Source organism: Lactuca virosa, chromosome 9 (genome assembly GCF_052849685.1).
Source record: "Lactuca virosa cultivar CGN04683 chromosome 9, Lactuca_virosa_CGN04683_v6, whole genome shotgun sequence".
Lineage (NCBI taxonomy): Eukaryota > Viridiplantae > Streptophyta > Magnoliopsida > Asterales > Asteraceae > Lactuca > Lactuca virosa.
In genome coordinates, this window is record NC_136434.1 from 45,880,047 (window position 1) to 45,952,135 (window position 72,089).

At 40.3% G+C, this 72,089-nt stretch overlaps 3 protein-coding genes across 4 annotated transcripts; 2 read left to right on the forward strand and 1 right to left on the reverse strand.

Moving 5' to 3' along the window:
* Positions 1–28,873: 28,873 nt before the first annotated feature.
* OEP16-3 (Mitochondrial import inner membrane translocase subunit Tim17/Tim22/Tim23 family protein) lies at positions 28,874–30,775 on the forward strand. 2 transcript variants are annotated; one of them, XM_079074265.1, is made up of 3 exons: positions 28,874–29,013; positions 29,700–30,039; positions 30,426–30,775. In XM_079074265.1, exons 2-3 carry the CDS (start codon positions 29,709–29,711, stop codon positions 30,569–30,571), a joined length of 477 nt encoding a protein of 158 aa, XP_078930391.1. In that variant the 5' UTR covers positions 28,874–29,013; positions 29,700–29,708; the 3' UTR covers positions 30,572–30,775. The 2 variants fall into 2 exon arrangements, with proteins under 2 accessions (XP_078930391.1, XP_078930392.1); XM_079074266.1 differs by having other exon boundaries at positions 29,703–30,039.
* A 780-nt stretch (positions 30,776–31,555) lies between these two features.
* Positions 31,556–33,524, forward strand: LOC145141342 (Rhodanese/Cell cycle control phosphatase superfamily protein). The gene is made up of 6 exons (XM_079074629.1): positions 31,556–31,712; positions 32,020–32,255; positions 32,377–32,527; positions 32,665–32,750; positions 32,848–32,952; positions 33,184–33,524. The coding sequence occupies exons 1-6, from the start codon at positions 31,666–31,668 to the stop codon at positions 33,252–33,254; spliced, it is 696 nt and encodes a 231-aa protein (XP_078930755.1). The 5' UTR covers positions 31,556–31,665; the 3' UTR covers positions 33,255–33,524.
* Positions 33,525–34,375: 851 nt separating this feature from the next.
* Positions 34,376–38,906, reverse strand: LOC145137743 (uncharacterized). Its single transcript, XM_079071883.1, has 9 exons — positions 38,315–38,906; positions 37,989–38,135; positions 37,513–37,893; positions 37,318–37,422; positions 37,018–37,158; positions 36,711–36,914; positions 35,877–35,972; positions 35,697–35,808; positions 34,376–34,722 (listed from the first exon to the last, which is right to left on the reverse strand). The coding sequence occupies exons 1-9, from the start codon at positions 38,801–38,803 to the stop codon at positions 34,679–34,681; spliced, it is 1,719 nt and encodes a 572-aa protein (XP_078928009.1). The 5' UTR covers positions 38,804–38,906; the 3' UTR covers positions 34,376–34,678.
* Between the last annotated feature and the right edge of the window lie 33,183 nt (positions 38,907–72,089).

Below are 72,089 nucleotides of genomic sequence, written 5' to 3' on the forward strand. Positions count from 1 at the left end.
GGGAATCCCCAAGTTGACTGAGGATGAGGCTAGGAACAAGAAATCCCCAAATAAAAAATTAAGGTTACGGATACCCCTAGTCTCTTACCCTGAACCCGACCACGATAAATATTAATATATATATAAAAGTAATACAAAACAGAAATTTAAAATACATAAAATTTGATCCAAGTAACCAACTCATTAATAATTATTTGGTTAAGTTTATATTGCTCTTTATTCATTTATCTAATTTAACCTCGTGTATAGTTTTTTCCAATGTTTTGAAAACCGGTTTGAATCGGTTGGACCAAGAACCGGGGGAGGGAGCGGTTCAACTATCACTGGTTTTTACATTGATTTCTGAGCCGGATTGAACCGGCCGGTTTTTAGAAAAATCCGGTTGAACCGGTCAAAATAAACCGGTTGAACCGGTTAAACCGAATAAAAACACATGAAAAAGAATCATTTACATAATAATCTTTGGTGATTTTTTTTCAGTTCTATTTAGTTTTTTCTAAATAAAAACATATGGTAAATGTTATAAAGGTTTTTGCTGTTGTTGTATTCATCTAAAACTATATTTCGTTTTGGTATTAAATTTGATTTTCTTTTTGGCGTATATGGATTGATGTAAAACACTAAAACTTATGGTTATATGTTATTTTAGTGTATTTGGATTCATTTACAACTTATTTTTATGTGTATTTTTAATGTTTGAACTTGTAAACATCAAATTCATAATTTGTATATGTATGTATGTGTAGGAAAATAGAAAAAAAATATGAAAAATATAAAAACCGGTTCACTCGGCGGTCGAACCGGTTAAACCGGTTGAACAGGGAACCGGTCACCATACCGGTTCAACTAAAAAATCGATTTTTAAAACATTGGTTTTTTCTCCTTAATATACTATTGTTTCCTCAAATATCAGATAGTTTTTTTTCTACTTGATTTTCCATATATGTATTTGATAGAAAAATCGTTTATAATTTTTATGCAACCTATGAATATCTTTATGTTTTGTAAAATATTTAAACTTATGTTGGTAAAATTGCAATTTATAGTTTTTTCTTTATGTGAAAATTTTCATATTAAAATAGAAAATAAATTTCCAATTCCACGTTGGGATCCCTAGTCCCTATTGGGGAGTGAGGATGATGATTCTTTTATACTTCTCTATGGGGATGAGCGTGAGGATTGGGGTCCTGATATTTCTCGACCCCGTTTCCATCTCTATTAATAAAAATGTAGACAAAATTGCAAAAATGGTCAATATGTTGTCAAAATTATGTGGTATTGGTCCAAAAAAATTTAATGGTGCATCAGTGGTCAAATTCTGGATACCTTGTGTGATTTTGGTCCTTATGGTTGACATTTTTTGTGGTTTTGGTCTACACCCAACCTAAAATGACCAATATACCCTTAAATAAATCTTTTTAATTTCTTTTATTTATTTTCTTATTATTTTGATTAAAAAAAGAAAAAAATATCATCCACCCACTCACTTACTCTCTCTCTCTCTCTCTCACTCTCTTTCTCACAACAGTACCATCATCGGTCCATCATCTCCCTTTGCTAATGCTTGCAGATAAGAACACCATCGACCAACATTCCTTTGAATCTCTCTCTCTCTCTCTCTTACTCTCTCTCTCTCTCTCTCTCTATTCTCTGTTTTGTGGTGTGGTCGAAAACTACCACCACCGTACCCCCTCCGTCATAGGGTTTTTCAGATCTTAATGCCCTAACTCTTGAAAGAATCGTGGTACCCTAGATCTAGAGAATACATGTCCCCCTGCATGTTCATCATCGTCATCTCGTTCACCTCTCTACTCCCTAAAACATGAATCAGATAAGAAAGATGTCGGACCACTGTCGCTTGTCGGACACTGCCACCTGTTAGACCACCACCGTCATCATACCACCACCACCTGTCGGATCTGCATCACCAAAAAAATCCCACCCACCCCACCCCAATTATCTCCCTCACTCTCTCTCTTTGTCTCTCTCCTTTAGATTTATGCAAATAATGAACATTATCGAAGAAGAGAACCAGTCAATCTCTTCTCGTCGACAATCATATGCGGTCAACCTCTACCCACTAACCACCATCTCAAACCACCTTTCATGTTTCATCTCCGACAACCACAAATTTTTATCTCTAAATAAAACTCTAAACTACACCAAACCAAAATCAAGAACAAACCTGCAACCTGCAACAAATATCAAAACCTGTAAATCTTTTCAGGTAAAAAATTTGCCCCCTTCGGATCCAAAAATCAGAAATGGTTCTAGAAATCAATTCCCCCGTCGACAAGGCGTCGATAAGTTAAAGGGGGACGAGAGAGGCGATGGGGGAGTTTGCCGACGGTGGAAGGCAATTGTAGATGCACCGATGATTTTGGAGGGTTTTCGATCAAGGTTATAGACGACAACCAAGTTTCTAGTAATTTGAACACAGGATGTAAATATGATCTTGTTATGCTCTATTACGCTTTCGAATTCTTTACAGAGTACAATAGACAAGTCTGTAAAAGTTCTCATCTAACTCTAGTAAATAACCCTATTTATAGGGAACTGAAAGCGTACAAAAAATATACTAAGGCATAGACACTTAAGCTTCGAATAAAAGCGCCCTAGTAAAATACATTACAAAACATCCGAAGAGTCCAAAACATACTTCGACTAATTACAACAATTCGACCCTTACAATCTCCCCCTTTGTAATCATAGTCGAAGTCTTCAATTTTGTAAGAAGCGTGATGGAATACAGTAACACTCTTCGAATCTCCGTGTACCAGGAGATAATCTTTTTCAGTTCTTTCTTATCTCCTTCATTGTTTTTCTTGCAATGATTCATACGAACAATTAAGTTCGTATATTGAGATGTTGAATATCTCTCCACTTCGCTTGCCTGGAATAAGAATCGTTTAGCTTTTCCAGCTTTGTCTTTTCCTGCGAAGACCATACCAAAAGGCTTCAGGCAAATTTCACCATCAGCATACTTCTTCAATTCTGCCTGAGTCTTCGTAGGAGCCATCGGTGCTTTTATTTCCATTCCTTTGGCAGTAGCTAATTCCACATCTGTTAGTGCCAAGTACTCATAATAGTTTTCGATAAAAATCTTGATGTGAGCAACTCCAAGCTTGAATTCATCTGGTTCAGTGTTTTGAAGGAATGAAAATGATTTGTCTTTTAGAAGTAATGCAACTTGTATAAGATCATACATGTTCATCAATGGAAAATCAGCAACAGTGAATTCGCAAATATTTCCATTTGCCCTGGCAACCACATACTTAACATTCTGGACTGTGTTTTCGAAAATCACATCCTTTTTCATACTTATGACCTTCTTGATTTTTATTAAAGACCAAACTTCCTCAGGGGCTTTTCCAAGAACAGCATGAAAACGAATTTTCATGTGTGTACCTTCATCCTTATTTTTAAAATTCCCTTCTGCTTTGAACTGAGGCATGATAAACATCATTTCGTTTATCGGAAAATCTAGCTGGCTTGCATCAGTATTCGTGACCAAATAACTATGCTTTGGTTTCTTCTCGAATGTATACATGTGATTAAAAGCAACCTTGGCCTCAATTGTTTCGTAATTATAGTGTTTGGCTGGATCACCTTTATCCATTCCCTTCGGATCACTAGCACGCTGAGTCATAATGCTTTGAATAATCCTCAGTTTTTCAAGTTCAGCTTTTGCTTCAGCCTTCTTTTCCTCTTTCGACTTTTCCACTACAATTGATTTCCCTTTATCTTTCAAGGCTGGATTGACAATTGTCTCTTTTGGATTCGAACCACTCCCACCAGTCTCTGAAGATTTACCAATCACAATTCCTTTCGAAATTAGTCTTGCAATTGGCATTGTTGTTACAACTGTTGAAGTAACCAGTTCAACAGAAACTATTACTGGTTTTGTTGTTGGGATTTTCGAAGAAAAGACTTTTCCCACAACTTTTGCATCTTCTCCACTAGTCTTCGACTCACTAGTTTTTCTTTCTCCCCCTTGCATCCCTGTGAAAACAGGTGGGGCAATCGTTGTTGGAAGAAGACTTGATATGCGAAAGAGATGAGCAAGTTGCTTGTTGAGAATGGCTTCGAAATGGATAAACTTCTATGATAAAAATTCAGGAGAGATCAAGGAAGAAGAAACCGGCCTGTCAGAAATTTCTTTTAACTCCTTGAGCAAAGTTATCACTTCCTCAAAGCTTGTTCTTTCGGATGTTGAAAGTTGAGTAAGTTGCGGACTCAAATTTTCATACAATTTAACAAATCTTGTGACGACATCACAAATTATATCAACCTTTTGATTCAAGGATGCATAATCTTGTTGAACAGTAGCAACTTCTTTTTGCATGTCTTCACGAAGTTCGTGAGTCTGCAAATTTACATCCTCCCTGACCTTCTTCACTTCTTGCACAAAAAGAACATGCATTTCCTTTGTGACATTCTTCAAATTTTTCACATCACTGGTAAACATTGAATTTTGAGATTTGATCCGAAGTTCATTATTTTGATCATTATAATCAACCTTCTCCAGAATTCGAGACTCAGAGTCAGTAATCATTCTAGATACTTTGCTAACCACTCTGGCTTCGAGCATTTTCAACAGTGAATCAACCTCCAAACTAGAAACAGATGAACCAACCCCTAGATCTGCTTGAGATTGAATTATTGAATTCAATTTCTGATTCAGAATTTTGAACTGCTTCATGGTCATCAACATATGATCGGGAAACTGTTCTTCTTCTTCATGAAATTCCAATTCATCAAACATACCACCAAACCCCTCATTATCAGTCTCTGTCTCCATAAAAACGGTTTCTTGAACAGGTGAAGTTGGTTTGGGTGGCTCAGTAGATTGTGAAGAAAAAATAGAAGTAAAGGGTTGATCAAGAATGTGTTCGAATGTTGGTGAATCTGTGGTTGAAGTAAGAAGAGTAGTGGATAATGGTAAAGAAACAATACTTTCAAAAGGAGCAGAAGTAAAGTGACCTTGAGCTTCATTTTTCGAACCTCCTTCACCCATATCGACATTTGCATCCGTATCAGATACGTGTGTAGGGATGCCTGAAGTTCGAACTGTCACACCCCGATCCTTGTCGGAATAGATCAAGGCGTGATATATTGTTCAAAGTCTCATGACAACTAGGTTATAATGTGATTAGATTCAATTAAGTACTAAGTATGCAAACAAGATCCACAACATACAAGTACAAATACAAATGCAAACCACATTTATTACATCAAATTTAAATTGTCTTGTGGATTTCTAAGGCACAACCTATTTTTCATCATTCTTCATTCTTCAAATCTGCATCATGGGTAAAAACAGGTCAACTACGAGAGTTGGTGAGTAATCAAATTTTAGTAGAGAAAATTGTGAAGTTGAAACATTTATAATTTGAAATCTGTTTTCTTTTGAAGTCGTCAAACAATTGTACTTGAGATAACGGTTTATAAATCAAAAATTGATTAACAATTGATAACAACAACAATAAGTCCTCACCCTATATATATACATATGTATATATATAAATATATATAGGATGGAGCATCTAATCATCATACACACTCAACCACGTATGATCAATCACCTTAGCGTCCCAAGGCGGGGTGGTCAACCCAATAGCGCTATTATTGTCCATAACGTACCTCAAGAATACGGGCATAGTCATGGAGATTAGACTAAAAATGATAATGCACTACAAGTACATGTAGCGTAAACGAACAATAGTTATACAATTAATGACTCACGTATAAATGTCCCAACAATGTCTCAATTGTGATAAAACAATAAAATGAAGTTGGAACATATTAGAACCACATGATACACCCCAAAAGTATTGAAAATTATAAAATATGGGGTAGATTACTCACATTAGTCCCAAAACGAAATGCGTGTGTCGTACGATAGACGATTCGGGTCAAAATGGCGTAGAACCTAATATAATTAATAGTTTTGGTTTAGGAACTGCTAAACGAGAATGGAGTATTAATAAATAATTAGACACATATTCTTATATTAGATGAATTAACAATAATTCATTTTGATTATAATATTAAGGTATTTATTTGTTAAATGAATTTTAAATTGAATTACTTACTTTGCATAATTAATTTATATTTTCAATTTAGGCCAAATTTTAATAATTTCTTATTAAAATAATAACTTGCCCAATTATAATTATTTATAGATTTTAACAATTATTTATATGAAATAATCATTAAAATGCATTTTTACATGCTTAAATACTTAGGAAAATAGTTTTAAATAGTAAACAGTATTGAAAAATTATGAAATTATTAGGAAATCATTATTTCATACAATATGAATTACTGTAAAATTTGTATATTTTTCTGAACTGTTTTAGTATTTATTTAATATTTTAATGATTAAACAACACAAAATTCGGGAAAAATAGTAAATGATTCTCAAAAAATCTGTAAAATTAACCATAGTTGTATAACATGATGTAGAGCCCAGTGTATAAGTTTAAGATATTTGTGACTATGGGAAGTATTTTTTATATATTTCATTATTAATTAATCAATAAAATCATAAATAATAGTAAACAGTAATATAAATGCATGAAACTTCATATATCATGTTTAATCAGTATACAGGTCATCCCAGAATTTTCTCAGAATTTATTGAATGCAACAAGTATTTTATGTGAATTATTGCCCTACTTTATTGCAATAATTATGATAATTCAATAAAAATAAGTTATTTTCTGAAAATTTCCAGAACTTCTTATTTTATTGATGGTATTCTGAGAAAAATCAGGTTTATGCAAAAAATGAGTTTTAGATATTTTGGTGGATTTAATTTGTTTCTTGTATGAATTTGAAACTTTTAACAACATACCTTGATGAATGCTTCAAGAGGGATGAAGATTTGAGTATAATAGATTGTTATTGGATGGAATATGAGTATTCTTGGAGGAAATTTCGAGATTGAGAGTGAGAGAAAGAATAGAGAAGATTTAAGTGGTGAAGAGAATAATGTGTTGGGAGAAAAAGGAAAGGAAAGTGGATGGGAGGTGTGAGTGGGAGACAATGTGAATAATCTTTTTGCTTTTGGTGGTCTTCATAATTTCCCACTAACACAAGCATCTTTTACATAATTAATATAAGAGTTTTATAAAATTTAAAGTAAAGTTTATAAAAAATAGAGTTTTATAAAATTTAATGTAAAGTTTATAAAAATGGAGTTTTATAAAAGATAGGTTATTATTTGATTATAACAATCTACTTTGATTTGAAGTTTAATTAGAGAATTCAAGTTTGATTCTTTTAATTTAATTAGAGCATTATACTTTGATTTGATTTTAATATGGTATCATAATTTACTTTGATTATAGTTATAACGTTGTACAATACTATGTTGCTATTAACGTCAAGTTATATCGTATTGTATGAGTTTTGATCCTATTAGCGTCAAGTAATCTTGAGTAGGGTTTATTAAATTTCCAATTGGGTTGGGTTGACCCGAATCCATTTTAGGCGGATGTCACAGTCTCCCCTACTTTAGGAAATTTCGTCCCGAAATTTAAGAAGAGAGTGCCTTAAGAGAAAAGTTGTGGGTATTTGGTACGCATATGATCCTCACGCTCCCATGTATACTCATGTCCACGTGCCGACTGCCACCTGACCTTAACCAGGGGAATGCGACTTCTTTTGAGTTGCTTTTCCTTTCGGTCAGCAATATCCAAGGGTTTCTCGATAAATTGCATTGTCTCGTCGATTTGGATATCCTCGAGAGGAACATGAAGGTTCTCGTCTGCTAAACACTTCTTGAGGTTGGCTATATGAAATACCGGGTGAACTTTCTTAAGCTCTGTTGGTAGATCCAACTCGTAGGCTACTGGTCCGATCCTTTTTATGATCTTAAACGGGCCTACGTAGCGTGGTGCCAATTTACCCTTGCGTCCAAATCGAACCACACCTTTCCATGGGGACACTTTTAACATGACCATGTCACCTACGGTAAATTCAAGCGGTTTGCGTCGCTTGTCGGCATAACTCTTTTGTCGGCTACGAGCTGCGAGAAGGTTATCGCGAATCTGAGTGATTTTGTCGGTTGTTTCCTGGATAAGCTCAGGACCAACGATTGGAGAATCCACTGTTGCGCGAATCACGTGGGACTCACCGATTTCATGCCAGCAAATAGGAGATCGGCATTTACGGCCATACAATGCCTCAAATGGTGGCATCTTGATGCTAAAATGATAATTGTTATTATAGGAGAATTCCACCAACGGTAAATGAGAGTCCCAGTTTCCTCCGAAATCCAAGACACACGCCCTCAACATATCTTCGAGTGTTTGAATTGTCCTCTCAGATTGACCATCGGTCTGAGGATGATAGGCGGTATTGAGATCGAGGCGGGTTCCCATGGCTGTTTGAAGTGATTGCCAAAACCGAGAGAGAAATCTCCCATCACGATCTGAAATGATGCTAAGAGGAATGCCATGCCGACTAACTATCTCGTTGATGTAAATCCGAGCAAGTTTTTCGACTTTGAAATTTTCCCGGATGGGAAGGAAATGAGCGGATTTGGTCAAACGGTCAATTATTATCCAAATGCTGTCGTGTCCTTTTGTGGTACGGGGAAGTTTGGTTACGAAATCCATGGCGATCGCTTCCCATTTCCACCTGGGGATTTCTGGTTGGACCAATAGTCCAGAGGGTCGTTGATGTTCTACTTTGACCCTGGAACATGTAAGACATTTGGCCACGAATAAAGCAATATCCTTTTTCATTCCCGACCACCAATAATTGGTTCTCAGGCCATGATACAGCTTGTCAGTGCCCGGATGAATGGAATATCGGGTTTTATGGATTTCTTCCATCAGGAATATGCGAAGATTGTCACGATCTGGGATCCAGATGCGATCTTGATAATAGAAAATACCATCAGATTTGGTTTCCAACTCCCCATCAATTCCCGTGGGCATGTCATTTTCGGTAATTGCCGAGTGTTGGGCTCCTCGAATTCGGTCCCTGAGATTGGACAAGATAGGAGAACATATTAGATGAAACGCATGGGCATGTTCTTTTCGGCTTAACGCGTCGGCAACGACGTTTGCCTTGCCCGGATGATAGCGTATTTCACACTCGTAATCATTTAGGAGCTCGACCCATCGTCTTTGCCTCATATTGAGTTCCTTTTGATTAAGAATATGTTGCAAGCTCTTGTGGTCGGTGAAAATTACGCATTTAGTGCCGTAAAGGTAATGCCTCCAAATTTTAAGAGCGAAAATCACGGCACCGAGCTCCAAATCATGAGTCGTATAATTCCTTTCGTGGATTTTGAGTTGTCGTGATGCGTAAGCTATAACCTTTCCCCTTTGCATCAAAACACAACCTAGACCGAGATTGGAGGCATCGCAGAATACCACGAAATCTTCGGATCCTTCAGGGAGTGTAAGAATCGGAGCGTCACACAAACTTTGTTTAAGGGTTTGGAAAGCGTATTCCTGCTTGGGTCCCCAATCAAATGGTGTACCCTTGCAAGTGAGAGAAGTAAGCGGTAAAGCAATCTTTGAGAAATTTGAAATGAAACGCCGGTAATAGCCGGCTAAACCAAGGAAGGACCGAATTTCCTTGGGGGTACGGGGGGCTTTCCAATTCTGGACTGCTTCAACTTTTGCGGGATCGACTAAAATACCCTTGTCACTTACAATATGACCAAGGAATTGTACCTCATTTAACCAAAACTCGCATTTTGAAAATTTGGCGTAGAGCCGATTTCCTTGCAACGTTTGGAGAGTTAGGCGAAGGTGTCTTTCATGCTCTGCCCTTGTCTTGGAGTAAATGAGGATGTCATCAATAAAGACGATAACAAAACGGTCGAGATAAGGTTTAAATACCCGATTCATCAAGTCCATGAATACGGCAGGGGCATTTGTTAGGCCGAAAGGCATAACGGTGAACTCGTAATGACCATAGCGGGTTCGGAAAGCGGTTTTGGGGATGTCTTCTTCCCGTACTCGAAGTTGGTGATAACCCGAGCGAAGGTCAATTTTTGAGAAGCATGAAGCTCCTTGAAGCTGATCAAAAAGGTCGTCGATCCGAGGTAACGGATATCGGTTCTTGATGGTTAATTTATTTAACTCCCGATAATCGATACACATACGAAACGAACCATCTTTCTTTTTGATGAAGAGAACCGGGGCTCCCCAGGGTGAAGTACTAGGGCGGATAAATCCCTTATCGGTTAGTTCTTGGAGCTGACTTGCCAATTCTTGCATCTCGGTTGGAGCCAACCGATATGGAGACTTGGCTATGGGAGTAGCCTCAGGAACAAGATCGATGCGGAACTCTAGCTCACGTACTGGAGGGAGTCCAGATACGTCATCGGGAAAGATGTCGGGAAAGTCTCGTACTATCGGAATATCTTCAATCTTCTTTTCTTTGACATTTGTTTCCACCACATGGGCTAAGAAAGCCATGTATTCTTTTCGTAGATATGATCGAGCTTGAGTACATGACATAAGACTAAGCTTTTTCGAATGAGTCTCGCCATAAATACGAAGACTTTGACCGTCGGCGAGAGGAATACGAATGAACTTATCGTAACATACTATTTCAGCATGGTTTTGGGATAGCCAATCCATTCCTACGATGATGTCGAAGCTACCAAGTTCCATAGGAACTAAATTGACAGAAAATTTATGACCGGAAAAATCGAAAGTGCAATCTTGGATGACTGCATTGAGTGAAACGTATTTTCCATCGGCGACTTCTACGGTAAAGTACTCATTAAGAATCGTGCGAGGTGTGTGAAGTATGGGCTCAAATTCCAAAGACACAAAACTTTTATCGGCACCTGAATCAAAAAGTACTGACGCGTAGCAGTTATTTATGAGAAACGTACCATTTACGACCTTGTTATCGGTCTTTGCTTGGGTTGCGGTAATGACAAAGGCTCGGCCTTTGGGAGTTGGAACCTGCATTGTTGGATTTGCCTGGGCTTGGGTGTTGATGATATTGACTAACCTAGGACACGCGTTTTTGAAATGGGTGGGGTCACCACAGTTGAAGCATGTTCCAGTTGGATACCGGGTTTGTGTTTGCTGATTTGAGGGTAGATAGAGTGGTCGCTGAGTTTTTGGTGCACGACATGTGTCCGCCAAGTGGCCATAGCGACCACAATTCGTACAGAGGCGACACGGGCTGGTGGTCATATGGTGATAGTTACAGTGGTTACAGAGGGGGTGAGGTCCGGTATACGACTTTTTATTTGGTTGGGCTGGTGGGGTGACTTGGGTGATAGGAGTAGCAGGGGTAATAACAGCATGGTTGTGGTGATGACTTTTCCGCTTCTTTTTGTCATGTCGGTGGGAGGACTCGGACTTGACAATTAGGGGGGTCTCAGGGGTCGACTTTTCAGTTGACATCTTTGAACCCTTGCGTGGGAGGACACCATCGTTCACATTGTCCTCATTGAGTTGACCTGCTAATTCAATGGCGGATTCTAGGGTAGATGGCCTGCTGCTGGTCACCGAATCACGGATCTGGCGTGGTAACCCTTTGATGTAGCGGCGTATTGCAGTTTTCATAGGTTGAACCATGTGAGGTAGGAGTCTCGAGAGATCATGGAATCTATTGGTGTAGGTCGCGTTGTCGCCTCCCTCCTGTTTCAGATTCCAGAATTCATCCTCGAGAGTTTGCAATTCGCTGTCAGGGCAGAACTTCTCCATCATGCGTTCTTTTAGTTTTGATCAGGTCATTCCCAAGGCAACAGCCTCTCCCTTTGCCCGTTTTTCTAGGTTCCACCATGTGAGAGCATGACCTAGGAGGCACCCTGTAGCATGACGGACCATCAGGTCCTCAGGACACTCGCTATGGATGAAAGTACTCTCCATTTCTTCAATCCATGTGAGGAGTGCGGTGGCACCATCGGTGCCTTTGAAGTAAGGCGGATTGCAGTTACGAAAGTGCTTGAACGAGCAACGAGGAGTTGTTGCTGGAGCTTGTGGCTGAAGAGAATGAAGTTGGGTTGCAATTGTTGGGATGACGTTTGCTACCTCCTTGGCGACCAGGGCAGCTAGCCTTCTGTTGTTACGAGCAGCGTATGGGGGTCGTAATGCCATCTACGAGAAACACGCATATGGACTTGTGAGTTATTTGTAAATTGATTATGGAAATAAAGTTTTTAGACATTGTTGGGTAAAATAATTGTAAAACACTTGTTGGGCCATGGTTAGGAGTGTTGGGCACCTTTTGGGCTTTCCATGGTTACTAAATGTGAAACATGTAGCACTTGCGTGGGCCCCCACAAAACTAAGTTTTCACATTTCTTTCCCACTTCTAGGCCCATTAGGGAACTTAATAGTCCAATGAGTTGGCCATTTTGGAGTGTATCCTTTCGGATACGTTTGATAAGGTCGGGTATTTTGATGGCTCAAAAGTAATGTGAATGACGCGCTTTGGCCTATAGGTTTGGGAACTCTCGCCTTTGGTCCCCAGATAAGCAAACTGGTCCCTCGGTTGATTGGGATGTATACGAATGCTTACCTAGTCAGGACTTTCGGGCTACCGGCACCTCCCCCTTCCAGTTACTATGCGTCCTTTACTATGATCCTACCCAACTAGAGTGGATGACTTTGAATTTCCTATGAGCTCTAAGGAATACATATATGTATATACATTTTGTTAAACAACTTGAGTATGTGTGTGATTTTCAGAGAAAGTGGAGAATATTCACAAGTGTATGCACACATATAAGTGTCAGGAGTAATACGTATGCACATAAGGGAGCAATTAACACACAAAGGTATTCCTATGATTTTCTAAGTGCGAATTGCATACTGTTGTGTGTGTATTTTATAAACTAGCATACGAGAGGACCCTAGAGGCTATAGACTAGGTCAAGGCAATTAACCTAATTCCCTATAGTCAAGGGCTCTGATACCAATCTGTCACACCCCGATCCTTGTCGGAATAGATCAAGGCGTGATATATTGTTCAAAGTCTCATGACAACTAGGTTATAATGTGATTAGATTCAATTAAGTACTAAGTATGCAAACAAGATCCACAACATACAAGTACAAATACAAATGCAAACCACATTTATTACATCAAATTTAAATTGTCTTGTGGATTTCTAAGGCACAACCTATTTTTCATCATTCTTCATTCTTCAAATCTGCATCATGGGTAAAAACAGGTCAACTACGAGAGTTGGTGAGTAATCAAATTTTAGTAGAGAAAATTGTGAAGTTGAAACATTTATAATTTGAAATCTGTTTTCTTTTGAAGTCGTCAAACAATTGTACTTGAGATAACGGTTTATAAATCAAAAATTGATTAACAATTGATAACAACAACAATAAGTCCTCACCCTATATATATACATATGTATATATATAAATATATATAGGATGGAGCATCTAATCATCATACACACTCAACCACGTATGATCAATCACCTTAGCGTCCCAAGGCGGGGTGGTCAACCCAATAGCGCTATTATTGTCCATAACGTACCTCAAGAATACGGGCATAGTCATGGAGATTAGACTAAAAATGATAATGCACTACAAGTACATGTAGCGTAAACGAACAATAGTTATACAATTAATGACTCACGTATAAATGTCCCAACAATGTCTCAATTGTGATAAAACAATAAAATGAAGTTGGAACATATTAGAACCACATGATACACCCCAAAAGTATTGAAAATTATAAAATATGGGGTAGATTACTCACATTAGTCCCAAAACGAAATGCGTGTGTCGTACGATAGACGATTCGGGTCAAAATGGCGTAGAACCTAATATAATTAATAGTTTTGGTTTAGGAACTGCTAAACGAGAATGGAGTATTAATAAATAATTAGACACATATTCTTATATTAGATGAATTAACAATAATTCATTTTGATTATAATATTAAGGTATTTATTTGTTAAATGAATTTTAAATTGAATTACTTACTTTGCATAATTAATTTATATTTTCAATTTAGGCCAAATTTTAATAATTTCTTATTAAAATAATAACTTGCCCAATTATAATTATTTATAGATTTTAACAATTATTTATATGAAATAATCATTAAAATGCATTTTTACATGCTTAAATACTTAGGAAAATAGTTTTAAATAGTAAACAGTATTGAAAAATTATGAAATTATTAGGAAATCATTATTTCATACAATATGAATTACTGTAAAATTTGTATATTTTTCTGAACTGTTTTAGTATTTATTTAATATTTTAATGATTAAACAACACAAAATTCGGGAAAAATAGTAAATGATTCTCAAAAAATCTGTAAAATTAACCATAGTTGTATAACATGATGTAGAGCCCAGTGTATAAGTTTAAGATATTTGTGACTATGGGAAGTATTTTTTATATATTTCATTATTAATTAATCAATAAAATCATAAATAATAGTAAACAGTAATATAAATGCATGAAACTTCATATATCATGTTTAATCAGTATACAGGTCGTCCCAGAATTTTCTCAGAATTTATTGAATGCAACAAGTATTTTATGTGAATTATTGCCCTACTTTATTGCAATAATTATGATAATTCAATAAAAATAAGTTATTTTCTGAAAATTTCCAGAACTTCTTATTTTATTGATGGTATTCTGAGAAAAATCAGGTTTATGCAAAAAATGAGTTTTAGATATTTTGGTGGATTTAATTTGTTTCTTGTATGAATTTGAAACTTTTAACAACATACCTTGATGAATGCTTCAAGAGGGATGAAGATTTGAGTATAATAGATTGTTATTGGATGGAATATGAGTATTCTTGGAGGAAATTTCGAGATTGAGAGTGAGAGAAAGAATAGAGAAGATTTAAGTGGTGAAGAGAATAATGTGTTGGGAGAAAAAGGAAAGGAAAGTGGATGGGAGGTGTGAGTGGGAGACAATGGGAATAATCTTTTTGCTTTTGGTGGTCTTCATAATTTCCCACTAACACAAGCATCTTTTACATAATTAATATAAGAGTTTTATAAAATTTAAAGTAAAGTTTATAAAAAATAGAGTTTTATAAAATTTAATGTAAAGTTTATAAAAATGGAGTTTTATAAAAGATAGGTTATTATTTGATTATAACAATCTACTTTGATTTGAAGTTTAATTAGAGAATTCAAGTTTGATTCTTTTAATTTAATTAGAGCATTATACTTTGATTTGATTTTAATATGGTATCATAATTTACTTTGATTATAGTTATAACGTTGTACAATACTATGTTGCTATTAATGTCAAGTTATATCGTATTGTATGGGTTTTGATCCTATTAGCGTCAAGTAATCTTGAGTAGGGTTTATTAAATTTCCAATTGGGTTGGGTTGACCCGAATCCATTTTAGGCGGATGTCACAGTCTCCCCTACTTTAGGAAATTTCGTCCCGAAATTTAAGAAGAGAGTGCCTTAAGAGAAAAGTTGTGGGTATTTGGTACGCATATGATCCTCACGCTCCCATGTATACTCAGGTCCACGTGCCGACTGCCACCTGACCTTAACCAGGGGAATGCGACTTCTTTTGAGTTGCTTTTCCTTTCGGTCAGCAATTTCCAAGGGTTTCTCGATAAATTGCATTGTCTCGTCGATTTGGATATCCTCGAGAGGAACATGAAGGTTCTCGTCTGCTAAACACTTCTTGAGGTTGGCTATATGAAATACCGGGTGAACTTTCTTAAGCTCTGTTGGTAGATCCAACTCGTAGGCTACTGGTCCGATCCTTTTTATGATCTTAAACGGGCCTACGTAGCGTGGTGCCAATTTACCCTTGCGTCCAAATCGAACCACACCTTTCCATGGGGACACTTTTAACATGACCATGTCACCTACGGTAAATTCAAGCGGTTTGCGTCGCTTGTCGGCATAACTCTTTTGTCGGCTACGAGCTGCGAGAAGGTTATCGCGAATCTGAGTGATTTTGTCGGTTGTTTCCTGGATAAGCTCAGGACCAACGATTGGAGAATCCACTGTTGCGCGAATCACGTGGGACTCACCGATTTCATGCCAGCAAATAGGAGATCGGCATTTACGGCCATACAATGCCTCAAATGGTGGCATCTTGATGCTAGAATGATAATTGTTATTATAGGAGAATTCCACCAACGGTAAATGAGAGTCCCAGTTTCCTCCGAAATCCAAGACACACGCCCTCAACATATCTTCGAGTGTTTGAATTGTCCTCTCAGATTGACCATCGGTCTGAGGATGATAGGCGGTATTGAGATCGAGGCGGGTTCCCATGGCTGTTTGAAGTGATTGCCAAAACCGAGAGAGAAATCTCCCATCACGATCTGAAATGATGCTAAGAGGAATGCCATGCCGACTAACTATCTCGTTGATGTAAATCCGAGCAAGTTTTTCGACTTTGAAATTTTCCCGGATGGGAAGGAAATGAGCGGATTTGGTCAAACGGTCAATTATTATCCAAATGTTGTCGTGTCCTTTTGTGGTACGGGGAAGTTTGGTTACGAAATCCATGGCGATCGCTTCCCATTTCCACCTGGGGATTTCTGGTTGGACCAATAGTCCAGAGGGTCGTTGATGTTCTACTTTGACCCTGGAACATGTAAGACATTTGGCCACGAATAAAGCAATATCCTTTTTCATTCCCGACCACCAATAATTGGTTCTCAGGCCATGATACATCTTGTCAGTGCCCGGATGAATGGAATATCGGGTTTTATGGATTTCTTCCATCAGGAATATGCAAAGATTGTCACGATCTGGGATCCAGATGCGATCTGGGATCCAGATGCGATTTTGATTCTTCGAAATATTCCAGTCTTCGAAGGAATGATTACATTCTCTTGTGATTCTTCAAGAATGGGCTCAATCACTTGAGTGTCAGCAATAGATACTTCAACGGTTTCAGGCTTTTTCTTTGGAGATTTCGAAGATTTTGACTCAGTTTCATTCTTCTTCGTCTTCTTGGATTTCGTATCATCTCTATCCAAGAGTATGCCAGTTTCGATTGAAGAATCAATAGTCTTCAAATATGCCACCAAGATAGAGTTCGAAGGATCAACTCTTTTAAGCATAACATCTGGAATACGAGCAACTGATGGAAAAACTTCAGCACTATCTGTGACATCCTTCGGATAGTGGTATGATTGAAAAACTGCTTTGTCTTCATCATTGGGTACCAAAATCCCTTCCTTATTGTAAAATTATTGCAAAATCAAACTCCAGTATCTTGCACACGAAATACCATGAATAGTATTCGTGTGTTCTACACCTTTTTGGAATTCCTTCCACGACTGTGTAGAATAATCCACTTGAAGATCATAATAAATGCCAGCAACCATGGCATAAACCTCCATTCTTCCTTTATCAAGACCAGCAGATCTCCCAGTCAAACATCGTAGAAAAATACCAAATAAGAAATTCCATAGGCGTGGAAGACCAGACTTCTTAAAATCACTAATATTGGACAATGGTTGCTGATATCCCATTTCATTAAACATGTGAACGATTTGTGGAAAAGTAAATGAAACATATGGAGGCGAATGCGGAATATCAAGAATTTGGCAGAAGAGTTTCTTGGATAGCCTGACCTTTTTGTCGTTCACCAGATGAAAAGTAATCGTATCAGATGCTTTGTTATAAGTCGCAGTTGATCCTGCTTGAGAAAGCCAGGACAATGAAACAGAGAAAGAATTGAACATCGCCTTAGCCAAAACAGAGTTCTTCAAGGCAACTATTAGCATCTTCAATTCTTCCGGGTACTGAGAAACTTCACCCTCCAAGTAATAGTTTGTTGCTTGAATCTTCATTATTGGTAATGAAGAGGCATCTTCAGTGGTATGAGAATCAACATGAGCAGAAGTCGCCATTGTTAGGGTTTGAAGATAATAATGAACAGAGAATTTGTGAAATTTGCTTTTTGATCGCGTAAACTGACAATGAACCCTTGAATCCCCTTTTATATGTAACCCTGAAGTTTGAATTTGAAGCGGGATGTGTATTTAATGATATCCGACGTGGCACCTTGAAAGTCGGACCATTACTGCGGAAAAGTAGCCATGCGTCAAAAAGTAGCTGTCACATCACCTTGAAAACCGGACAGAATACCATACGTCATTTATAAACAGCCTGTCTTGTCCCCAAGAGTATTGTAACCGTCAGAACCCTTCGAATGGAAGCAAGACTCTTTCACTTTTGGGATGAAAAGCGAAGTCATTCGCCAGAAGTTTGAAATCATCAGCCTGAGTTGGTATTACTCAGAGCCTCAAGGATTTCGTGAGTGCAGTGTTCCAAAGAATATAGACGAGAAACAAAGATAAGAAAAATATGGGATATTGTGATGTCAAACCATTGACACAAAATCAAATAAAATCTCGGGCAAAGATTACTTCATTAATCATTAAGAGAAATGATCAATAGCTTGTGTGGGTTCCCGTGAATTACAATCGAATACTTGTTGATAAGTATCGAAGGGCTTCTTTTATAATGCTTCGTGGGTAGTTCAAAAATTTCGTTACATGTCATCCTAAACATAAGGTGAGAAATTGTAACAGAAATTACTTGTTTGACCAGTGTAGTCAGTGACAAGTTGGCTTTGATAAATTTTGAAATGACAAGGATTTTCGAATGAAACTCACACGGAAATCATATTCAAGAAAAAAATTTGTGCTGGATCTTGTTGGGTAACAAACATCATGGGTTTCGAATGTTTGATCAAGACCACTCATTCGAAATGAATATGATTTGTAGTTTCGAATTTTGGTACAGAAACAAAAGTTTCGTGAAAATCTGGAACATTGTTCCCCGTCAATGCCTTAAAAGTGTAGTGAAAATTGGGTTTCACTTTCATCACGGTCTCATGATGTTAGATCATAAACACAGATTTTTGATATGTCTAAGTCTCGATAGGTTTGATCAGAGACCTCTCGGACATATGTCTTCGTGTGTGATCGTGTAAGAACTTTATGGATGAAAAAGATTGATGTAAGACACGAAAAGTACCTCTGTTATGTTTGGACCAAACAGTGAACTCTTAACTCATTTTGAGAAGAGTCAGGTAGCTCAGAGACTAATGTGAATATAAGCCTGATTGGGAAGAAATTTTCGTATGACAAATTTCATTAAGGCTTTCGTACACACACATTGAGTCAATTGAGGCTTTTGGACAACATGTAGCACCATGCTTCTAGGGACAACTTAACTAGTTCAAATGATGAAAAATTTATCGATTCATACGAAAAATGTACCTGACCCTAGAATTGCAAGCATAAGCCACTCTGTGTCTTCAAGATTATCTGCAAGAAAATACTAAAAAGAAATAAGAATCAAAATATTTTTGTTGTTTTGAGTTTTCGAAAATAAAGACAGAACAAACGAAAATCTTTTTGGATTTTTGAATTTTCGAAAATTAAATGACAAAACAAACGAAAATCTTTTTGGATTTTTGAATTTTCGAAAATAAATGACAAAACAAACGAAAATCTTTTTGGATTTTTGAATTTTCGAAAATAAATGACAAAACTTGTTGCAAAAATGCGAAATTTTATCATCCCCTTATAAGTGACAAATGTACGAACTCGAAGGGGTCGAAGCGTTGACTATGAACAGTAAACTCTGAATCAACCCTTAAAATAAGTGACAAATGTGCGAATTCGAAGGGGTCGAAGCGTTGACTATGAACAGTAACCTTTGAATGCTGAATTGCTTTGCATTGTCTTTTATTCAGCGCCTCTGATTCATTCTTGGTCAACTATCATTGTCCTTTTTCGCATGGAACAGAATTTCCATCAATCATTCCAAGTCCTTCTATAATTTTCACAAAAGATTTTTCATCTAAAGGTTTCGTGAAAATATCAGCTAACTGATCAGTTGTTTTCACGAAATGTACTTCAATATTTCCATCCTCCACGTGATCTTTGATGAAATGATAACGAAGAGCTATATGTTTAGTCTTCGAATGCTGCACAGGATTATGACAAATTCTTATTGCACTTTGAGAATCACAATATAATGGAATCTTTTTCATATTTATTGCATAATCACGCAATTGACTTTGGATCCATATTATTTGTGAAGTGCAAGCAGCAGCAGCCACATATTCTGCTTCAGCTGTTGAGATTGATACGCATGTTTGCTTTTTCGACTGCCAGCTCACCAATTTGCCATCGAGAAATTGACATCCACCACTTGTGCTTTTTCGATCAAGATTACAACCACCCAGGTCTGCATCCGAATATGCTTGTACAAAGAACCCAGTGTTCGAAGGATACCACAATCCTAACGAAATTGTTCCTTTAAGATAACGAAATATATTCTTCACAGCAGTGAGATGTGGTTCTCGTGGATTTAACTGATACCTAGCACAATTACACACAGAAAACATGATATCAGGTCTACTTGCTGTAAGATAAAGTAATGAACCAATCATGCTCCTGTAAAGAGTTATGTCAACTGCAGGTTTATCTAACGAAGGTGTCAACTTTATGCCAGTTGCCATTGGAACTCGTAACTTCGTGCTATTCGTCAATCCAAACTTTTCCAGTAGATTCTTCGTATATTTTTCTTGATTAATAAAAATTCCTTCTCTGTTTTGACGAATATTCAAACCAAGGAAATTATTGATTTTTCCCATCATGCTCATTTCGAATTTACTTTTCATCAAATCTTTGAATTCTCTAGATAAAGCATGGTCAGTTGAGCCAAAAATAATATCATTAACATAAATTTGAACAAGCATTAGATGATTCCCAACTTTCTTTCGAAATAATGTGGGATCAACAGATCCTTGTTTAAATTTAGATTGTTTCAAAAATGATGTAAGAGTTGCATACCATGCTCGTGGAGCTTGTTTTAAGCCATAAACTGCCTTATCTAAAATATAAACATGATCAGGATATTCTTCGTTAATAAAACCTGGGGGTTGTTCCACGTAAACAGTTTCTTCAAGCTCTCCATTTAGAAATGCACACTTCACGTCCATTTGATAAACATCAAAGTCCTTGTGAGCTGCATAAGCCAGAAATATATGAACCGCCTTGAGTCTTGCGACAGGGGCAAAAGTTTATTCATAGTCGATTCCTTCTTGTTGTGAATATCCTTTGACAACCAGTCTGGCTTTGTTTCTAACAATATTTCCATCTTTGTCGGTTTTATTTTTGAAAATCCATTTTAACCCGACAATCTAAACATTTTCAGGTTTAGGAATTAATCTCCAAACCTTGTTTCGTTCGAATTCAGACAATTCAGATTGCATTGCAACAACCCAATCTGAGTGTTCCATTGCAATCTTAACTGTTTTTGGTTCAATTTTAGAGATGAAAACATTGAACATGCAAAATTCTTGATGAGTATTCAATACCTCATTCTTTGCATGAATTTGAGCTCTTGTTAAAACTCCCTCTTGTGGATTCCCAATTACTTGATCCTTCGGATGATCTCTTGTCCATTTTTCCATTGGTGGATATGCTGGATCAAATTCCAAAGGTGCATCTTCGTATATATCTTCATTCTCTGAACCTGTAATCGAACAAACATCATCAAAATCATTATTATTCTCAATGTTTTCTAAATGCTCCCCCTCAACATTATGCTCTCCCTCAACATCATCATTCAATCTTTCTTTCTCCCCCTCGAAAGAATGCTCTTCGTCATCTAATGTATTCGAATCCAAGTGCTCCCCCTCCACTGGATTGTTTTGCATACTTTCGCCTTTCTCTGGAGAATTGGATGTTGAATCATCATTAAGCTTTGTTTGTTCAGAGAGATGATTATCATTTGCATTTATTTCAGCATCAACAGCATGATCTGAAATTCCAAAAATTAAATCATCATCAATATCTAATGTTTGTGAGGATTCAGATTCATCTTGTGTGTTTGTCAGAATAGGATGATTTTCAAACTGTGATGTTGTTTGTTTAATGTAGTAATCATCAAATGTAAGATTAAAAGTTTCTTCAACTCTTCGTGTTCTTTTGTTCAACACACGATATGCGACTGAATTATACGAATATCCCAAGAAAATCCCTTCATCTGCTTTAGCTTGAAATTTCGTAAGATTATCCTTGAGATTCATAATGAAGCATCTGCATCCGAAAACATGAAAAAATTTGACATTAGGTTTTCGATTGTTGAGAATTTCATATGGAGTAATGTTAAAACGCCGATGAATGAAAGATCTGTTTTGAGTGAAACATGCGGTTGATATTGCTTCAGCCCAAAGGTATTGTGGAAGATTCGCATATGCCAACATAGTTCTTGCCGCTTCGCATAGAGACCTATTTCTTCGTTCAACAACACCATTTTGTTGTGGTGTGTATGGAGATGAAAATTTATGCGAAATTCCTTTGTCCACCAAAAATGAATCAAGAACATTGTTCTTAAATTCAGTTCCATGATCACTCTTAATTTTTTGAACAATCTTCTTCAATGTTGTTTCCATCTTTTTGATAAAGTCAATCATGATTTGTGCAACTTCGGATTTAAGCCTGAGAAAATAAACCCACGTAAATCTGGAAAAATCATCAACAATAACTAAAATGTACCGTTTCTTGTTGAGAGTTGAAACAGTCGAAGGACCACACAAATCAATATGTAAAAGCTCCAGAGGTGCGACAATTTTCGAATCTATTGTAATTGGATGACCTTGTTTATGTTGCTTTCCAACTTCACAAGCTGCACATAAAGAATCATTGTCAAATTTAAGTACAGGTAAACCTCTTACCAGATCTTGTACCACAAGTTTATTGATATTTCGAAAATTGAGATGAGAAAGTCTTCGATGCCATAACCAACTTAAGTCTGTTGTTGCTTTCGAAAGAAGACATATAGCAGGTTTCCCTACTATCGGATTGATATCCAAAGTGAACATGTCACCTTTCCTTTTGGATTTCAGTAACACTTCTTTTGTGTTAACATTCGAAATAACACTTCCTTCTTCGTTAAAAAGAACTTGATTGCCAATGCCCACAACAAGTTGAGAAACACTTATCAAGTTATGTTGAAGACCTTCAACATATGCAACACGATTCACTGTGAATTGTCCATTCATGATCTTTCCATATCCTTTGACTTGGCATTTTTGATTGTTCCCAAACTTTACTACTCCAGCATTTTTGAGACTTCGAAAATCACGTAAATTCTCCTTCTTCCCAGTCATGTGACGAGAGCAACCACTATCGATGTACCACTTGTTATCATATTGCTCGTCACATAGTACCTACATTCAATTGAAAATTTTAGGTACCCAAGGCTTTCTGGGTCCTTGGAAATTAGATTTCAATTTCAAATGCAATGAAGAACTTTTAACCCAATCACAAACTTTTGTTTTGAGACTATCAATTAAGTTCACATCTTCATTTAAAGGAACCGAAACATAAGTTTTTGATGGTTTCGAATGTTCACTGACATTACCCTTCGAATTCTGAGTTTGTGAATGAACATTCTTTGCTTTTATTACTGGTTTCCAAGCTTTGACTGAAATGTTCGAATCCTTAGAAGATGAACTGCCATTTGATGAAGTATTCACATACTTTTCATATGCATCGTGAATTTGCTCCTTTGAATATGTATTTGACTGATACATCTTTCCTTTGCCTTCAAGCCAATGATCAATGTTCTTCCTTGAAGTCATTCCTTTTTCCCGTGAAGTTTTCATTGTTTCTTTCTTCGTATGATTAGGAAAATTTGGCTTTTGAGGAACAAAATCAACTTTTGGATTTGATAAAAATGATTGAGCATATGATGAATCAACAGTTGATTTAAAATGTTGACGTTGAAAGAATTGTTGATTTGAATTAGATTTATTTGAAAATGCACTTGATTTATTAGTTTCTGAAACTTTCGAAAACCTTGTTTGTTTATTCACTTCAGACCTTGAATGATTTGTATGAGATGACTGTTGAGGTTTTGTTGAAAAAGAGGAATTTTTAGCTTTGAAAACACTTTTGGTTGAATGTGATTCAGACATCTTTTGAGACTCTACATTTTGCCAAAATATTTTCTTTCTTGCTTGTCTTTTTGAAATGTTGTGTTCCTTCGAAAATTTGTCAATTTGATCTTTAAATTCCTTAGAGTTTAGTTTGACAACCTTTTCATTTTCCTTTACAACTTGTTTTGAAAACTCTTTTTCAATTTTTGATTTTTCAACCCATTGTCTTTTTGGTTTTTGACGTTGGAACTCATACGAATTCTTAGTTAAGTTGTTTTCAACTGTGCTTTGATTTGAGAAAAAACTTTCTTCAGTTGTTTTTGAATTATCCTCCTCAACTAACTTCTTTAATTCTGGTTTGATATTCTCAACATTTCCAGTAGTTACGAAAACTTGATTTGGAAAAATGACATCATCTGTACATTTGAAATTTGGATAAACTACTGTATTCGTTTCAAGATAGTGTTCACCTTTTTCATTCATTACTTTTTCGAACTTTTGTGTATCACCATACACTTGATCAACCACCATTCGAGGAGTTTCTTCTTCTTTTGTAGATTTCTTTTCCTTCGAAATTTTCTCTTCATCTTCATCATCACTATCATCAGTTTGGCTGTCTTTGAGATCCACGAAGTTCATATCACAAACTTTCGAAGTTGAGGGTATATCAGTTTCATTTTCAACCATCAAATCCTTAACTTTTTCTTTCCCTTTATATGTTGAAGCAACATTAACAACAGACAACTGAGAACAATCAACATCTTCAAGTTCACTAATTTCACTAATATTGTCAGAATTATCTTCAATATCAACAAAATTAGATTGAGAATCAGATGTTGAATTCTCAGTCTTTTTCAAAATTTGAATTTGTTCAGATTTAGTCAAAGTATCATTCACGATGTTAACTAATTCTTTTGCATCAAGACATTCATCAATTTTGACAATTCCATATTTATATCTATCATCAGAAACTTTGTCAAAATCAGCTATTATTTGCTCACAATCATACGAAATATTATCTACCTTAGCTCTTTCGAATGCTAGAAAAGGTAGTAATTTTCTATGTTGCTCTTTACTTATGTCACTTGAATGATGTAAATCAGTTAATTTGCCATAAAGTCTTTTCGCAGAATTACAGTAAATGTTTCTTTGTGCTAGCAAAAGTTTGACTTCACTCGTTAAAGTATCTCTATCACACATAATGTTTGTAATTTGTAATTCCATACATTCAATTTTGCTTATTTTCAAGTCTAATCTCTTTTTGGTCTCTAACAACTCCATGGACAATTTGTTGGCCTCATTACTAGCAGACACAACAATTGAATCAAAATAAGTAACCGTCTCATCAAAAGATATTAGTTCAGAATCATAAGCATGAGTAGGAATATTAAAAGATTCGAGAATTTTACGTACCTTTGTTGTCATTGGAGATTTGTCAGCCGCTTTGGATACGAAGCATCGTCCCCTCACTTCGAATTCCTCATCATCTGAGTCCTCCTCCATTTTCGCATACAACGCTCCATGTGTCAGACTTCGCATTTCTTCATCATCTGATCCAGATGACCAGATTTGATAAGTTCCATCTTCATCCTCATGCTCACCCTTTGCAACCAATGACAAATTCTTGGCTCTAGCACGAACCACCTCAAGCTTCTCTGCATAGTATGCCTCATCCTTGACTTTATTCTTCCTCTCATCCTTCTTTCGAAGCATACAGTCATTTGCAAGATGATTCGCACGGTTGCAATAATGACAATCTATTCCAGCATCACCTTTCAGCTTCTTCTCACCCTTTCCTTCAGCTATCTTCGAATCTTGTTTCTCAACTTTCTTTTTCTCCTCAACAACATTTTTACTCACAGAACTTCCTTTCACCTCAGCAAGCTTAGTCTTCGAATTGAACGGCTTTTTGAAAAATTTCTTAACACGATTATTCGAGTAAAATGTTATTGCTTCATCATCCGAATTCATGATGAATCCTTCTTCTTCCTCAGAATCACCATTTTCAGCTTCTTTCTCAGAAATCTTTGACACAAGAGCTAATGGACCTCCCAAATTCAGCTTCGATTCCTCAACAATTTCATTTACCTCAATTTCGTGTGTTTTCAACTGATTGTACAAATCATTGAGAGTTGATGTATCAAAACTTTGTTGATTCTTCACCATCATACTCACACTTCTCCACTCTTTTCGAAGCCCCATTACAAAGATGAGATTGAATTCCATTGAAGTCCTGGTAATTCCATAGCGATTGCAACGATAGATTAACTCGTACAGACGATCATAGTAAACTTCAATTGATTCTCCTTCTTTTTGTTTGAAATCTTTCAGTTCAACCAAACATTGTTTGACTGAATTGATTTTTGTTTTCTCACTTCCTTGAAACTTATCTTTCAGATTGTTCCAGACCTCCTTTGCAGTTGTACAACTTCTAACGTAATTGTATACAACTGGAGGTAAAGCACCTCGCAGTTCCCTCATACACCTTTTCCCCAGTTTCTTCAGACGATCAGTTTGATTATCAACATCAGAATTTGTGGAATAAGATCCGATTGGTTGAACATTCACTGGAGCATTAACACTTCCAGTGATACATGTCCATAATTCTTCATCAAGACCATTCAGATAATCCTGCATACGATCAGCCCACTGATCATAGTATTCAGGGATTAGCATTGGAATTTTGGTTGATGAACCTAACAGATGAGAAAACGAGGTCATCGAATTGAGATTGAAACTCGCCATTTTTGTACGGAAGATGATCTTGAGAAGTTTGAAAAGATTTGAGAATTTGAAAACAAACTAGATGATTCAAATTGAAATGATGAGAATAACACTCGATTCAACAATTCAAATGCAGAATCGAATCACAGACTAAGATCTAGACAAATTTTTCACTTTCAAAAAGTGCGGAAACTTTTGAATCAAAAAGTTGATTCAAAAACCTTTTGAACAGCGTGAAAATCAGATCAGAGATATGATTCCTGCTCTGATACCAATTGATGAATCAATGAATCGAGTAATGAATTAATCAGAGTATGAATTCAGGTAAGAATGTGAGATTTGAACACAGGATGTAAATATGATCTTGTTATGCTCTATTACGCTTTCGAATTCTTTACAGAGTACAATAGACAAGTCTGTAAAAGTTCTCATCTAACTCTAGTAAATAACCTTATTTATAGGAAACTGAAAGCGTACAAAAAATATACTAAGGCATAGACACTTAAGTTTCGAATAAAAGCGCCCTAGTAAAATACATTACAAAACATCTGAAGAGTCCAAAACATACTTCGACTAATTACAACAATTCGACCCTTACAGTTTTCGATCAAGGTTATAGACGACAACCAAGTTTCTTGTAATTTGGGGATGAAGTAGGGGTCTGAACGGGGAAGGAAATTTAGTATGGTGGATTTTTTTTAAATTATTAAAAATAGATAATTAAAATGAAAAAACAAATTATAAGGGCATAATAGTCTTTTTAAGTTAATAGGAACCAAAACCAATAAAAAGATCCAATTTTAGACCATTGGTGCACCGCCACAACTTTTAGACCAAAACCACAGAATTTTACCAACCACAGGGACATTTTTGTAATTTTGTCAAAAATATATGAAGTTGAGTTTTTTTTAATTACATTTTCAGTACTTAAATGTAATTCATTTTATATTATTCCTAATAATATAAGGGAAACCTCCAATAAAGTCCCACATTTTGGTCTAGTTTACGTTTTAGTCCGAAATTAATTTTTGTTTACGAAAAAGTCTTAAAAACCGGCAAAAGTTTGCATTTTGACCCTTTTTGACCGGTTGAAACCGGTAACTAATTAATTTGGGATTATTTCGTAAAATGACTCAAATCATTCAGACTTTTCTACAAAAAAATATTAGAACTTTTTCTACAAACAAAAACCTTATTATTATTATTATTATTATTATTATTATTATTAAAAATATAAATAAGTATACTGTTTTTTAAATTCGTTATTATTAATATTTTTAATAATACATATAAATACGTTTAAATAAAAAAAAAATATTAAAGACATTTTTTAAAGGTAAATGTGGAGCGGATGGTGATGCTTTAAGCATTGAAATCATGAATGTCTATTTGTATATTCTCACTTTGCATATGACCATTTCACAGTTGTTATTATCGTTTTCGATTCAGAATATTAACACTTAACAATTTCATAGAAGATGTCTATTTGTAGAATTGTTTATAAATAGTTTAATGTAGAAGGATTTTCTCATTTTCTATATAAAATTGTTTAAGGTAGAAAGATTTATTTCAAATCCAACATATCCACTACAAACATCTATATACGTAGTCAATATCAAAATTCAAAAGTATTAATTACAGTATCTGGTTTAATAAAAAGTAATATGACATGTTTTGTTTTATCATACTATATCTGCTATGTTTCCAAGAAACTATATGAATAAAGTAATGAAAAAAAAGCAAAACACATGTTGGTAATTCAAATACTTGCACACAAGACATATAGGGCGTGTTCGACACAGAACGTTTAGGAGTGTTTGAGAGCTTGAAGCTTCTAGCGTTTGACAAAACGTTCCGTTTTGAACAGAAAGTCTCGTTTGACACTACAAACTTCTAGCGTTTAATTTAAACAAAACGTTTCAAATTCAAATGCTAATTCATGTAGCGTTTAACAAAACGCTACCAGCTAGAAGCTACCCGCTATCCGTTACAAGCTACCCGCTACCAGTTATTTTTGCCGAACACGCCCATACGCATAACACACACTCACACACTAATATATGTGGTAGTAGACTCAATCATAATCTTGACATGATCTCAGTTGTGGACCCAAACTCGATTCAAGAAGATATATATAAGAAATGTTCGCTTACAAGTTGAGAATGATAAAAATAAAATGAAAAATTAATGATAATAGTGATAGGCAAAATCACTATTTATAAACAATTTGAAAAATAGGCAACTTCTTTTAACTATATCTGAGGGTGTAACCTAACCAGGGTTGATACTTGATACTGTGACAAAATCCCAAAGTAACGCCTCCCCCATCAGTAATCGGCCCGTCTCTTCCCCTCCGATCCTTCCGTTCTCTGCAAATCCGATCACTCTCCGTTTCCGCACTCCGGTGAGCACCCTAACCCTAACCAACGTACACCAGCACACGCCACATCTCTCGATCTTTTATTTTCTCTCTCATCAAAGTTCAACATATTCATTCGTTCAGTTTAGATTCTAGGGTTAGCATTATACTTACGTGAAAAAATATCATTACCTGGAATTGTGCTGTGTTTTCTGTTTTTTCAAGTTTCATTTTCGATGTGTATGTCAAATAAACACATAATGCACCTAAGCGATTACGCATTAATCGCAATCGCGTCATTTGGAACTGCCAATTTTGTATAATAGATTTAGAGGATTTTTTTATGGATTCGCAAAAATGCAAAATCTATGATGCTGAATTCTGAATGAGATTGATTGTTACCGAGTTAGAAGAAATGATAAGCTGGATGATTCCAACTTTCCAAGAGCAAATACTAGGGTTCGTTCTTTAAACCTCTGTTGTGGCTAATTAAAACTATCTATGTCCTAAATTGATCGACAAAAAGTTAAACTATCAATGTTCTTGCTGTTTCTAGTGAACTGATCTATCTTCTATCTCATTTCTACTCCTCCAGATTCTGTTGTGGCTAACTAAAACCAACTATGTGTAGCTATTTTGTGCAAAATTTACCTGATACAGATGCAAATTTCTCTCATTGAACCCCAAGATTCTATTCATGCTGAACTTAATGAATGAAATTACCCATTCAGCAGAAAACTATGGATACTACTGATCGTAGATACTTGGAGGAAGAAGATTCTTCAATGACAAAGATGATGAAGGGTACTGCTACTGGTTTGGCAGCTGGAACAATTTGGGGCACCATTGTTGCTACATGGTTGGATGTTCCTCGTGTTGAGAGAAATGTTGCTTTACCTGGTTTGATTAGGACATTAAGGATGATGGGTACCCATGGGTTGACTTTTGCTGCCATTGGTGGAGTCTACATTGGTGTTGAGCAATTGACACAGAATTACAGAATGAAGAGAGACTTTGTTAATGGAGCAGTTGGAGGGTTTGTTGCTGGTGCTGCCATTATTGGTTTTAAAGGTCAACATCATTTTCTTGTTTGCCCTAAATCTTTATGTATTGTAGAGATTTGAGATTTTACAGTTGTTTTTGGATGATATTCTTGGTGAAATGAAAGGGAAAAGTAAATAAGGACAACTGGAAAAATATGTAAAAAGCCTTATTTTCCTGTTTTTCTCCATTAAGTAAAAAAGAAATACCCATATATATATATATATATATATATATATATATATATATATATATATATATATATATAGCTTACTGGATTATGGTGTTGTTTCTTTTTGACTTAATGGGTAATGATATCTGTCTGGATAAAGTGTAAGGGTAAAATGGGCATTTAGGCATGATTCTTGTGGTGTGTTTTTAATTTTATTAATGAGGTGGCGTGTTGGGTTGTGTAGGTAAGAGCATTTCGACGGCACTATCCGCCGGAGCTGCACTTGCCGCCACTTCTGCCGCCATTGATGTTGGTGGTCAGACAACCAGAATGGATACGGGAAAGGAGTATTACCCTTATACTACCAAGAAAAGGGTTGATGCCAATTGAGTGGGACCCTGTTATGAAGGAGGAGGTTGCTGTTTTCTTTTTCTACTATTATTGTGATAAATGATTTCTCAACCTTTTGGATATTTGATTTTGGTGTATGTTTTGTTCTCATTTAATCACAGTTTACAAAGTCAAGACAGTTTGCTGAAATAAATTTACAGCAATTTTCTGTATTCAATAAGAATTATGCACATTCTGATTCCATTGTTTTTGTCACAAAACTTTTTCAATCACTTAGTTAGAGGGAATGGTAACACTCCTAGCATCTTTGTCACATCATTTTTTTGACTGTCACGGTATTTTTTTTTGCTTGCCACCTCGCTAACATTTTATTCTTAGCATTTCATAGGGAGTGGGAGCATTTTTTTTTTAATTTATGATTTTCTTTTTCAAATTTACATTAATTATATGATTTTTTTTTCAAATTTAAATAAATTATGTTTTTTCAATTTACGATTTTTTTTTTCAAATGTAAAATAAATTATATTTTTTTAATACACAAACATTTAATATTGCATATTTTTTTAAAGACAAACAACTAATATTAATAAAGGTTTGTAAATTTTAAAAACATAATTTACCTGTCGAACATATAAGAAGCTATTCAAATTGTACTTTAAAGGATTATAATCTCTTACTTTATTTATTTTTAAATGTTATTTTATTTGAATAACATACATTTTAGTCATATTTAATATGTTAATCAACTATATCATTTTAGAAAATTAGTGACAAAAAAAAAGTGTTGTAGGTTGATTTGATCTAATACGTTTAGATCCCATTGTCCAATCTATCTTTTTGTTAGATTTGGCTAACTTGGTCGTTAATATTAGCTAATTTTATTAGAAAAAAAAATAGAGAAAAAAAAATACACAAGTTGATGTAACTAGCAATATAATTGATAGGGAAAAAAAATCTAAAACAAAAATTATTTTCCTATATTTTATAGGAGTACACAATTCGAAAACCCAATCCGATTCACTTCAAAGAATTCCACGCGTCAAAAACTCATTGGATCTCTTGAATTTCTGTGGCCTTTCCATGGCATCACAACTAGCAATCTTCTCTTCCAAAACATTCCAGAGACTCCACTAATGGCGAGCATCAGTTGCTGTTGCTCATCTGCACTTTCTTCCCGAAGGTAAACTTCTCTCTATCAAATCCTTTCTTCTTTCCTTTCAAAATCCCCAAATCAATGCTCTCAATTCGTGTATTCTCAACTTTTAACTTCCTATGATTCCCTTCTTTTTTCTCAGTGAAAAAACGTCGCACACTCCTTTCTTCTCGAGGAAAATTAATTCGTTTTAACTTTCTAACTCAACTCCTGTGTTTGTTACTTCAAATTCAATATCAATCCTGCATAGAACCCTTGATAATTCAATTTCAAAAATTAACGACAATTACAACATTATTGGCATCAAATCATTTTTACATATCTGTATAAACAGCAATTTGGGGACACTGTCACTGAGATTCAATCGCGTCAACACAACACGACCTTTGCGTAGAAGTTTAAGAATCAACGCTGAAATTGATTATATAAACGCGGAAGAAGCAAAGAGACTTGTAGCAGAAGAAGGCTACTCCATTGTTGATGTTCGTGATAGAATTCAATTCGAAAGAGCTCACATAAAATCATGCAACCATGTTCCACTTTTCATTGAAAACAAGGACAATGATCCTGGTATATTACGTTACAAACTTCTATAATTGATTTTTATGTTGTAATTGGGTTGGTTTTTTAGTGGATAATATCTTAATAAGAAAAAAGATTGAAATTACATTGCTATGTTTGTTTTGTGTAGGAACTATAATCTATAGACAATTACATAACAACTTCTCGGGTTTGTTTTACGGGTTACCATTTACTAAGCCTAATCCAGAATTCGTGGAGTCAGTGAAGAGTCAGTTTTCACCTGACAGTAAAATTCTAATTGTTTGCCAGGAAGGACTACGGTAAGAATTTTTTTTATACTGTATCTATTTCCTATTATAGCATTTATCCATCAATGTCATCTAAATACAAAGCAAAAGTATAATATCGTAATAGAAAAAAATTATAAATAAACTTTTGTTGGTTTTTTTTTATTAAGATCTTCTGGTGCTGCAAATAAATTGGAAGAGGCTGGATTTAAGAATATAGCATGTATAACATCGGGACTCCAATCTGTAAAACCAGGTTCGAATTCAATTTCAAACATTTACAAATTTGCCCTTGTTTATTTTTTTTTTGAATAAAGAAAAAATAAATAAATATGGTTGGTTTTGATTGTTAGGAATGTTTGATGTTGTTGGGTCTACGGAGCTAAAAGACGCGGGCAAGGGCGGTTTGGTCCAAGTACAAGGAAAAATCTCGGCTGTTCTTGGAACCGTACTCATCTGTAAGTTGTAAATTGATTGACTTAATGGGGAAAGTACTTAATTCGTTAAGGTGTATATGTGTTTTTTTTACTTAATGCAGAAAGAACGACTTAATATAGAAAGTCAGAGAAATGAAACTTTCCTTATCATCGCTTTATTTTTTTACGAACTTTTCTCCATTTCTCGGACAGTGTGACGTTGTTTTCTCAAATATTTTTTAAATATGATTTGTTTATGGAATTTATTTATAGGTGCATATCTTTTCATAATGTTCTTTCCGGATCAAGCGGAGAAGATCATTGCATTGGTTCCTTCGAGTTAAGAAAGGGTATGAATTATGTTGAGATGAAAAGTTTTGTACATGTGTTAATGTGTTGTGATTTGAATTTGTTAATTTTATTTGATAATTTGAGTGAAGTAAGATTGTTGACAACATAGATGATAGATCATATGATCTTGTGATTGTGGTGATAGACTTGTAGAGTTTTAGCTCTAGTTGATTATTGATGTAATAGCGAGCATGTTAATCACATCAATTATAATTTGATTAAACTTAAATAAAAATATAATGTAATTGGCATGATTATGATAATATGTGCGTGTGCAAGTTTTTTTTTTTGAAGACTACAAATTTTTAATAGAGCTAATGCAACAATACAATTAGAAGGGAATTTGAGAATTTGAGAATCTTATTTATAATACTCTTGATGTCATATTTTTCAATTGATTTATAATACTTGATGTCATTTTTTATTGTAGGCCCCTCTTTAGAAAGGATTAGGTTAACATCACAGATATTTTACATAGAATACCATTGACTTTTGATTTTTTTATTTTTTAAAATGAAAAAGAAATGCTACCACAAGATAAACAATTGTAACTCTGTGTTCAAAAAATATATTATTTCGATAATTTTTAATGGTATTTTATGAAATAAAAAAAATATTTCATTACCCATTTTTATGCTATTCTTATTAAAAAAAATCAATGTGTGTTCATAGAAAAAATAAAAATAAATAGTTCCTTTTTTTCTTATTAGAAAGTAAATGTGAGGTCTATAAATGGACATTATTTCAGCCATATCACTACATCCTCACAAAAGTTCTCAGAATCATAAATACCCGATAGCCCCTTTTATGCTCTTATAGTAAAATGAAATTAGGGTTTGATTTTGAGATGATTTGGTTCTATGATTGACTTTGATAAATGTTGCTGTTTGATTTCAAAAATGTTTATGATTTTAGTTTGTATGTTCTAGAGCATATATGTCTTTTATTTTTGAAAAAAAAAATAATAATTTTAAAAGAAAATTAAAAATGAAGTGGTAGCAACATCCACAATAACAAAGCTTCTTTGTTGAGTTTTTCATATACCAACTTATGGTACCCACATATCTTGAAAAAACAAAACTCATTTTTGAAAACGAAAAAGCTCTCCACAATATAAGCTAAAATTCGATTACATTAAAAATACATTATGTTAAAATTCGATTAAATTACAACATTAACATTTTTTAAGAATACACATTCAAAATGTTATTTCAGAGAATAGGAGCCTTTGGAACTCGAAGCATTAGTGTGTGATGATGATATATTCATCAAGAAGATAAAAAAAATATAATAAAAAAAAAAAAAAAAAAGTTACAATGAGTTAGCAAAATCATACTCCACTCCATGTTAAGCCAAAAATGTTCGAAATCGAGTTTTAATTTTTATATATTTCCTTCGCTTCGTTGCACAATTAATGCTACTCTCCCTGTAAGCAGTACAATTGTCTAACATTCCCAGAGGCTGCAAAGACCATAACCATATACCAAAATAATTAATGACTACACACAATTATATATCACTATAAAAATACTTTCACAACTTTATTGATTCACTTACTAAACTATTGTTTTCTTACACTTTTAATAGTAATAACTTAATGACTAAATTTAAAAAAAAATAAAAATAAAAAATAAAAAACCCGGAAAAGAGTGGTCTTTTAAACTGTAAACAATATATAATGGTTTAATATCAAGTGTCGATAAAAAAAATACAAAGTTGGATTTTTTATTTACATTTTTTAGAATATTTATGTTAGCCAAGTTCAAGATATTTTTTAACCTCGCAAAAATAATAAAAAGTTGCTATCAGATTTTTTTTAACGAAAACCATTGGAGGCTATTTTTTCAACAGTTAAAGTGTAAAAAAAAAAAAAAAAAAAAGTCTTCGATGGGATTTGAATTGGCTGACCTATTTTTTGTACAGCTTATTTTATTTCCATTTTAAGAAATATTTATGCTAGACAATTCAAGATTTTTTTTTTTCAAATTGAAAATTGATTAAAAGTCATTACTTTAATGTCAAAAAAAGGTCTTTTTGTGTTGAAAAAAGTAAGAATGAGCAAAGCAATGGAATGGATCCCATGGTCATGTTTGAATGACATAATTGGAAAACTAAATAAAATTAAATTGATAAAAAATAAACTTTTATTAAATAAAGATATATCATTAAAACTAAATTGTATATAATCATAACTCACGTCATTTTAAATAAGTACTCTATAGGCATTCCAAAAGGCTAAAAAATACTATTATTTATCATTTAAAAAACTAAAAATTACTTATCTTAAAATCTTAAAATAGAATTATGATAAAAATAAATAAAAACTAATTTTAGTCATCTTAAAAAACAAAAAACTCCCCACTCCATTCCTTTATGGAAACCAAATATGTTTTTCAGATGCTGTTAATGTTAAAGGAAGATTATTAGTTTATTACCATATAACCAGTCTTTAAAGTAGACATGAAGTGCAGTTGATAATTCCCTCTTTTTGGTATCTTCCAGTTGTGATTCTTTCAATATTTGTTTAACCTCCACCAAATTCTTGTCCTATCAATCAAAACCAAAACAATTAAATGACTAGAATTTTAAAATAAAATAAAAGTGGCTAAACATACATTTCTGTGCTGAGATGACAAATAGACATCAGGCAATGGAAATGGATTGTCTTTTGTGGGCCCAGATTCTTTTTCACCTTGAAGCCATTTTGGAATCTGTAACAAAAACAACAAAAATCAGTAATATAATAAAAAAGGTAACACATATGCTTCACTTTGTGTATTTCTCTTTTGCTATGTAAAGATCAGTAGTCAAAAGGATTTGGAAAGCAAATAATGACATATGATAGAATTTTTGACCTTTACACTACTTTTTTGTAAATTAATGTTTGTTTTACAAACATATTTGAAATTATACTACAAATACTTGTAAAATATAGTATTTAAACTATCTGTTTATTAACTTCTAAAAGGACCAAATCGAAAAAAATGGAAAAATGTAAGGTCATTTTCAGGAAAAAGAATAAAGTTGATGTTTAAGCGAGAAAAAACACAAAAATATAAGGTCTTTGACGATATTAACCCTAAAATAAAAACGCTATTTGTTTAAAATTATTTTTTTATAACTAACTAACTACTTTTAAGTAAAAGAACGATTATAAATATTTAGATAACCTTTTTTTTAATAAAAGGGTAATTTCAGTTTTCTTTAATGTGAAGAAAATGCTTGAAATTGTATTCCATGGGCTTCTAAAGATTTTTAATATCCATCAGTCATGATTTTATGAATTCCAACAAAGGAATGGAATGGAATTGAATTCCAAATTCCATGGAATCCAATAAATCAGGTGTCACTAACCAAAGTTCATGTGTATTTGACTATTTGTGTGTGTGTGTGTATTACACACAGAAAGATTATATTCAAGTTCAACAGCAAAAAAAACACAAACTTACCAAAAAGTTGGTAAACTGATCTGTTTCTAAGCAAGTAGCAGACTCTGTTTGACAATCAGACACACCAGCAGGATGAGACATGGAATCATGTGGGTCCACCAAACCCAATGCAATTGGCTCATTCCATCTGTTAGGAACACTCTCAACACCAACTTCTTTCATGTGCTCTTCCAACTCTGGGTAAAATGTATTATATGGTGCGACCTGGCATCCATCAAAACATACCTCACATCATCAACTTTCATATATCAAACTAACAATTACAAAAAAAGGTTGCAGTTGCATAAATGATAAAAGTAAAACATACCTGAAGTTTATGGTTGTCACCAACAATAAGTGGTTGCTGATTCACCCCCAAAAAGAATACACATTCGCGACAATTAGCAATGCAGATACGCTTTGCTACTGAAATCACATGGACTCTTTCACAATGCTCAATCCTTACAGCCTGAGAAGAAGACAAACAATGATACTAAATGAGGGCAAATTTGTAAAAAGTTAGGGCTTAATGGGAAAAGCTTCCTTTCTATGACTTTCTTTGTTAAGGTTTTAAAAGGGTAGTTTAGTCGTTTGCACAAATAAGGGAGGATTGAAACCATATGTGTACCTTCCCAACAGCACCAAGCACTATTGTCGCATCAGAGCATCCATATATTGTGGCATATCTCAAAGGAGCCAAGATGTAAATAACAGATTCATGGCAATTTATAATCTGCAGAAATTGAGAGCAACATTTCAATTAAAGAAAAAGTAATAGTGTTCGTATATTAAAAGAAAAGATAGAACCTCACAGAAAGCTAACCTTTACAAAAGAGCTTTTGAGTTCAGATGGTTGCTTTACATATGATTGTTTGGAAATCCCCTCAATAAAACTGGAACTCTTAGTACTACTTGAGGCCTTCATTGTGTTTCCATAAGCATCAGCCATCATAGCATCCTGATCAGAAGCATTACTTGGCCCATTCTCTTTTGCAGCAACTCTTTCAGAGATATGTTCCAATGCAGAAGAAATGTTCTGTATAATCCAATCATGAACCTGTGATGCATGAACTGGGGCTGCGGGCATATCAGGATCTGAATTAGCAAAAAATGGAGCATTTTGGCTCAATGGAATCTTCTGTGATCCTTTTTCGCCAAAATATATCAGAAAATCAAGATGCTCAAAGTTTTCCATTGTCAAAACCTGGAAACATCGCAGATTCATCAAAACATCAAATTAGAATAAGAATTAAGAAATAAGATGGTGGATCTAAGATGTAGTAGCTATAAGTGACAAACCAGTGAATCTTCGCCTTCACCTTGACCTTCCACAGAGTCAGCCAACAGAGATATTATGTTGCCTAAATGCTTCTGTAGATACGATAGTTGATGAGCTTCTTCATCAGCTTGTGATGGCATAGAACGCCGTACGTTGCTGCGTGCAAGCTGGTTAATGCAACATCAAACTTTTATTCTATTATCCAAAATCACAGATTTATGTTTGATCATGGCTAGCACATCAGTCAAAAGCTAAGCAGCAAATTAGAGATTAAACCATCCACGGAAATTCGTGAAATTCTCTAGTTACAACTAACAGATAAAGTAGAGACAATCAATGGAATCACCTGTAACGGCGTAAGAGCAGATAAAAAGCCATCGAATGCAGAAGTAGATGGCCAAACATCCGCAATAGCAGCGGAATCCTTATGTCCTCTAGGAAGCAAACGCTTGTACGACTGTATGTACAGAAAAATAATGAGATCGTAGACATTGACGCCAACGGAATCAATCTCGTCAGGTTTAGCCGTCACAAGCGGGTCCGAATCGAAGGGGTGAACAGAAGCGATTATCTCAAAGACAAGTCGGGCGTGTTCTGGGGAGATCTGTAGCGTTTCAGATAGAACTGCGGAGCTAATGCGGTTTGGTTGATCTTTGGCAACTGGATGTTGAAGAAGTTTGTCACGGAGAGAGGTTAGGGTTTGTGTGGCGTCTGTGAAGATGAGTTTCTGCAAAGGGATGAGACCATGCTCGAATGGTTCACGGCGTGGATGTATGTAGAGAGAAGGTGGTGGAGGTGGTGTTGAGGGTTGCTCCGGTGGTGGTGTCTCCGTCATGGCTATGGTGGGGAAATGGATCTGGAGGTGATGAATGTGTGTGGGAGTGAGAGTATTAGGACAGGGAGAGGGGGAAATGTGACAATATGAGGTCAAATGCGAGATGTAAATGTTATTGGTTAATGATGGATTAATCACTAATAATGAAAAAAAAAATACTAGATTAATTCTTAGACAAAACTGCGTTTTTTGTGCCTGTGGTTATCCAAAAATTGTGGATAAGGTCCAAATTGTTTTCAAGTTGCATGGTTGGTCCAAAACATGAAACTTCTTGTGGTTTTGGTCCCTGGACTTAACTCCCGTCTATTTCCTTCCGTTTAGTGTAGCACGTGCTCTCCATGTGAGGGTAATTTCGTCTTTTCATATGTATTGCACATTACCGCCAATTGAAAGCTCTACAGGCTATTTGTGTATATCATCCCTAATTATCAGTTGGCTACTCCTATTCCTTCACCCACCTTTGACGACGTGAAGATAAAAAAACCCTAATCACAAACCCTTTTCCTGATCGAGCTTCAATCTGTTGTTGAAATTTCGCAAATGGTTCTCACAATGTGGTCCATCAGAGCGCACGGTGAAGAAATTGATACCAACCAAATTTATGGTAAGATGCTCTGTATTTGATCACGTTCTTACACTTTTGAAATCTAAAAATCTTTTTTTGTTTTTTTTTTAAGTTGGACATCCAACCATGTTCAGTAGTGAACTTCATCATGGTGGGAAGTTCACAAAGTTTCCAGGCATCAAGTATATTGAAGGGGTTGTAACATACATTGACGTGGTCGATATAGAAGAATTCTCAGTACACGAAATGGACTCCATCATGTTAGATTTAGGGTATGTTGTTCCACCTGTCATCTACTACCATTTCCGTTTGCCTAATGAGGGTTTGGATTTTGGACTAAGAGCTCTAGGTAATGATGATGATGTACGCAACCTATCAAAATATGTGAGTGAGAACAAACTGATAAAAGTGTACACAGAGCATGGAGAAACAACGTTAGTTACCTATTTCATGTCCCCAAATGGTCCTAGAAAGGTTATAATAGAAGAGATAGAAGATGAGGAACCACCTCAGCCCGTATCCCCTACTGTTGGTCCTCACTTGGTGGAATCTGAAGTTTGTAAGGGTAGAGTAGGGTTGACCTTGGCAAGGTATGGGTCTTTCACACCTGAGTTGAGTAGGGGCAGAGGTTGGAAACCTACCCAAGGTAGCTCATCATGTAGTAAAAAGCTTTGCTTGGATTGGGTAGATAAAGGAGGAATAGGTGTTGTTGAAGGTGATCAAGTTGACCTTGTGACTACTAATGCTGATGTAGAAATTGTTGAAAAATCAGTGAATGAAGGTGTAGAGGAGGGACATACCACTGCAAATGAGGTTGTAGAGGAGGGGCAACCTATTGCAATTAAGGGTGTAGATGAGGGGTGTACTACTATGAATAAGCAACACCAATCAAATGAAGTCCCTTTTGAAAACGACTATAGTGTAGAAGAGGAATTGTTGGAAGATTTTGACCCTTTCTATGGGGTTGAATTTAATGAAAGTATTCCAAAAAAATCATCCAACATAACTGATGTAGATGCAAGTAGTGATGATGATTTAGAGAGCAGTGAAGATAGTGACTTTATGGTTGATGAAGATAACCTAATTCCGGATATTGAAGTAGACATGGAGAATTTTCACATGAGTATAGACACGGATGCGGAGTACTTAGGGAGTGAGTATAAGTTTCATGAGTGTAATGATGTTCAAGAGGAAGTAGAGGATATAGAGGTTATTAACAATGATGAATGGGATTCTATGGGTGAAGATTCAGACAATGATAGGAAAAGAAGGGAAATCATCAAACAGTTAGGCAAGGAGAGAGTGTGTTCTCATGGTGAAGTGCACAAGGTGGCCTTCCATGTAGGACAGAAATATAACTCAAAAAAAGAACTAAAGGAAAAAATTGATATGCATGCATTGGAGACTAGAAGAAATATTTGTTTTACAAAAAATGACAAACATAGGTTGACATCTGTTTGTAAGGGAACTGTGGTAGTCAATGCAAGTGGGGTTGGTGGACCTACCACAAAAAAGGTAAAGGGCAAAGAAGTAATTGAAGTAAAGGCCAAGTGTACTTGGAGACTCCACGTATCTAGGGCAAATGATAATGTGTACTGGTTTGTAAAGACATATCATTCGCAATCACATCTGCCTTCAGTCCCGAAAAATCAAATATTGCACAGTCACCTTCATTTCGAAAAAGATTATGGATCAGATTGAATCAAATCCTGGAGTGCCAATTCGTGCAATTCAAGAGGAGCTACATAGGAAGTATGAGGTTAGTATTTCAGGTGAAAAAGTTTTTAGGGCTAAAGCTCTCGCAACAAAAATGGTGGTTGGAGACTATACTAAACAGTATGCAGTTTTAAGAGATTATGTGTTAGAGTTACAAGCAACAAATGTGGATACAACTGTAAAAATGCAAGTGGAGTCTGAGCCTAACTGTAACAACTCAACCAGGCAATTCAAAAGGATGTATGTGTGCTTAGGAGCTTTAAAGAAAGGGTTTAAGATTGGGATGAGGGATTTTCTGGGTTTGGATGGTGCCTTCATGAAAGGACCATTCCCAGGTCAGATTCTTACAGGTGTTGGGGTTGATTCCAACAATGGAATCTATCCCCTGGCATATGCAATTGTGGAGACTCTGAACACTGATAGCTGGAAATGGTTTTTAGAATGTCTTGGAGATGACTTAGACATGCATGCTAACTCAAACTTCACATTTATCAGTGACAGACAGAAGGTACTTTTGTGGTTAAAATATTTTACTAGACAACTAACTTATACTTACATACTAATTTAGCCATTTACTTCATGTAAACATGGTCTCATACTTGCTATTGCACACATATTTCCTTGTGCTGAACATAGATATTGTCTAAGGCTTATCTATGAGAATATGAGAAAAGTATGGAGGACTACGGAGTACAAGGAACATTTGTGGAATTGTGCTAAAGCCATAACCATCCCAGAGTTTGAAACACTGATGAGAGAGTTCAGATCCTATGACGTGGAAGCGTATGGATGGCTTATGAAAATCCCTCCCCATCATTGGGCTAGAAGGCATTTCTCAAGTAATTACTTATTATTATAATTTTATATATTTACATTATTTCCCATTGATTTTACTTACCAACATGTACTATATAATAACAGGTAGGGAAATGTCAGATATGTTGTTGAATAATTTGTGTGAAATTTTCAACAGTAAGCTCGTAAATGGGAGGGATAAACCAATAATAACCTGTTTGGAGTTCATAAGGGAATATCTTATGAAAAGAGTATGTAATGTGATGAAGGTGATCAACAAGTGCACAGGTCCACTCACACCTACTGGTGAAAGGCTGTTACAGGCAAACATATCAAGTGCTTCACAGTACACTGCAAGATGGAATGGAGTGAGTAAGTACCAGGTTAAAGGTCCATGGCATGATCAACATGTTGTGGACATGGGGCAGATGACTTGCAGCTGCAGGAAATGGGAGTTGACATGCATGCCCTGCAAGCATGCAATTGCAACAATCAATGAAATGGCAGACAATGGTGAGAAAGTATGAGAACTATACACCTATGTGCATAAGGTGTATTGGCTAGAAACATGGAAAAGCATGTACTCTTTCACAGTCGACCCTATCAAAGGAAGGAGCATGTGGCCTAAGAGTGATTGTCCAACAACCCTTACCCCTCCACCACACCACATGTAACGCCCCGTTCCTGGTACGTATTTAATTTGATTAAATGTTTCTTTTTGTAAGAGCTACTCGGCGAGTTGTAGCCCTAACTCGCCGAGTAGATGTCGAATTGGACGCGGGCTTTAAGTGATCTACTCGGCGAGTCCACGCCTGGACTCGGCGAGTAGGCCAGTCAGGAGGAAACCCTAATCCTTAGGATTTGCACCCTATTTAAACGTCCTTATAGCCCCATCTCAGCCTCCATCACCCTCAGAGCATTCCTTATTGAAACCCTAGTCTCCATTGGTGAGTTTGAGTGATTGTTGCCTTGTGAAGGGACTTTTGGTGCACATTGGAGCAAGTGGAAGAAGGAAGGGGTTGAATAGCTCAAGGAAGGGGACTTAGATCCAGAACACATTCATTTGTGGTCACCCATTCTGGTAATAAAGTTTCCATCTTGATTATTGATCTATTAGATCTTGTTTGTCCCTAAATTGTTGCTTTTAAGCCCTAAAACCCTAAATCCTTGGTAGAGAAACCTTATGGTTGGGCTATACTTCAGATCTGGACCCTCGTTACCTTCTAGAGTTGTAAAGTCTCAGTTATGTTCGTGATTGAGGTCCCTCTTGAGCTTAGAACCCCATTAAGAGCTTAGTTTTGACATTTGGAGCCCTTAAAGCTATGCATACATGTAAAGTTTGCAACTTTACGTGATAAGCATGCCCTAGAAGCCTAGATCTGTGGTTTGGATCCGCTGCATGGCTCAAACCAGGTCTGTATGGAAAAAGGACTGAATGAACTCGGCGAGTAGAACGCTGGACTCGGCGAGTCCTATGAACATAGCCGTGAACTCGGCGAGTTGGTTGAGCAACTCGGCGAGTTCGTTGAAGATTGCCTTGAACTCGGCGAGTTGTTAGAAGACTCAGCGAGTTGGCTAGGGTTTCTTCCAAATCTTGGCCACGTATGAACTCGACGAGTTAAAAAGGGAACTCGACGAGCCAATCAAGGATTTCACGACTTCTCGAGTTCAGGAAGGACTCGACGAGTCGGTGATCTGCACTCGACAAGTCGAGTCAACATAGACCGTTGACTTTGACTGTGGACTTTGACTTGGACCAAGGGTTGACCAGTTGACTTCTGATGGTTTCTGGTAATTGGGAGATTTATGAAAAAGGTTTGTATGGTACCTATAGGTGGTGGAGTTCGTGTTGGACCCAGGAGTTGAGCCTTCTTATTTCTGACGACAGTTGCGAGGTGAGTTATCCTCACTATACTAAGGGGTCTAAGGCACCAAGGTCGGCCCATTGGATATGATATCCTAGTAGTTGTATTATGTTGAGTATGAATTAGTTATGCATGCTAGTTTGATACGCTAGAGGGTAGGTCTGTAGGACTACCTGTGATACTGATTGATTGTCTGCATGTGCATTATCTGTTACATGTTGATATGTTATGTGGGATGGGTTGAGGTTGTACTGCTCCGTGCGGTAGCCAACAAACCCTAGAGTATTCCAGATATGAGTTGAGGGCCCGATAGGCATTCCAGACTCATACTGAGGACTTGGGAGCATTCCAGATACGAGCTGAGGGCCCGGTAGGCATTCCAGACTCGTACTGAGGGCTCGGTGGCATTCCAGATACGAGCTGAGGGCCCGGTAGGCATTCCAGACTCGTACTGAGGGCTCGGTGGCAATCCAGATGTGAGCTGAGGGCCCGGTAGGCATTCCAGACTCACACTGTGGGCCCAAGGGTATTCCAGTCTGTAAAGCTGTGGACCCGTTATGTGCTGTTCTGCTCGGTTTGTTATGATATGTCATGGTGTGACATGGTTATGTGGACTGTATGTGTATCGGTATTTTGGGGGTAACTCACTAAGCTTTCGGGCTTACAGTTTCAGTTTATTGTTTCAGGTACATCAGGGGATCGCGGCAAGGCGAAGGCATGATCGTACAGCTCCTGCTATTATGTTATGTTTCTGGGAAAACTCTGATATAAATGTATTTTGAAAACAAAGTTGTAATGTTTTGATAAATTCGACATGTTTTGAAAGTTTAAATTTGGCTTGAATTTTTGGGTGTTACAAGTTGGTATCAGAGCCTTGGTTTGAGTGAATTGGAGGAACACTCGTGTGACTCCAGTCTCAAATCAAGGAAAGGATTTTCAAAATGATTTTTCAAAAAGGTTTTCAAAATAAATAAAGGAGGATGCAGGGCGTACGATCAGCCGGAGCCAGTATGTAGACCCCAAAATACCATACAAGTTATTTGATTATACGATATGATAGAACAACATGTTAGTGCTAGGCTAGGGATCTTCAGGAATTGCATGATAGAATTGCCTGAATACATGATGCCTGCTAGCCTAGGGTTTCCTTTATGTGAGATTAACATCATTACTGTAGTTGTCTAATGTATGCATCCCAGTTGTACATAATTAAGATCTTATAGCTTGAGAATGTTTGATTTGACCTTATGTTCTGTTCTTGTTTGATTGGGGGCTTGGGGTAGGATTGGATATTCTAAAGTCTATAGGGTCCAGCGTTATGCATGGCTAGCATACATTAGTGCTGCAGGGTTGGTGGAAGTTTCATGGATAGGAGGGATTGAGTGAGACCGGGAGGTCAGTTATAAGATATTTAGCATTCCTCTAGGAGTGAGGATTGAGCGCTCGCCATGTTGTGCATATTGTTAGGGTGTTGTGGTGATACTTGGGGCAAATATGGGTAGGTGTGGAAGGTAGTAGGGGCCCATGCTACTGAAAGCAAAGGACCTATACGCGTGTCAAGTAAGTAACAATCCCTAGGGTTAGTAGGGAGTTGGCTCCCAGTGATTTATATGAATTATCTGATAACTGGTGATATGTTTCAGAATGGTGATGACGAGGCGCTTCGTGGCTGGATCCGGTTCGGGATCAGGATCAGGGGACAGAGGCCAGGAGGGGCCGACAGCACCTGAGCCAGTGGTGCAGATGGGTACAGAGGAGTTGGATGCCAGGATTCGAGAGATCCTGCATGATGAGGTTGCTGCTGCATTCCGGGCTCAGTTACCGGAGATGTTCGGGTCGATCAAGACCGCCATGGTGGAGTATTTTGATGAGCGTTATGCAGCCCTTGCAGAGACAGCCGCCGCAGCAGCTGCATCAGCTGTATCAGCGACGGGAGGAGGAGTTGGTAGAGGTTTTCAGTACAGGGACTTCGATAACACGAAGCCCCCTATTTTTGATGGGACGCAGGATCCCATCAAGGCTATGAGGTGGATTTCAGATGTGGAGGGGTGTTTCTTCACCTGCTCGTGTCCTGCTGACCAGAAGGTCAGGTGTGCTCTGAACCTGCTTAGGTCTGGGGCCAAGGACTGGTGGAGACTTGCGACTGGGTCGTACTCTGATGATCAGAGAGCTGCTGTTACTTGGGAGCAGTTCAAGGATATGTTCCGCGCCCGTTACATTCCACGAGTTGAGCGGGAGCGATTGGCACAGGAGTTTTTGAGTTTGAGACAGGATGGGGAGTCGGTGACGGAGATCATCCGGATGTTCACTGAGAGGGCGATGTTTTGCCCGGAGTTTGCTTCAGAGCAGGCCCAGATGACCCGTTATCTGAGCATGCTCAAGACGGATATCCGTCAGTTTGTGTCTACCCAGCGATGTGATACTCTTCTAGAGTTGCAGGAGGCCGCCAGACGGCGTGAGTTAGAGATTGAGCAGCAGTTGAGAGAACAGCGGCAGGCCCCGGCACATTCTCAGCCGGCGCCGAAGCGGTCTAAGACCACTGATACTAGGACCGGGGGTCAGCAGAGCCGCACATGTGGGAAGTGTGGCAAGGGTCATTCTGGTGTGTGTCGAGCTGGTAGTGGATGCCACAAGTGTGGCAAGGAGGGGCATTACGCGAAAGACTGTCGCCAGGCCGCTCCAGTTCAGAGTATGAGGTTATGTTACCATTATGATCAGGTTGGCCATTTGAAGGCCAACTGCCCGTTACTCGCCGCCAAACCGGCGCAGGCTCCAGCGCCGGCTACTTTGAGGATCACGGATGGGAGACCAATCAGGGCAGAGCCTCCAAAGGCTCAGGGTCGTGCCTTCCAGCTTACAGCGGAGGAGGCCAGAGCAGCACCAGATGTGGTTGCTGGTACGTTTTTAGTGAACTCCTTGCCTGCTTTGGTCTTATTTGACTCGGGGGCGAGTCGTTCCTTCGTATCTCAGACATTTAGTAGGGAGTTCAGTGCGCCAGTGGGCGAGTTAGAGTGTCCGTTGCGAGTGTCTATCGCCAACGAACACGGGGTTTCTGCTTCTTCAGTTTATCAAGGGTGTGACTTGGAGATTTTCGGGGTGTCATTTCCGATAGATTTGATTCCGATTCCCATGGGGGAGGTATGCGTGATTGTAGGCATGGATTGGCTCAATCGATTCGGTGCCATGATCGACTGTGAGGGGCAGCGAGTAGTAGTTCGAACCCCAAGTGGGGGAGAACTGATTGTATATGGCGAGGGCACAAGAGTGGGATCAGGGTTTTGTTCAGCTGCCAGGGCACGACAGTACATTCAGCACGGGTGTGCAGGTTATCTAGCGTATGTGGTAGATACGCGAGCCAGGGATCAGATTTCGGTTTCCGACGTACCGGTGGTCAGGGAGTTCGCAGACGTATTCCCGGAGGAGTTACCAGGGATACCTCCAGAGAGGCAGGTCGAGTTCAGGATCGACCTGGTGCCAGGTGCGGCCCCTATTGCTAAGGCGCCGTACCGATTGGCACCGCCAAAGATGCAGGAGCTGTCATCGCAGCTGCAGGAACTGCTGGGCAAGCAGTTCATTCGACCTAGCAGTTCTCCATGGGGAGCACCGATACTTTTCGTCCGGAAGAAGGACGGTTCGCACCGGATGTGTATCGATTACCGGGAGTTGAATAAGTTGACGGTGAAGAACCGTTATCCACTCCCGAGGATAGACGATCTCTTCGACCAGTTACAGGGTGCATCTTGGTTTTCCAAGATAGACTTGAGGTCTGGGTATCATCAGGTCAGGGTCAGAGAGGAGGATGTGGAGAAGACCGCGTTCCGAACTCGTTATGGACATTACGAGTTCGTGGTGATGCCATTTGGGCTCACCAACGTGCCAGCGGTGTTCATGGACCTGATGAATCGGGTCTGTAGACCGATGCTTGATCGCTCGGTCATAGTGTTTATAGATGATATCTTGGTGTATTCCAAGACCCGAGAGCAGCATGAGGAACATCTGCGAGAGCTGTTGGGAGTTCTAAGACGGGAACGGCTGTACGCCAAGTTCTCGAAGTGTGAGTTTTGGTTACGGGAGGTCCAGTTCCTCGGACGTCTCGTTAACCAGGAGGGGATTTTGGTCAATCCGGCCAAAATCGAGGCGGTTATGCAGTGGGAGGTTCCGAAATCTCCCTCAGATATTAGGAGCTTTCTGGGGTTGGCAGGGTACTACCGGAGGTTCATACGGGACTTCTCCAAGATTGCAGTGCCCCTCACTCGTCTGACAAGGAAGGGAGTGGATTTCCGATGGGGTCCCGAGCAGCAGAGGGCGTTTGAGACCCTCCGTCAGCATTTGTGCGAGGCTCCAGTATTGACACTCCCGGAGGGAGTCGAGGATTTTGTGGTGTTCTGTGATGCATCCATCACAGGTTTAGGGGCGGTCCTCATGCAGAGAGGACGAGTGATAGCCTACGCATCGCGGCAGCTGAAGCCGCATGAGACGAGATACCCTACGCATGACTTGGAACTGGGGGCGGTGGTGTTCGCCCTCAAGATATGGAGACACTACCTCTATGGGGTCCGTTGTACCATTTACACGGATCACAAGAGCTTGAGACATATCACGGATCAGCCGAACCTGAACATGAGGCAACGCAGGTGGCTGGACGTAGTCAAGGACTACGATTGCGAGATCCTTTACCATCTTGGTAAAGCGAATGTAGTGGCGGACGCTTTGAGCCGCAAGTCAGCAGGGTTTTCCACCCCAGCGGTATGTATGAGGATAGCGGTGGATTCTCCGCTGGTGAGTTTGATCAGAGATGCCCAGGTTGAGGGCATCCGCCGGGAAAATTGGAAGCTGGAGAGGATCAAGGGCGAGAACACCCGGTTTGTGCAGGATAGTCGGGGACTATTAACCCGATGCGGTCGGGTTTGGGTTCCAATGACGGGTGGGGTTAGGCAGAAGGTTATGGAGGAGGCTCATAAGTCTCATTTCTCTATTCACCCGGGGGCTACCAAGATGTATCGAGATTTGAGTTTGAGCTATTGGTGGCCGTGCATGAAGAGGGAAATCGCTTGGTACGTTGAGAGGTGCTTGACCTGTAGGATGGTCAAGGCCGAGCATTAGTGGCCGCATGGAAAGCTGCAGCCCCTAGAGATTCCCATGTGGAAATGGGAACAGATCACGATGGATTTTATTACCAAATTGCCGAAGACGGCAAAGGGGTTTGATGCTATATGGGTCATCGTGGATCGATTGACCAAGAGCGCCCATTTCTTGGCTATACGAGAGGGCTCATCGGCCGCGAAATTGGCCGAATTGTACGTTCGGGAGATCGTGTCTCGCCATGGGGTTCCTGTCTCCATTGTCTCTGATCGGGATGTCAGGTTTACCTCCCGCTTCTGGCAAAAGTTTCACGATGAGCTGGGCACGCGATTGCACTTCAGCACAACATTCCACCCGCAGACAGACGGCCAGAGCGAGCGGACTATTCAGACCCTCGAGGACATGTTGCGGGCATGTGTCATTGATTTCGGTGGGAGCTGGGATTCTCACCTACCGCTTGCGAAGTTCGCCTACAACAACAGCTATCATTCTAGCCTTGGCGCCCCGCCATTCGAGATGTTGTACGGGCGGAGATGTCGCACCCCGGTTTGTTGGGGCGAAGTTGGGCACAGGGTGATGGGTAGTACGGAGGTAGTCTTGCAGACTACCGAAAAGATCCAGCAGGTTAGACAGCGTTTGCAGACCGCTCAGAGTCGGCAGAAGAGTTATGCCGACAAACGCCGATCCGAGTTGGAGTTTCAGGTGGGTGACATGGTCCTCTTGAAGGTATCACCCTGGAAGGGTGTCGTCATATTCCGGAAGATGGGCAAGCTGGGCCCCAGGTTCATTGGTCCTTTTAGGGTTTTGGCCCGGGTGGGTCGGGTCGCCTATCGATTGGATCTCCCGGCAGAGCTTAGCCAGATCCACAACACTTTCCATGTTTCTCAGTTGAGGAAGTGTTTGGTGGACGAGTCAGCAGTAGTACCCATGGAGGATATTCAGGTTGATAGCAGCCTGAATTATATCGAGAGACCAGTTGCGATCTTAGATCGAAAGGCGAAGACCTTGAGGAACAAGGTGGTTCAGTTAGTGAAGGTGCAGTGGCAGCACCGGAAGGGTTCAGAGTGGACGTGGGAGTTCGAAGAGGAGATGCGGGGGCATTACCCGGAGTTGTTTTCAGATGCAGCAGCAGCAGACTTCGAGGATGAAGTCTGAGACAAGTGGGGGAGAATTGTAACGCCCCGTTCCTGGTACGTATTTAATTTGATTAAATGTTTCTTTTTGTAAGAGCTACTCGGCGAGTTGTAGCCCTAACTCGCCGAGTAGATGTCGAATTGGACGCGGGCTTTAAGTGATCTACTCGGCGATTCCACGCCTGGACTCGGCGAGTAGGCCAGTCAGGAGGAAACCCTAATCCTTAGGGTTTGCACCCTATTTAAACGTCCTTATAGCCCCATCTCAGCCTCCATCACCCTCAGAGCATTCCTTATCGAAACCCTAGTCTCCATTGGTGAGTTTGAGTGATTGTTGCCTTGTGAAGGGACTTTTGGTGCACATTGGAGCAAGTGGAAGAAGGAAGGGGTTGAATAGCTCAAGGAAGGGGACTTAGATCCAGAACACATTCATTTGTGGTCACCCATTCTGGTAATAAAGTTTCCATCTTGATTATTGATCTATTAGATCTTGTTTGTCCCTAAATTGTTGCTTTTAAGCCCTAAAACCCCAAATCCTTGGTAGAGAAACCTTATGGTTGGGCTATACTTCAGATCTGGACCCTCGTTACCTTCTAGAGTTGTAAAGTCTCAGTTATGTTCGTGATTGAGGTCCCTCTTGAGCTTAGAACCCCATTAAGAGCTTAGTTTTGACATTTGGAGCCCTTAAAGCTATGCATGCATGTAAAGTTTGCAACTTTACGTGATAAGCATGCCCTAGAAGCCTAGATCTGTGGTTTGGATCCGCTGCATGGCTCAAACCAGGTCTGTATGGAAAAAGGACTGAATGAACTCGGCGAGTAGAACGCTGGACTCGGCGAGTCCTATGAACATAGTCGTGAACTCGGCGAGTTGGTTGAGCAACTCGGCGAGTTCGTTGAAGATTGCCTTGAACTCGGCGAGTTGTTAGAAGACTCAGCGAGTTGGCTAGGGTTTCTTCCAAATCTTGGCCACGTATGAACTCGACGAGTTAAAAAGGGAACTCGACGAGCCAATCAAGGATTTCACGACTTCTCGAGTTCAGGAAGGACTCGACGAGTCGAGTCAACATAGACTGTTGACTTTGACTGTGGACTTTGACTTAGACCAAGGGTTGACCAGTTGACTTCTGATGGTTTCTGGTAATTGGGAGAGTTATGAAAAAGGTTTGTATGGTACCTATAGGTGGTGGAGTTCGTGTTGGACCCAGGAGTTGAGCCTTCTTATTTCCGACGACAGTTGCGAGGTGAGTTATCCTCACTATACTAAGGGGTCTAAGGCACCAAGGCCGGCCCATTGGATATGATATCCTAGTAGTTGTATTATGTTGAGTATGAGTTAGTTATGCATGCTAGTTTGATACGCTAGAGGGTAGGTCTGTAGGACTACCTGTGATACTGATTGATTGTCTGCATGTGCATTATCTGTTACATGTTGATATGTTATGTGGGATGGGTTGAGGTTGTACTGCTCCGTGCGGTAGCCAACAAACCCTAGAGTATTCCAGATATGAGCTGAGGGCCCGATAGGCATTCCAGACTCATACTGAGGACTTGGGAGCATTCCAGATACGAGCTGAGGGCCCGGTAGGCATTCCAGACTCGTACTGAGGGCTCGGTGGCATTCCAGATACGAGCTGAGGGCCCGGTAGGCATTCCAGACTCATACTGAGGGCTCGGTGGCAATCCAGATGTGAGCTGAGGGCCCGGTAGGCATTCCAGACTCACACTGTGGGCCCAGGGGTATTCCAGTCTGTAAAGCTGTGGACCCGTTATGTGCTGTTCTGCTCAGTTTGTTATGATATGTCATGGTGTGACATGGTTATGTGGACTGTATGTGTATCGGTATTTTGGGGGTAACTCACTAAGCTTTCGGGCTTACAGTTTCAGTTTATTGTTTCAGGTACATCAGGGGATTGCGGCAAGGCGAATGCATGATCGTACAGCTCCTGCTATTATGTTATGTTTCTGGGAAAACTCTGATATAAATGTATTTTGAAAACAAAGTTGTAATGTTTTGATAAATTCGACATGTTTTGAAAGTTTAAATTTGGCTTGAATTTTTGGGTGTTACACCACAAGCAGCCAGGAAGACCAAAAAAGAAAAGGAGGCAGACTGCTGATGAGAAGAGTAGAGTGTAAGCCAAAGTCAGAAAGAGAACCCACAACAAGGTCAATGTGAAAGTTAGAAGCTAACTAGGAAATTTGTGAGTGTGACATGTAGTAAGTGTAAGAACAAGGGCCATAATGCCAGGACATGCAAGGGTAAGGGGGGAAAATGGAGGTACCAATCAAGCAAATGAAGTTTGAAGTGTTGCAAGGGTAGGCTACTAGATTTTGTGTTTTATTTGTGGTTGTAATAGTTGGTAATGTTTTAAAACTCTAGTTATTAAGTAATATTTATGCCCTTTTGAACTTGGTTATGTACTAGTTATGCACTTTTGAACATGGTTATGCAATAGCTATGTAATTTTGGTACTGCTTAATGGTAATGTTTGGTTTTTGTTTTGTTAAAGCAGCTTTTGGTAATGTACTTTCTGGTATTCTGTTATGGTTAACATCATAGCCAATATTAACATTTTCACCATTACACCATACACTATTATCATAACCATTTCAACTGAGACAATTTATAACAAAAACTACTAAGACAATTTATAACATAAACTAACACTTTCATTAGAACAAGTTACCATTGATAACCAAAAACTAACACTTTCATTAGAACAAGTTACCATTGATAACCAAAAACTAACACTTTCAGCTTACAATTTATAACAAAAACTAACACTTTCAGCTTACAAAAACTAACACCAAAACACAACATTACAACAATCTTCCAAAAACTACACCCTAACATGTAAGCCCTAATTCCTAAAGTAGATAACCAAAAGAAGCAGAACCCAGCTCATAACCAAATACATCTTGAGTTTTGTTGATTCACGTTGCATATTCCCCAAATCCAGCTCATGCCTGTTGATTGATCTCAGCAATCCTGGTATTATAGCTGTCGATCTTGGACACATGGGGGGGTGGTCAACCCACCCAATAAATCCACATTTTGAATCCTACAATTATACATAAAAGTGGATGGATTATTAAATCAAAATCGTTGACCTAATTTTGCACATTGTTACCTGTTTAGGGCATGCAAAGAAACGACGACCAGGGTTTAAATCTGTCCAGGAGGTTCGCATAACATCATCTCTTCCACAAAAACACAATTGTTGCACCATTGTGAGTGAACAAAGAAATCGATCAATCGAGAAAGAGTAAGAGAGAAAGATACGTTGTCTGAATGAAGATGAAAGAGAAGAGATACGTTGTGGGTTGTGTCTTAAAGGAGTTTTCAAACCACAGGGACCAATAGATGAAAAGACGAAATTACCCTCACATGGAGGGCACGTGCTACACTAAACGGAAGGAAATAGACGGGAGTTAAGTCCAGGGACCAAAACCACAAGAAGTTTCATGTTTTGGACCAACCATGCAACTTGAAAATATTTTGGACCTTATCCACAATTTTTGGATAACCACAGGGACCAAAAACGCAGTTTTGTCTAATTCTTATCATGCTAATAAAAAATAAGAAATTAAATAGACAAAATTGCAAAAATGGTCCCTGTGTTTGTCAAAATTATGTGGTTTTGGTCCAAAACGAAATGTTGGTGCACCACTCGTCCAAAATTAGATTTTTCTATTGGTTTTGGTCCCTATACACTTAAAATGACGGTTATACCCTTATAATTTATATTTTTTATTTTCTTTAATTGTTGAAATACATATACTAATTTAATTTATATATTTTTAACTTAAAACAAAAATAATAAAACAATAACCCATTCCCCACTCTTATATTAAAGAAGCCCTTCATCACCGGTTCCATCCTCATCACTGATATCTGGAACTAACATTATCTGGAACCAACATCCTTCATCACCGGTTCCATTTGACCCCCGATACTTCTAGGGTTTCGGTGGCCTTCTCCCATTTGCAGTTTACTGTAAGCAAGCGGTTTCAGATCCTAGATCGGAGTCCATTACTCCACAAACACATAGTCTCAAGAACACACACTCACCCAAAATCCATATCGATGCATCAAAGCTATCGCCGGAGCTAGGACCTGCATTTTAGGTCGTTACTGTTTGTTCTATACAATCACCACCCAGCTTACCCCATGTATCCCCCACTTGTTCATTCCTTGCTTCATCAACCCCTACACTGTTGTCCTCAGGTTCTCGTTCTCCTACATCTTATGACCATTAATTGAAACATGGCATCCAACGTCTGATAATGGTGGAGCTTCTCCAAAATTCCTCTCCTTAAAGCCACCTTTGGAGATTCTCCGTTAACATCATCAACCATCGAAGATTCTTCCAAGTCCCCTTGAACTCGTTTTTTTAAAATTAGGGCTTGCGTCAGATCGTGCTTCTCTTCCTCCACAGGGGGCTCCATCTCATCGATCTTCTAAGTTAGTTTTTCGATGCTCTGTTTTGTTTGATTGAACTTCTATGTCGCTTTAATGCTCCTGATCTGCCTCCACCGTCATTTTAAAGCTCCTGCTCTGCTTATACCGTCGTTTGAAAGCTCCATGGTGGGCAATGATGGAGGTTCGATAATGGTGAGAAATAATGGAGATCCGACAACCATCCTGTCACCACCCCTTCTAATCAGCCCTCCTCACCTTCTTCTCTCATGTTCACCAACCTTAATCTCTTCTTGATTTACCACAGAATTCCAATCAGCACCACCAGACACACCATCACCAAGCTCGTGTAATCTGAATCGAAGAAGGTAGGGTGAGAATCAAATCAGAACAGAATAGGAGGAAGGGAGGGTCGTGGTTGTTGTCGATTGAAGCTAGAACTGGAAGGAGAGTACCTGTGATTGTGAGAGAAGGAGGGGTACATCGATTTGAGATCTGAGCTGTGTGATCTAAAAAGTTTGTTGATGATTAACTGTTGAAGATAACGAGGAGTTTTTTGTTTATCATAAAATGGAAATCGTTGATAATTTTTTTTGTTTTTCTGATGAACACATTGAAGAACACGGATGATTTTTTTGGGTGAATGTTTGATCTAAAATGTTTAGTTCTGTGTGTGTGAGAGATGTGTGTGAGAGAGAGATTTGTGGGGTGATATATATTTTTTGTTTTCTTTTAGTTAAAGGAATTAGAATTCAATTAAAACAAATAGAAAAAAAATAATTTTAAGGGCATATTAGTCATTTTGGGTTGGGTATAGACCAAAATCACACAAAAATGCTAACTATAAGGACCAAAATCGCACAAAGTATCCAAAATTGGACCACCGATGCACCACCAAACTTTTTTGGACCAAAACCACATAATTTTGACAAACACATGGACCATTTTTGCAATTTTGTCAATTATATATATATATATATATATATTTTTTTTTTTCTATCTATCATTTATTCATGTTAAAGTGTGATAATAAATTAAAATATTATATATTTTTAAAATATTATATATTTTATTAAATATAACATATGTTACTATTTAACATTTAACATGGATATGTGAATGAATATAAATAAAATATAGAAACTAAATTAGTCAAATCTTCAAAATAGATAGTATAATTTTTATGATTTTGCAAGACGGTTTACTACAAAAATCTGTCATATGCATCTCCTATTTGAAAAAAAAAAATCGAAGATATCCAATCTTCAATTTTTTTTTTTAAATCATATTTTTTCAAGGGTTTTGTGTTAAAAGTCTCCAAAAATAATTTCCATAACAAAATGATATTATATTTTTGACTTATGAAAATAAAAAAAATAATAATAAAAAGATTTGTCATCATATTTCCTTTGATTTCTCATATGGATATGATGATTTTAAAGAGGTGAGAAAACCTTTTTTCATCGTTTTTATTATATCAAAATTACAACATTAAACTTTATTTTGCTGTAGAAATAGTAGTTTTTAAGACTTCTAGCACAAAAACCTCAAAAAAAATGTTTTTTCTTAAAAAATCGCACAAAGGCATTACGAATATTTTTTGAGAAAATTCATTAATTAACCAAAAGTTAGGGGTGTTTTAAGGAATTAACCATGAAATTTTGAGTTTTGGAAAATGACCACGAGATCCGCAAAGGGGGATCTGTGGATCTCTTTAATCCTCTGAGGAACGACGCACAGTACTGCGGAAATGACGTGGCACCACTAAATGACAACAAAATTTGGGGCTATAATGGTTCCGCAGAGGTGGCTCTACGGATCCGTTGTACACCTCTGCGGATCTATAATATCTCTGAGGAATTGGTAGGAATGAGATTGGTTTTGGATATTTTCCGAATTTACCCGTTTTCGATGTTTCCTCAGAGGATTATAGTGATCCGCAAATGTGCCAACCATAGTTTTGTCATTATGTCACGAGTCGTATCATGGTCTTTCCTTGCCAAGTCGGGGACCAAAACCCTGGGTCTTAGAGACAAGTTCCAGGAGCCACCTCTTGGTCTTCCATGCAAGCATCACAAAGACAACTAGCATACAATCTACAGCTACTTATCTACATAACTGCCAAAATCCAAACTCTGGTCTTGCATACAGATTTGCCAGGAGCCACCTCTTAGTCCTTCATACAAATGCCAAGGGCCACCCCCGGTCTTCCTATAATACATAAACCAAATAGGCCGGCATTGGTGCCTTCGACCCATAGTACAGTGAGGAGACTCACCTCACACTGATAATCCCTGGCTGTTGGTCCGACAATTCCACGAGCTATCAATATGAAATAATACCCAATTAACATTTGGGTTCCAATCCAAATCCAAAAATCCATATATGGGGTAAAAACACCATTTTACCCCTCACCTAGTTTGGTCCAAGACTAAGGCCCAAACTCACAATAAAAAAGGCCCACAACCAAATAATCATCCAAAGCCCACTTATAGCCTAGTTTTCCAAATTGGGCCCAAACCCTTACATGGGTCTTACCCTAAAGCTCATTACTTTTTCCTGATCCAAAACACTTGTTCTCAAATGGCCCAACAATACCACAAGCAACCAAGCCTAAAAGATATCCTGAAGCCCAAACATGCGAGGCCCAATATACCGAGTACGCGGGGGGTACTCAGCACGTACGTGCAGCGTACACGCTTGGAGGCTTGTACGCTAAGCGTACCTGCTTGAACACCCAGCGTACTCACCTTATTCATCATGAAACTTGATTCTGTAGCACCTGGTTCCTGGTATGTATTTTATTTAAGTATTTTGCATTTTTGGCTTGGGACTCAGCGAGTTGAAGGACCAACTCGTCGAGTAGAAACGGATTTGATTCGGGATTTAAATGACGGACTCATCGAGTCGGCTGCAGACTCGACGAGTAGGCTCTGACTCGACAAAACCCTAATCTAAGGGTTTGCACCCTATTAAAACATCTCATTCAGCCACCCTTCGTCCCTATTGCTTCCATAAAACCCCCCATAGTAAACCCTAGCCGTCGTATAAGAGCTAAGGCTTTTGTGGTACTTTTTGGTGATTTTGAATTCAAAGGAGAAGGAAAAGCCTAGAGGAATCAAGAGGAGACCAAGGGAGTTCAAGTTTGTGCACCATTTGCAGTTCACAGAAGGTATAAAGTCGATACCTTGCTTGTTCTTTTGCTAGATCCCTTTTTGGGGATATTTAGGGCTTTTATAAGCCATTCTTGGTAACCAACCATGATTGCAAGCATGGTTGGGGGTTGAGGCTTCGGATCTAGGTCCATGGAGGAATTACAAGGCAGAAAGGGGCTGCTTTTGCAGCCATGGAAGCCCCCATGCAACTCAAGAGTCCCTTTTAGAGCCTTTTAGGCTCAAAGTCCCATGCATGCACGTAAAGTTCGTAACTTTACGTGCTAGATCGAGTTTAGGGACCCAGATCTACCATTTGGACAAGAGTTGTACGCCAGAAATCGAAGAAATAAGACTTGGACTGTATCGACTCGGCGAGTCGTTCTTGGGACTCGGCGAGTCCGAGGGTAGACTCCCCTTTCCTGTTATGGGTCAAGGAGACCCAGTGGAGTGCTGGAAAGGTGTTAGAGGGTCCGGAGGAGTAACCTAACGTTTTGGGATAAGCCATAGTCCTGGAGTTCATAGGACTCGACGAGTGCATGAACAGACTCGGCGAGTCCAAGGCAATCTCCCAACTCTTGAGGATGAACTCGACGAGTTGTTCATATAACTCGGCGAGTCGAGGACAGGACTTGTTCATAAGAGGGAGATGGACTCGACGAGTTGTTCATACAACTCGGCGAGTCGGATGAAGGTTCATTCGAGGTTCGTATGGAAGGAGAACTCGTCGAGTCATCCCTAAACTCGACGAGTAGAGTCGTAGTCGAGGTCAGTTAAAAGGATAAGGACTCGACGAGTTGGCGGCCGGACTCGACGAGTTGGCGGCCCAACTCGGCAAGTCAGGTCAACTGGAAGTTGACTTTGGCCTTGACTTGGACTTGGTCTGGGGTAAAACAGTCATTTTACCCTAAAAGTAGATATTAGATTCTGACTGAGTGTTTTGTGGGGATTATAGTCGGAGGATTTTTCGGAGCAGCCGCAGACATAGATTTCCCGCGCAGGTTATCAGCAGCTACTCGTACGAGGTGAGTTACCTTCCAGTAGCGGTGGGTCTACGGCCACAATGCCGGCCCACCAGTAGGAGTTGTATGATAGATGATTGTCTTTGTGATATTCATCTAGGTTTGCTACTACCTGTTATGTTATGTGCTAGTATGATATGATGTTAGCAGTAGGGGAGATAGTCCCCAAGATTTCCGGTCGATAGGGCCGAAGGGGGTAGTCATACCCAGTCATGCTAGATAGAATATGATTATGTGTTACATGTTATGTGGTAGTAGTAGTGGGGTGAAATAGTCCCTAATATCCGGTCGAGAGGACCGAATGGGAGGCCAGCACCCAGATATGCTAGGCAGTATCCGGTCGAGAGGACCGAAGGGGAGGCCAGCACCCGGATATGCTAGGCGGCATCCGATCGAGAGGACCGAAGGGGTAGGTCGGGCACCCAGATATGCCTGACGGTATATGTATGTTATATGATCGTATGGTATGCGGTACGATGGGGGAACTCACTAAGCTTCGTGCTTACAGTTTATAGTTTTGGTTTCAGGTACCTCTTCAGCGAAGGGGAAGGAGCTGGCGCGGTAGCAGCACATCATACACACTCGCATTGATTTTCCGCACTTGAGATATTCTGGGATTGTACTCTGACATGATACTATTTTATGACTTGGGTTTTCAGACATGATATATGGATTTACGGAATGATATCTTTTATGTGGTTTTCTTATGAATGCTTTTATAATCAGTTAATTAAAATGAAATTTTTGGACTCGAAATTTTGGGATGTTACAAGTTGGTATCAGAGCCCTGGTTTGAGGGATTCGGACACACCCTCGGGGGTGTCTGGACTCAAATCGAGGGATTAAAAGCTTTTTACAAGAAAATGGTTTTCTAAAAGATAAGTTAAAGGAGTTTTGAGAAAGAACGAAGTGTGTGATGTGCGCGGCCAGCCGAGCTCAAGTAAGTTTTTCCCCAAAGTACCCATACAAGTTTATATTATAATTATCAGTTCAGTTTCAGTAGAACAGCATGCTAGAATAGGGCTAAGGATCTAGGAGGATGCCTTATGTGCCTGCTATATGTGTTTTAGCTTTATTAGAATTGCATGCTAGTATTGAGTAGACAGTAGTAGGATAGCCTGTTTAGGTTATGCCTGATAGTATGAGCTTAGCATTGTATGCTAGTATAGTTTCTTGTTATGAGGATAGAATTGCTTGAGTAGTTTCCTGTGTCTGAATGCTGCTTGCTTTGTGCTTTGTGGGACTCCGAGTGATGGGATTTAGCCATTAGGTGAATACGTCACGTCACATGTGATCAGGATTGAATAATCTCAGAGTGCTGGATTTGGCCCTATTGCGCAGCTCTCGTTTGAGTCTAACCGTTGTAGGGACGAGTCTTTTACTCGAAGGATTATCTGAGCCTCGTCACATGTGATGGTATCCAGGTGATGGCTAATTGGCATTACAAGGAGGCCTTCAGCAGCTGAGGACTGGATTGGGTGGAGTCAGGGATTTCCCTAGGGAAATCCTAGGATGAGAGTAGCAGAGATCAGTAGCAGTAGAAGTGACTTGGTGGAGTCGAGGTAGTACTTGAGGAAAGTACGGATAGATGTGGAAGGTAGTATGGGCCCGTACTACTGAAAGCAGAGGATCCATACTTGAATCAAGGAAGGCTGAGGCAAGACCAGGGAACTTATGATGGATGTGATCCCTCTAGATGTATCAGTATCACTGACGGTTGTCATTATGTATTGTAGAATGGTGGTACTACGTCCGAGGCCAGCAGTTGGCAGCTCAAGAGAGGGATCGGGTTCGGGCTCAGGTTCCGAACCAGTGGATGAGAGGCTACGCGAGTTCATCGCATCCGAGATCACTAGAGGCATCCTTGATGCGACCCCGGTCATCTTTGGGTCGATCAAGGAAGGGATTGTCGAGCTGATGGAGGATCGCCTCCGGGTGTTCAAGAGCGACATGGCGACCAGCCAGTCGGGATCACGCACACTGTCCTTTAAGGAATTCAGGGGCAGTGGTGCGCCGGATTTCCATGGGGCGAAGGACCCCATTATGGCCAGACGGTGGATTGCAGACATTGAGTCTGCACAGTTGACCAGCTTCTGCCCCGAGGGGTCGAAGGTGAGATATGCAACAGGGTGCTTGAGAGACCGGGCCAGGGATTGGTGGGAGTCGGTTGGTGACTCTCTGGGAGCCTTGGCAGTTGAGGCTATGACATGGCCGGACTTTGTGACCCGATTCAGGAGTGAGTTCGCGCCAGCTGTGGAGCTTCAGCAGCTGGCCAGGGAGTTTTTGGATATGAGACAGACTACGGAGACTGTGGCGGAGATCACCGCCAAGTTCCGGGAGAGGGCGTTGCTGGTTCCCCAGTATGCGGGAGATGAGGATATAAGGAGGACCCGCTACCATGACATGCTACGAGCTGACATTCGGGAGCATGTTAGTTTTTCAGCTTGCCCTACCCTGGATTCCATGATTGCCAGGGCAAGGGAGAGGGAGATTGATCTGGAGCATATCCGGAAGAGGAAGGTAGAGGAAGGACAGACGACTGGGGCTTCGGGGAAGAATCCCAAGGGATCAGACGCTGGGCCAAAAGGCCAGCAGGGTCGAGGCCGCTGCAGGAAATGTGGCAAGTCACATGAGGGAGCATGCAGGTTGGGATCGTCGGGCTGCTACAAGTGCGGCAAGACGGGGCACTTCAGCAGGGATTGTACCGCCCCTACACCCACTATTCAGACATCTGAGTTGCTGTGTTTCCACTGCAACCAGAGGGGCCACAAGAAGGTCAATTGCCCCCAGTTGACAGCAGCAGCGCCAGTGAAGGCGCCAGCTCCAGCAACCCTGCGGGTTACTGATGGCCGGCTAGGCAAGGCAGAGGCTCCAGTGGCAAGGAGCCGGGCTTTCCAGTTGACTACCGAGGAGGCACGCGCCGCACCCGATGTGGTGACGGGATCGTTCCATGTGAATGGTATTTCGGTACAAGTGTTGTTTGATTCAGGTGCCACTCGATCATTTGTTTCTCTTGCGCTCAGCAAGAGGTTTTCTGAGTCTTCAGGCGTGTTGGATTGCCCTTTAGAGGTAGAGATTGTCGATGATCGATCGGTGCGAGCATCAGCAGTTTTCCGAGATTGTGTGCTGAGGTTATTCGAGGAGCGTTACCTGGTAGACTTGGTTCCCATTCCGTTGTGTGGGAACAAGGTGATTATAGGAATGGACTGGTTGAGCCCTAATGGGGCAGTGATAGATTGTGCATAACAGTTAGTGCGAGTCAGGACCCCAGGTGGGGGAGAGTTGGTGATCCACGACGAGAGACCACAGTGTGGACCCACCGTGTGCTCAGCAGCAAGGGCTAGGCGCTATCTTCAGCAGGGTTGTGCTGGGTATGTCGCCTATGTTATGGATACCCGAGAGGCGGGTAAGGCGACGGTGAGCGATGTTCCAGTGGTGCGAGACTACGCAGATGTGTTCCCAGAGGAGCTTCCTGGGATACCCCCGGAGCGGCAGGTGGAGTTCAGGATCGACCTTGTCCCTGGTGCGGCTCCGATAGCCAGGGCACCGTATCGGTTGGCTCCTCCCGAGATGCAGGACTTGTCTACACAGCTGCAGGAGCTGTTAGACAAGGGGTTCATCAGGCCGAGCAGTTCACCCTGGGGAGCCCCGATTCTGTTCGTGAAAAAGAAGGACGGGTCGCATCGGATGTGTATAGATTATAGGGAGCTGAATAAGGTAACGGTGAAGAACCGTTACCCACTCCCAAGGATTGATGACCTCTTTGACAGCTACAGGGAGCATCTTGGTTCTCCAAGATTGATTTACGTTCAGGGTATCATCAGATGAGGGTCAGAGAGGAGGATGTGCAGAAGACTGCATTTCGGACGCGTTATGGCCACTATGAGTTCGTGGTGATGCCTTTCGGGCACCAATGCTCCTGCTGCGTTCATGGACCTCATGAACCGCGTGTGTAGACCGATGCTGGATCGGTCTGTGATAGTTTTCATTGACGACATCTTGGTCTATTCCAAGACGCAGGAGCAGCATGAGGAACATCTGTGAGAGGTTGTGGATACTCTGAGGAGAGAGAGCTTGTACGCCAAGTTCTCCAAGTGTGAGTTCTGGTTGCGCGAGGTACAGTTTCTTGGGCACCTTGTCAACCAGAACGGTATTCTGGTCGACCCGGCCAAGGTGGAGGCCGTGATGAGATGGGAGGTTCCGAAGTCTCCATCTGAGATTCGGAGTTTCCTGGGATTAGCCGGCTACTATCGGAGATTCATCCAGGATTTCTCCAAGATAGTCGTACCCTTGACGCGGCTGACGAAGAAGGCCGTAGTCTTTCGTTGGGGGCCTGAGCAGCAGGCAACGTTTGATACACTGAGACAGAGATTGTGCGAGGCGCCGATCTTAGCCCAGCCAGAGGGCATAGAGGATTTTGTTGTGTACTGCGACGCGTCTATTTCGGGTTTGGGCACGGTGTTGATGCAGAGGGGACATGTCATCGCCTACGCTTCGAGGCAGCTGAAGCCTCACGAGGCGAATTATCCGACGCATGATTTGGAGTTGGGGGCTGTTGTGTTCGCCCTCAAGATTTGGCGTCATTACCTATATGGGGTCCGTTGTACCATTTACACGGACCACAAGAGTTTGAGGTACCTCATGGATCAGCCGAATCTGAACATGAGGCAACGACGGTGGTTGGACGTGGTGAAGGATTATGATTGCGAGATCCTTTACCACCCGGGGAAGGCCAATGTGGTGGCAGACGCGCTTAGCCGCAAGGCAGCGCAGATCAGGGATATTTGCATGCGGATGACCATGGTGACTCCACTGCTGGAGCAGATCCGAGAGGCCCAGCAGGAGGCTATGAAGGAGGAACATCGGAAGAGTGAGCGTATTGTGGGTCAAGTTTCCTCATTAGACTATGATAGCCGGGGATTGTTGACCCTTCACCATAGGGTGTGGGTCCCCTATCATGGAGGCGTGCGTCAGACGTTGATGGAGGAGGCGCACAAGTCCAGGTTTTATATCCATCCCGTGGCGACGAAGATGTATAGGGATCTTCGTCTCGACTATTGTTGGCCCTGCATGAAGCGAGATGTGGCATGGTACGTGGAGCGGTGCTTGACCTGCAGGAAGGTCAAGGCCGAGCATCAGAGACCACACGACAAGATGCAGCCGTTGGATATTCCCATGTGGAAGTGGGAAGATATTACCATGGATTTCATCACCAAACTTCCCAGGACCGCGCGGGGAGTGGATTCTATATGGGTCATCGTGGATCGATTGACCAAGAGTGCTCATTTCATACCGATCCAGGAGAGTATATCGGCCGAGAAGCTGGCCGACATCTACATTCGGGAGGTGGTGGCTCGGCATGGAGTGCCAGTCTCCGTCATTTCTGACAGGGATGTGCGGTTTACTTCCAGATTTTGGAAGAAATTCCACGACGAGCTGGGTACTCGTCTGCACTTTAGCACTACATTTCATCCACAGACAGATGGTCAGAGTGAGCGAACCATCCAGACTCTGGAGGATATGCTGCGGGCGTGTGTGTTAGACTTCGGTGGTAGTTGGGATACTTACCTCCCATTGGCTGAGTTCTTGTACAACAACAGCTACCACACGAGTATTGACCGTCCTCCCTTCGAGATGTTATACGGGAGGAAGTGCAGGACCCCGATATGTTGGGGTGAGGTTGGACAGAGAGTCATGGGGAGCACCGAAGTGGTGCTCAAGACGACAGAGAGGATTCACCAGGTTCGGAGCAGGCTTCAGACTGCTCAGAGTCTGCAGAAAAGTTATGCCGACAAGCGCCGATCAGACCTGGAGCTTCAGGTCGGGGATATGGTTCTCCTGAAGGTGTCGCCATGGAAGGGCGTCATCCGATTCAGGAAGCGGGGCAAGTTGGGCCCCAGGTATATTGGAACCTTCAGGGTTATAGCCCGGGTGGGCAATGTGGCGTATAGGCTGGACCTGCCAGCCGAGCTCAGTCTGATCCACACTACATTCCACGTCTCCCAGCTGCGGAAGTGCCTGGTGGACGACTCAACAATGGTACCCTTAGAGGATATTCAGGTCGATGACAGCCTGAATTACATTGAGCGACCTGTAGCCATCCTCGACCGGAAGTTGAAGGATCTGAGGAACAAGAGGGTCGAGTTGGTAAAGGTGCAATGGCAGCACCGGAAGGGCTCGGAATGGACTTGGGAGCCGGTGGATGAGATGATGGAGCATTACCTAGAGCTTTTCCAGAAACGAGCAGCAGTCTTCGAGGACGAAGTCTAAAATAAGTGGGCGAGATTTGTAGCACCTGGTTCCTGGTATGTATTTTATTTAAGTATTTTGCATTTTTGGCCTGGGACTCGGCGAGTTGAAGGACCAACTCGTCGAGTAGAAACGAATTTGATTCGGGATTTAAATGACGGACTCGTCGAGTCGGCTGCAGACTCGACGAGTAGGCTCTGACTGGACAAAGCCCTAATCTAAGGGTTTGCACCCTATTTAAACATCTCATTCAGCCACCCTTCGTCCCTATTGCTTCCAGAAAACCCCCCATAGCAAACCCTAGCCGTTGTATAAGAGCTAAGGCTTTTGTGGTACTTTTTGGTGATTTTGAATTCAAAGGAGAAGGAAAAGCCTAAAGGAATCAAGAGGAGACCAAGGGAGTTCAAGTTTGTGCACCATTTGCAGTTCACAGAAGGTATAAAGTCGATACCTTGCTTGTTCTTTTGCTAGATCCCTTTTTGGGGAGATTTAGGGCTTTTATAAGCCATTCTTGGTAACCAACCATGATTGCAAGCATGGTTGGGGGTTGAGGCTTCGGATCTGGGTCCATGGAGGAATTACAAGGCAGAAAGGGGCTGCTTTTGCAGCCATGGAAGCCCCCATGCAACTCAAGAGTCCCTTTTAGAGCCTTTTAGGCTCAAAGTCCCATGCATGCACGTAAAGTTCGTAACTTTACGTGCTAGATCGAGTTTAGGGAACCAGATCTACCATTTGGACAAGGGTTGTACGCCAGAAATCGAAGAAATAAGACTTGGACTGTATCGACTCGGCGAGTCGTTCTTGGGACTCGGCGAGTCCGAGGGTAGACTCCCCTTTCCCGTTATGGGTCAAAGAGACCCAATGGAGTGCTGGAAAGGTGTTAGCGGGTCCGGAGGAGTAACCTAACATTTTGGGATAAGCCATAGTCCTGGAGTTCATAGGACTCGACGAGTGCATGAACAGACTCGGCGAGTCCAATGCAATCTCCCAACTCTTGAGGATGAACTCGACGAGTTGTTCATATAACTTGGTGAGTCGAGGACAGGACTTGTTCATAGGAGGGAGATGGACTCGACGAGTTGTTCATACAACTCGGCGAGTCGGATGAAGGTTCATTCGAGGTTCGTATGGAAGGAGAACTCGTCGAGTCATCCCTAAACTCGACCAGTATAGTCGTAGTCGAGGTCAGTTAAAAGGATAAGGACACGACGAGTTGGCGGCCCAACTCGGCAAGTCAGGTCAACTGGAAGTTGACTTTGGCCTTGACTTGGACTTGGTCAGGGGTAAAACAGTCATTTTACCCTAAAAGTAGATATTAGATTCTGACTGAGTGTTTTGTGAGGATTATAGTCGGAGGATTTCCGGAGCAGCCGCAGACAGAGATTTCCCGCGCAGGTTATCAGCAGCTACTCGTACGAGGTGAGTTACCTTCCAGTAGCGGTGGGTCTACGACCACAATGTCGGCCCACCAGTAGGAGTTGTATGATAGATGATTGTCTTTGTGATATTCATCTAGGTTTGCTACTACCTGTTATGTTATGTGCTAGTATGATATGATGTTAGCAGTAGGGGAGATAGTCCCCAAGATTTCCGGTCGATAGGGTCGAAGGGGGTAGTCATACCCAGTCATGCTAGATAGAATATGATTATGTGTTACATGTTATGTGGTAGTAGTAGTGGGGTGAAATAGTCCCCAGTATATGGTCGAGAGGACCAAAGGGGAGGCCAGCACCCAGATATGCTAGGCAGTATCCGATCGAGAGGACCGAAGGGGAGGCCAGCACCCGGATATGCTAGGCGGCATCCGGTCGAGAGGACCGAAAGGGTAGGTCGGGCACCCAGATATGCCTGACGGTATATGTATGTTATGTGATCGTATGGTATGCGGTACGATGGGGGAACTCACTAAGCTTCATGCTTACAGTTTATAGTTTTGGTTTCAGGTACCTCTTCAGCGAAGGGGAAGGAGCTGGCGCGGTAGCAGCACATCATACACACTCGCATTGATTTTCCGCACTTGAGATATTCTGGGATTGTACTCTGACATGATACTATTTTATGACTTGGGTTTTCAGACATGATATATGGATTTACGGAATGATATCTTTTATGTGGTTTTCTTATGAATGCTTTTATAATCAGTTAATTAAAATGAAATTTTTGGACTCGAAATTTTGAGATGGTACAGATTCAACACTTAATCTCTTAAGACAATGATCCAAAACATAGATCTGACTTCCTTGAGCTGGATTATCATGTAAAGTTGCTAACTTTACGTCCATTCATGGCTAAATGAAGCTCTTAAGCTTAAAAGGGACCTAATAAGTGACTTAATGCATGCATGACACCAAAAATCTCATAAAGCTTGCATTGTAACGCCCATAAAATTTGAGCCAAATTAAAACATTTTAATCATTCAAAAACCATTACGTTCATACAACTCGTTTTCAAAATAGTTTAAACATCAGAGTATCCCCCAGAACCATATCATATAAATCATAAAACATGAGGAGCGGTATGATCACGCCTTCGCCTTGCCACGATCTCCTGAAGTACCTGAAACAATACACTGAAACTGTAAGCCCGAAAGCTTAGTGAGTTACCCCCAAAATACCAACCACACATATCATACTCATAACATATCATAAATAGAACAACCATGCGTATCGGGTCTACTGTGTGACTGGTCCGCCCGCACCGGGCCTTCAGTCCACCTGGTCCACCCTCCGAGTCTAGCCATGTACGTCGAGTCTACAGTGTGATTGGTCCGCCCGCACCGGGCCTTCAATCCACCTGGTCCACTCTCTGAGTCTACAGTATGACTCGTCCGCCCGCACGGGGCCTTCAGTCGGCCTAGTCCACTCCCCGAGCCTCGGCACGTCTGGTCCGCCCTCTTGGGGCCTTCAGCCTATCCGGACCGCTCGCTGGGCCTTCGGAATAACCGGTCCGCCCTGGGTATGTTGGCCTTCAGCACAAAGCAGGACCCGCCTCAACCTAACCCCCGTCAAACAACCATGTGCACATAAAACAATCAATCACATAACAATCCTCAACCAGACAAACAGTCTAACAGATCACATAGCATATCAACATCCTAACCAGGATTCCGACCTAACCGGTCACTAGCATAACATTACCCTATATCCCGGGTACCGACCTTAACCAGGTCACTAACATAACACCATCCTAAATACCAGGATGCAGATCTAGCAAAACAATAACATAACAAACAATACCCGGATTTCCATCCGATAAAGGGCCGGACTTGGTGCCGTAGACCCTGTCGATATAGTGAGGATAACTCACCTCGCAATTGTCGACTGAAAGGATAAGATCAGCTGCTCCGATCACCGACACGAACTCCACCACCGAACACTACCAAAGAACCAATTCCATAAATACCAAAATCACCAAAATACCCTTGGAAGTCAAACTGGTCAACTCTTGGTCAAAGTCAAAGTCCTCAGTCAAAGTCAACCTCCCTGACCGACTCTACTCGCCGAGTCGACCCGTCGACTCGTCGAGTCCCTATACTTAGAAATTCCCATAACCCGAGTCTACTCGTTGAGTCACCCCAAGACTCGTCGAGTCCAACGATCTCCGAGTCCCATCCTATCCAACTCACTGAGTCACCCCTCGACTCACTGATCTGCGTCTTAACCAAAAGAGGTTAGGGGTTCTGCGACAAGACTCGCCGAGTCCACGACAATCTTCAATAGACTCACCGAGCTGTTCTTCCAACTCATCGAGTCCATACGTGCATTCCCAAAATCTCGAGACACAGAGCTACTCCTTTGCTCCAAACAATAGATCGGGGTCTCTAGAGTCCATTAGTAACATAAAGTTGCTACCTTTACGTGCTTCTTGCCCCATAATACCAAAAACCAAGCTAGAAAGGGACTTAACTCTTGGGGAAAGGCTTTTGCATAGCAACCAAAACGGCTTTCTGCATCTTTGATCCAAATAGAGCTCAGGTCTGGAGTTTCAACTCCAGATCTAACTTATACACCAAGATCTCATCATATCATCTCCAAACAAGCCCTAAAACTTCCATGAAAATGGATCTAGAAAGGGGAAAGCCAAGGATAACGATTCATTACCTCCAAAACGACCTCCTGTTGAAGAGTAATCTGAATCTCCACAAATCTTCTTGATCCAAGCTTCTTGATCTTCAAGATCTCTTTACAAAACACTTAACAATGCTCCAATTTGCTTCCAATGGCTCTCACTCACAATTTTAGGGTTTCTGGGTCTCAAAGGGGGCTAAGGGAGCTGAGGGGAGGACATTAAGTCCTTTAAATAGGGTGCAACCCCGAAGATTAGGGTTTTTCCTCGACCAACACTGACTCGTCGAGTCCAGCCGCCGACTCGCCGAGTCAGGCCACTTAACCCCGTGCCACGCACCCGCTTCGACTCGGCGAGTCAAGAGACCTACTCGTCGAGTCCCTTCCTTTATTTTCACTTAGCACCCTTCAACTTCTTACTTCCGAACTTGGGATGTTACAATTCTCCCCCACTTAAATTAGGCTTCGTCCTCGAAGCCTGCGGTAACACGAACTTCCGGATGATACTCCCACAATGCATCCACTGATCTCAAACCGGCCCAGATTCCTTCAATCATTGCTATCAAGCCGGCCATCGGCTTCTTTACTCTGATGACAACACTCATCAACTAAGTGCCACCTGAAGACACTACCTTACTTCCGTCTTACGCATTCATTCGCAACCTGCGAAAACTGGATACCACAACACCCACTGAGCTCCGCCAAGACACTAATTCATCTTCCTTCGTCCAAGATTGGCGATAACCCTGACAACTAGCAACCTGGAACGAATCCTCATGATGGAATACCCCAGATTGGAATACCTCCACATACATAACCCAAGCCTACAACCATACTCGGAACTAAGGACCTTGTCCTTGCGTCACCCTCGAACCCTTCGGTTCGACACAACGGAGTGGAATCCACCCACACTTCCCTATCGCGATCTCTAGGTCCTTGACCTCCGACTGTAATATCCTTATGCAGTCCTCAGCACCGGTCCAGACTGCTCCCGAGTCTGTTATCCTGCTGAATCACCTTCCTCTGTCCCATTCCCCGATCTGGAACCACTATCCTCCTCCTCTTCCAAGGAGACCGAAAACATGCCTGCGCATCATCCAACATTGCCACAACCTCAACGGGCATCCAACATGTATGTGCTTCCATATATCTGGTACACTCCTTGTGCTTACTACCAATAACTGAAGCACTTTCGATCATCCATTTACTCCACTGCCTCCCTTTCAGAGGACCCACACTCCTTCCGGAGTTACATACCTTTCCTTTCCAGGAAGTCTACTCCATAACCATAACCGCACTTATAAGTGCCACTGAGCTAAACTCCACTCTACCGATCGACTAACACATACAGAGTCTTCAGCATGACTGGACCGCCCTTCCAGGCCTTCAGCCTATCTGGACCACTCTCAAAACATTCAGCATGTCTGGACCGCCCTCCTGGGCCTTCAGCCTGTCTGGACCGTTCCCTGAACCTCCGGCCGACTCCATCATCATGATCAATACTTGGGGCCAGACCATATCGATTACTATTGCATGGTGACTTATTCACTCATTCTCCTCCTATCGATCCATGAACACATACAGAGTCTTCAGCATGACTGGACCGCCTTCCCAGGCCTTCAGCCTATCTGGACCACTCTCAGAACCTTCAGCATGTCTGGACCGCCCTCCTGGGCCTTCAGCCTGTCTGGACCGTTCCCCGAGCCTTTGGCCTGACTGGTACGCCTCCCGGCCTTCAGTCTATCCGGACCGCTCAAATGTCGTCGCACATCACCCTGAACCATTCCTTCCGGGAATCCCTCCCATGCAGTCTGTTCTAGCCCTCTAGGGGTTCCGAACTCCACATCCGTTCTATGAATCTTTTACCCCGGCCTGATCCCAGGCCTCTCAACAATCAATCACTTTCTCTGAAAACCATGGTTTGTTCCCTGCCCCACGTGTCTATCTCCACATTCTCGGCTAGCACAATGCTGAAATCCAACAGCTAACCATCCCTGGATGCATGTTGTTCCACCGGAGAATTTTCCAATTCTCCCCCACTTAGTGCATCGACTACTAACCACCGTTCCCAAAACCGACATGGCTCAATCGCCCTTACTCCATATATTCCATCTTATCCATGAACTGACTCCCTCGGGAGTGAGTAACCTTCACCGTATAACCCTTCCGCCATCGCACTCCTGAACTCCAAGGAAGTTCGAATCTCAACTGAACACTCCTCGCAACGCAATCGCTATTCCAAGCAACGAGATCATATACCTTATCTTTCGACCAAGAATCCTCCTGAACACTAACTACCACTCCTAACTACTAAGATCCTCAATCATACTATGAAACATGCGGAACGATGCAGACAGATTTACAATACTACACAATCAACAAGATAACAAGATATCAAAAAGGAAACATACCCACAGCTGCATCCGGCTTTGCCCTGACCTCCTCTGCTGTAAGCTGAAAAGCGCGTCCCTGAGCCCTCCGGGGCTCCGCTCCACCCTGACCCCTGCCAGTAATCCTCAAAGTGGCCGGTGCTGGAGCCTGCACCGTTCCTACAGCAAACTATGGGCAGTTGGCCCTCAAGTGTCCAACCTGATGGCAATGATAACAAATCCTCATATCCTGCACCGGGGCTGACTGACGGCAATCCCTCGCATAATGCCCCTCTCTTCCGCACTTGCGGCACGCACCACCGGACCTACAAACACCGGTATGACCCTTCCCACACTTTTCGCAAGTGTGGCTGCTCTGACTCCCAATCCTGGAGTCAACGGTTTTGAACCGTTTCGGCGCCGGCTGCGACTGCACTGGGACCTGCCTCTGCTCTCGCAACTGCAACTCAATCTCTAACTCCCGCCGCCTGGCGGCCTCCTGCAGCTCTAACAAGGTATCACACCTTTGCGTGAACACAAACTGCCTGATGTCCCTCTTGAGCATGCTCAGATATCGGGACATCTGAGCCTGCTCTGAAGCAAACTCTGGGCAAAACATCGCCCTCTCAGTAAACATCCTGGTGATCTCCGTCACCGACTCTGAATCCTGCTTCAGCTCCAGGAACTCCTGATCCAACCTCTCTCTCAACCCGTGGAACATAACGGGTACGGAACATTTCCCGGAACTGATCCCACGTAACCGCAGCCCACTGCGCGTCAGAATAAGATCCCGTAGTCAACCTCCACCAATCCTTCGCTCCGAGCCTCAAAAGGTTCAGAGCACACCTCACC

What these genes read in the sequence shown, in the direction of transcription:
- OEP16-3 (XM_079074265.1), top strand. Translation starts at nt 29,709, where the DNA reads ATGGATACTACTGATCGTAGATACTTGGAGGAAGAAGATTCTTCAATG. An exon ending in TGCCATTATTGGTTTTAAAG is followed by an intron (nt 30,040 to 30,425) that starts GTCAACATCATT and finishes TGGGTTGTGTAG; the next exon opens with GTAAGAGCATTTCGACGGCA.
- LOC145141342 (XM_079074629.1), top strand. Translation starts at nt 31,666, where the DNA reads ATGGCGAGCATCAGTTGCTGTTGCTCATCTGCACTTTCTTCCCGAAG. An exon ending in TCTGCACTTTCTTCCCGAAG is followed by an intron (nt 31,713 to 32,019) that starts GTAAACTTCTCT and finishes CTGTATAAACAG; the next exon opens with CAATTTGGGGACACTGTCAC. An exon ending in ACTCCAATCTGTAAAACCAG is followed by an intron (nt 32,751 to 32,847) that starts GTTCGAATTCAA and finishes TTTGATTGTTAG; the next exon opens with GAATGTTTGATGTTGTTGGG.
- LOC145137743 (XM_079071883.1), bottom strand. Translation starts at nt 38,803, where the DNA reads ATGACGGAGACACCACCACCGGAGCAACCCTCAACACCACCTCCACCA. An exon ending in GTGAAGGCGAAGATTCACTG is followed by an intron (nt 37,894 to 37,988) that starts GTTTGTCACTTA and finishes CGATGTTTCCAG; the next exon opens with GTTTTGACAATGGAAAACTT. An exon ending in CTTTAAAGACTGGTTATATG is followed by an intron (nt 34,723 to 35,696) that starts GTAATAAACTAA and finishes TGGTCTTTGCAG; the next exon opens with CCTCTGGGAATGTTAGACAA.